Below are 72,089 nucleotides of genomic sequence, written 5' to 3' on the forward strand. Positions count from 1 at the left end.
AAGAACAGAGTGTGTGGTTTTATGGTGGAGGTAAAACTAGTCAAGAACAGGGTGTGGTTTATAGTGCAGGTAAAACTAATTAAGAACAGGGTGTAGTTTATAATTGGGTAAAACTAATCCGAAACAGTGTGGTTTATGGTGAGTAAAAACTAGTCCAAAACTTGAGATTGTAGTTTATATGGTGAAAGTTAAAACTAATTAAAAGAACTTAGATTATGGTTTATGGTGGGTAAAACTAGTCCAAGAACAGGGTGTAGTTTATAATTTGGTAAAACTAGGTAAGAACAAGGGTGTGGTTTTGTAATTGGGTAAAAACTAGTCCAAGAACAGAACAGGGTGTGGTTTATGGTGGGTAAAACTAGTCAAGAACAGGGTGTGGTTTATGGTGGGTAAAACTAGTCAAGAACAGGGTGTGGTTTATGGTGGGTAAAACTAGTCAAGAACAGGGTGTGGTTTATGGTGGGTAAAACTAGTCAAGAACAGGGTGTGGTTTATGTATATGAGTGTCTATGTTTGTATATCTTTCGGTATGTATATATTCTATGTGTCGTGTGAATGTATTTATATGTATGTGTATATTTATGTAAGGTGCATACATATGGGCATGTGTACATATTAGTGTAATGTTTTTACCATAAGGAATAACAAACTGGAAAATATTAACAGTCAATAAAAATATAAATAACAAATACAATACCGTAAAATAAACTGATCGAGAATTAACCAACATAACGTGGCTAGAAGTTCTTTGTTATCTGACGTAAAACCCAGATTTTAGACCAACACTGAATACGGCATTATAACCCCAAATTACTACACTCAACAAATCCCTCAATAAATATTAATATATATTAATAATTTTTAAACACAATCATGATATTTCAACGAGGAACAACTTTTTTTTTTTTTTTGGTTAAGTCATTGTAAAATCAGGTTTAAAATAACTGTTGCATTTAAGGTGGTATGTGCTGCGTTAGTGTCTGGGTATGAGGTATTATCAGCATATCCTTCCTGTGTTGAGAAGTAGTTTGACGCAGCAGTCTTTTACCACGCGTGAGAGACAGCGGACTTGTCTTTGTTTGCTCCTCAACCCGTCAGAACTATCTCAATTGAAAAGACTTATTGTGTGTGATACTTTTAATTGTTTCTGCACGATTCATCTATACGTCCCGACAGTGTACTAAGAGAGTAAAGACGACAGATAACCTTTTCTCTTGAAGTTGTGTTGTTGGTGACCTGGTGGTAGTGAGCCGTCACAGTGGGGGGGCCGCTGTGGGAGATATAAAGGACTCTACTATATACTGTATTTGAAGGTCAGATCAACAATGTGACTTGAGTAATCTCTCTCTCTCTCTCTCTCTCTCTCTCTGTTTTCTCTCTTTATCTCTCTTTTTTCCTGTTTTCTTTTTTATTTCCCTCTCTCCTCTTCTCTCTCTCTCTCTCTCTTTTCTTCTGTCTCAGACTTTCTTTCTTCAGTCTCTCTGCGTTTCTTTCTATCTACCTATACGTATTTCAAATTTTTTTATCTGTGTTTGTTTCTATTCATCTTTATGTCTGTTTCTTACTCTCTCTCTCTCTCTCTCTCTCTCTCTCTCTCTCTCTCTCTCTCTCTCTCTCTCTCTCTCTCTCTCTCTCTCCATTCTTCTTCCTTTCTTGGTTGTTTACATACATTCTATAAATATATATATATTACTTAATAAGTATTTAAAAAAGAAATCTAAAATTAAATTATTTCCTCACAAAATACAACCATAAAATTTCCTGAAATGATAATAACAGTAAACCGAATCTCTTGCCATAGGAAGCTGCATCCTATGACAATAATAAATATAAATTAACTAGATCCTAATGCTGAGTGTTATTTTAGGTGATACACGACTGTCTACAGACTCGTCAAGGTGTATGGGAGCAAGATAGGTGAGGACTTCGTATGAAATTCGTGGTGTAAGCTGGGTGAAGGGTACATCAAGACAACCGAAGACACGACACAACTAAGAGATCAGGTGAGAAAGAGAGAGAGAGAGAGAGAGAGAGAGAGAGAGAGAGAGAGAGAGAGAGAGAGAGAGAGAGAGAGAGAGAGAGAGAGAGAGAGAGACAACCATTACAGTCATTTATATTAGAGTACAGTGACACACACACACACACACAACTAGACTAATGTACAGCCAACCCCCAAAAAGTATCTATACCCCAAGGATATCTGATGGAATAGAAGTCGAGCGATAACTTCAGACACATTAACGCCTCTAGTTTAGGTTGGATTGAGGTGTTCTTCGCCTGATGTTTCATATTCTTTCGGACACTTTGAGTCTGTACTTCCTATACCAAGTTACTAATGCACTTTCTTCATCAACAGGAGTCATGACGGACCCACAAAACACGAACAAGAACCTCATCAGTATAGGGATTGGAGTTGGCTTTGGCATATTGTTTCTACTGTTACTATGTGCTCTTCTGTATGCTCTCTACCTCCGTTTTCGCCTGAAATTCTCCAGGATAAATAGAAAAGAGAATTTAAGCCCTGAGGAGCCTCTTTCTCCTGTACCAGAGACATCCCACGGGCCACCATCTACCCTATCACCCTCATTGACCCACAACGGTACTGGTAACAGGACACCCGAGCTCTCCCCGCGCATCACTCAACCCAACTTCATAAACGAGAAGCAACAAACCAGGAGTGTCAGCCCAGCCAACCTCCTCAGTACGACAGCACTACAGAACCAATCTCAGTCGAAGTCTACCTTCTTAAATTTGCCCGAAACAACTTCCACAGGTCTCGTAAGTGAACCGATTTACGTGAATGTTATTGAATCAGATTATGTCAACTCACAACCTGTTGAATGGGAGGGTCAGCTTGATCCATTTCGTAACCGGCTTCAGCTTCGAGCCGACTCTCACATATATGAAGATGTTCCTTTATTTGGACCTGTCTTAACAAGTAATATATGAGCGGGGTAGTGACGGTGTGACAGTGTAGTGGTGTAAACTAACCTAACTCCTTTAGGTAGAATTAGGGTGATTAATCTTCATGTGAAATAAGCTGCGGTGTTTAATATGCAACCGTTCCAAAAATAAGTACAAACTGCAAATTGCGTTTTACACACACACACACACACACACACACACACACACACACACACACACACACACACACACACACACACACACACACACACACACACACACACACACACACACACACACAAAAACGTAGCCAAGGATTTGTGATTTTTTCGCTAAGCATAATATTTCTTCATTATTCTTCAAGAAACTTTTGTGACAATTCCTTCCTTCATCTGCGAGGGAAAAGCAATTAAAATAAAACTCTCAGGAACAGTGAACTCTTGGCAAAATGTATTTAGACAACTTAGGGTATACACGGTATACATAGACGTTGTGTGTATACAGGTACAGCATATAGACAGTACATGTATACAACAAGATTAAAACCTAAGGCAATTCGACTAAGGATTCCCGACAAAGCCATTCAGATTGTTACTATGTTTGTATGATGTGTATATTATATTATTATTATTTTTTCAATTTATATATAACTATGTATGTATATATATTAAATCTTTTGTATATGTATTTAAGGTCTTATTATTTATTCCTTATTACGAGATTATTCTGTTATTACTTTTATTACCATAGACTTCTCTTCCTCTTTCTATTTCTCCACCTTTCTTCTTTCTTCCTCCACCTCCCTCTCATCATTCTCCACTTTTTTCATTCTTCTCTCCTTCTCCTACTTTTCCTCTTTCTTCCTCCTTTCTCCTCTCCCTTCTCCTCCTTTCTTCCATTCTCCCTCTCCCCATCTTCCTACTTCTCTTTCTCCTTTCTTTCTTCCATTCTCCCTCCTCGTTCTTTCTTACTTACTCCCTCTTACTACTCCCTCCTCCTTCTCTTCTTTCCCTCTTACCTCCTTCTTCTACTTCCCCGTCCCCCCTTCCTCCCTCCCTCCCTTCCTTTTTCATTTTCTTCCTCCTCACTTCAGACCTTTTCTAGTCCAGTTTCCTTCTCTCTCCTCCTCTCTCTCTTCAACATTCTCCCTTATTTTTCCTCCTCCTTCTTCCTCCTCCTTCCCTCTTGTTCAGGGTGGCTGGTGGTGGTCGTCGTGTGTGGAAACTAACCCTACACTGACCAGGCCGGCAGCTAAATCGAAGGTAAGCAGAGATGTCCACTTGTCGCCGTTCTAAACTAGATTACCGTAGCGAGTCGATCACATGAGACAAACCGTCGGAATTGAATTTTACGTCCACTTTGTGTGTGTGTGTGTGTGTGTGTGTGTGTGTGTGTGTGTGTGTGTGTGTGTGTGGAAATGTGGTCTGGTATATTGGTGAGAAGCTGAGGCAGGCAGAATGTGTGTGTGTGTGTCCTCCCTCTCTCTCTCTCTCTGTCTCTCTCTCTCTCTCTCTCTCTGTCTCTCTCTCTCTCTCTTTCTTTCTTTCTGTTTTTCTCCGTTTCCCTTTCTCTTTCTCTGTTTCTGCCTCTGTCTTTCTCTCTGGGTGTCTTTGTCTCTCTGTCTCCCTCTCTTTCATTCTCCTTTTGTATCTTTCTCTCTTTCTCTCTCTCTATGTATATATACCTCTCTGTCTGTCTGTCTGTCTGTCTGTCTGTCTGTCTGTCTGTCTGTCTCTCTTTCCTCAGGTTGGGTTTATGTTATACTCGAGAGAGATTCTTCTTCTTCCTTTTTCTTCTTCTTCTTTCTTCTTCTTCCTTCTTCTTCCTTCTTCTTCAGCAATATTCGTCTCTGGCTCCTCCTCTTCCTCCGCCTCTTCCTCCTCTTCTTCCGCCTTCGTCTTACCCTCCTCCTCTTCCTCCGCCTCTTCTTTCTTCGTCTCCTCTTCTTCTACCCTCGTCTTCTCCACCTCCTCCCCCTCTTCCTCTCCTACCTCTTCTCCCCTCCTCCTGGTTTTCATGTCTTTACCTACACACTTCCACACACTCTTTTATTTCCCCCTCTCTATATCAACATAAACCAGCCAATCAGATATATACACATAAACCAGCCAATCGAAGTATATTTACACATAAACCAGCCAATCAGAGGTATATTTACATAAACCAGCCAATCAGAGGTATATCAACACAAACCAGCCAATCAGATATATATTTACACAAACCAGACGGATATTCATGAACAATCAGGTGTGGTAAAGCCTCAGATAAGTACACAGGAGATAATAACAGGTGTAAAACTTGACCTGAATGACAAAGAGACTCGCTCAGTGTTGACAACCATCCCTTTAGTATAGTTAACCCTTCATTAGTCTCCGTTTTCTTTGACTGCAGGTCCCCACCCCCCTCCAATCTCACACCACATTCACATTTCTATTTCCTGTCATTCTCTGTCTTCGTTCTATGACCTTATTGCCTTCTGCATTCGTTTCCTTCCTCTCTTCCTTCCTTCCTTCCCTTGCCTATCCTTCTTTCATTCATTTCTACTCATGACCTCTTCTTTCGCTTCATTTCTCACCCTCCTTTCATTTCCTCTATCATTCTCTTTCACTCCTATCTGATTCCTGTATTGAATATTTATTTGTTTTTTTCTTCTTCATGATAACGATCGACCAGGAGCTAAGAGAGAGAGAGAGAGAGAGAGAGACGCTGGTGGATACAATTTAAAAGAAAAAAAAGTTTCGCATTACCTAAAAAAAATATTAGGGAAATGTCTCTGAGATTTCTACTCCTGAAGAACAATAACACTTCCCATCAGTTGTTCTATGGCCCTGAAGAACAATAACACACTTCCCATCAGTTGTTCTATGGCCCTGAAGAACAATAACACACTTCCCATCAGTTGTTCTATGGCCCTGAAGAACAATAACACTTCCCATCTGTTCTCTCTCAACTAGCGCGAACTTCCTCCCACGTTCACCCATTAGCCAGACAACAAGGGCTTAAACCCATCACCCGGCAAAAGCCACAAAACCACACGTAATCTCCCTTTACCCTAGAGCTAATTTAACCCCCCCTTTAGAAACTACTGTATGAGAGTCTTCTAGACTACTAAAGATCACAGACCAATTGCGACCTAAGAGCAGGGTGAAGGAGGGTTTAGTTTTCTATGGTTAAAGTCTCCCCTTAGCCCTCTCTTCCCTCTCCCTTCCCTCCTTCCCCCTTTGCTGTCGTTACACACTGGTCGAGTGAGCAAATTTTTGGATGACAATGGAAATTGGTGGGAGCGTTAGTTGCCTGCCAATTTGGTTACCAGAGACACAATAATCAGCCAATTTGGTCCACCGCCACGTCCATACCAATTAGGGGCAGCGCGTCCTTACTCCTCTCCCTGTAGTTTGTGAAGGAGACTCATAGGAACATTTGTTTGTAGTTAATGTTTTATTCTTGGTTATGATGCTGTTTTAAATGTAATTGTTGTTGTTATAAATATATTTGTTGTTTTTTAAATGTAGTTGTTGTCGTATTTGTGTAATTGTTGTTGTTTGGGTGGGGCGGGGCGGGATGGGGCGGAACTGGGCGGGGCAGGGCGGGAGCGGGACAGGGCAGGGCAGGGCAGGCAGGGGGGGGGCGGGGCGGGGCGGGGCGGAGATCGGCAGTGACATGTAAACCAGTAAGTGAAAAAAAAAAGTACTTCTTGGAACATCACCATAATTGTCTTCTTCAACTGGTGGTTAGTTTAGGTTAGGTTAAGACGCGAGGGCAGGTATAATTAACATTCCTTAACCTATATCAGGACATGAGGACAGCTATAATCAACATTTCACAAGCTAAACAAAATCAGATAAGGAAGCTATAGTATTCACATTAGACTCAGTTGAACACACACACACACCTACCTACCTGCAGTCTCCACCGAGCAGAAAATAACCCCAGAATCGAAACACCCTCCCTTGTGGCAAATTGATCCATCCACGAGAGTAAACACCCAAATTCCTTTCTAAATCGAATCATGTCCTCGTCTACAATGATAATTATTCTCTCTGTTAGTTCAGCCAGTATTGACTTCATCCCAACAGGCTCCTTCACTCCAAATTGAGAGGAGATCTTTTATTATCTACACTCGAAATAGCCGTCAATATAACTCCCCACTTATGGTGTTTATAGATCAAGTTTGTGGATAGTACGAGGTGTTGTTTACTATGACGTGTATTAAGGTTGTGGATGATGAAGTCGGATTTGACATACGAACGAGATTAAATCCGGAGGGCAGGGTTATTGTGGCGTTTGTGTAAGGGAAGCTGGTAGTGTGTGTGTGTGTGTGTGTGTGTGTGTGGCTGATCCTAATTGCTCGGTCAACACGACATCGAACCTGCACACCAGTCTGACTCCCTATCTCTCCCTCTCCCTTCCATCCCTTTCCCTCTTCTCACCCTTCCAAGTGCTGCTACACACTCACCTAACGGCCCTCCCTCTCGCCCGCCCACACGCCCTCACCTATACACTCACCTAACGGCCCTCCCTCTCGCCCGCCCACACGCCCACACCTATACACTCACCTAACGGCCCTCCCTCTCGCCCGCCCACACGCCCACACCTATACACTCACCTAACGGCCCTCCCTCTCGCCCACCCACACGCCCACACCTATAGCTTTAGATCTCCATCCCAGCTTATTTCACCTAAAGATTAACTAACCTAATCTAACCTAACCTAACCCAAATAGTGTTAGGGTGGTTAATCTTTAGATGATATAAGTTGGGGTGGTGATTCTCCAGGTGATTCATAGAGTTTTGATGCGATAAAGACCTCAGTTAAGACTGGTGGTTCACTGTGTTCGATCTTAGTCAACATCTCCATAATTCGGTCTTTTCCTCCTTCATTATTTTTGCTGCATTTTACTCAAGACGTATTTCTGTGACTTTATTTCATTTCAAAACGTAACATTTTCACTTAATATTGTTTAACTGACCAATTTCTTTATTTATACAAAGTCTTCCACGAGAAAAGGGACGATTTGTTTTAGTGTTTACTCTGTCTGTCTGTCTGTCTGTCTGAGTCGCAACCTTAAGACTTCCTCACAAGGGCTAGTAGTCTTGGGCGCGTCTTAGGCCTCTCAAGTCTCTTCTTTAGTATTAAATTCCTTCTTAATCGTAATAAATGTATCACGACGGTTAAGTCGATAATCACATTGAAAAAAGTCGAAATAATCAACCTTAGGCATATAATAATCAGTAATTAATCCCACAAGACGCTGCGGTATCCTCCTCTTCCCTTAACAATGGTGTTGTGTAGCTCTGTCTTCCCTCAAACCCTCCACACAAGGCTTAAAGGTCTAATCTCCCTCTGTATCGGTAACCGCCCGTAGACCTAACAGACGCGTGGCTCTTGGCGTTATCTTGCTCCCGAGAGTCAACATATCAAGGCGTGGTAATGGATACCAAACAAAAAGTGTTGGTACAATGTCGACCTTTTAGTGTTGATGTAATTATAATGGCGCCCAAACACTCGCCCTGTGACCGTGTTCTCATATCAGCTAATCTTATCTCGACTCTAATACTTTGTTGAGGTTAAGCTGCAGAAGAGATTGATTGTTAATTAACTGTTATAATATTTACACTACCCCCCTCCCTCCCCCCCTCCCTCCCCCACACACACACACGCAGTCAGAACAAAAATAGAAAACGAAATTTTTATCTTTGGGAAACAAAAGACAATCGCTGTCCAATTTGCAAGTAGGATCAGCAGCCCAAGTGAACCCCCCTCCCTTGAATTCAACTCCTCTTATACGGCCAGATCCCCTAGGTGTATGTAAACAAACCCACAGAGCTTAGGAGCATGTGGGTTTCAACAGTGCGAGAGTACACACACACACACACACACACACAGACACACACACAACAGCGCTAGAAATAGAAGAAAAAAATCAATGAGGGTTAAAGTCGTGGGTGTTCGATAAAGAGAGTCTGGGAGCCGAGGTATGTTAGCATAAACGATCACTCCCGCTATCTTGGCCTCGTATTAATGGTCTCCTGGTCCACACTGTTCACTTAATTTACACAACCAGATTACACACTCAGCACATTAGAACCTGCTAGGCGTAATTTGGGCAGACAAATATGTGTGTGTGTGTGTGTGTGTGTGTGTGTGTGTGTGTGTGTGTGTGGAGAGAGAGAGTTGGTGGGTGCCTTGTGTTCATACTCCAGTGAGAGGCTATGCGAGACCCTCAGTCAGAGCCAAAGAAAACACCAGGATTGGTTTGATGAAAATAACAGATCAACACACGCGTCACTGGTAAACGTGCTGCCTTCACTAACAGGCAGAACAACCCTCAGACCAAAGCTGATACCTTCCACCAGAAGAAAGCGGCGAGTCAGAGCAAACTTCACGAAATAAGGGACGAATTTGGAGTACCCCGAGCATGATCAATACATTAGTTACCCTTAAGGCAGGATGAAAGCACTGTATTCACTCAAGCATTATATATATACTATTAGATACTATAAAAGACAATAAGTTAAGACACTATTAGACACAACAAGTTAAGACATTATCACTCACACACACACACACACAAGTAACACCTCAAACACATTATAATCCCCTAATCATACTACACCTGGAGATAACCTGACAAGCCCCCTCACCTGTACACACCTGGGAGAGGAAAAAATCTCAGCTGGTACTTTAAATCCATTTAAGTCTGTCGCAATAAAATGTATAATGGTATGTGTGGGGGTGTGTGGGGGTGTGTGGAGGGTGTGTGGGGGTGTGTGGGGTGTGTGGAGGGTGTGTGGGGTGTGTGGGGTGTGTGGGGGGTGTGGGGGGTGTGTGGAGGGTGTGGAGGGTGTGGGGGTGTGTGGGGGTGTGTGGGGGTGTGTGGGGTGTGTGGGTGTGTGGGGTGTGTGGAGGGTGTGTGGGGGGTGTGGGGGTGGGGGTGTGGGGGTGTGTGGGGGTGTGTGATAAGAGAGAGTGTGTTGGTGTCTACTTGATGGTGATAACTTGGTGACTGACTGGTGCAGGTAAAGTGACAGGTGATCAAAGATGGTGATTGACAGGCTGGTGATGGTGGTGTGTGTTTAGTGGTGATAATCTTGAGGACTTTATATATATTTTTTGGTGCAGGTTAAGTGGTTGGTGATCACATAAGGTGAGTGAGTGACGATGGTGATGGTGACTACTGATGCTTATTTATGGTGATAGATTGGTGATTATTTAGTTGCTGTTGTTAATTGGTGCCAGGATGACTGTAATTGGTGACTGGTTAACTGTAAACGTAGGTAACTGTTTGGGTGACTGAGTACAAGACCTGGGTGATTGAGTACAAGACTTGGGTGAATGAGTACAAAACCTGGGTGACTGAATACAAGACCTGGGTGACTCGATACAAGACCTGGGTGACTCGATACAAGACCTAGGTGACTCAGTGCCAGACCTCACCGACTCAGTGCCACCGAGGAGCGAGCTCAAACACAGACGGTGCCATTGTTCCTCCAAAATTAGAGGCATTCATAGATAGCGACGCTGTGAATGGCCGGTAACGCGAGGGTGAGTGGCGGCCCAATGTCTCCAACAATTGCATTCAAACGGGGCATTGAGTGGCATTTTTCTCGATTTGCCTCTCATTCTTGCCGCGACAAAGACAGTCAATGGCGGAGATGGGAGGCTCCAACTACAATAGTCGCTACTTTGTCCTTTCTTGGGGGGGGAGGGGCTCGATACAGACCTTCCTCCCTTGTCAACTATAGATGATGGAAACATTTTTTTTTTTTTTTGCACTTTCAGCAATAAATGACAGAACAGAGTCTGACATATATAGTATATTTATATATGATGGAAATGTTCTGCCTTGTGAAGTATAGATGATTGAAAGGTTTTTTTTTTTTTAGCTACAGATGATATAAGCGTCTTGCCTTGATAACTATAGATGACAGAAAAGCCCTTCTGCCTTGTCAACTATAGATGATAGAAACGATGTCTTGTGAAGTATACATGACGGACTATCAACATTTTTTCAGCTATAGATGACAGAACTGTGTTAGTTTGTCAAATATAGGTGACAGAAATGTAGCGAGGTGTGAAATGGAGAGAAATTCTACAGAAGAGGATCTAAATATATAAACATCATTGATCCGAAGGAGGTTCAGAGCGATTGTTAGAGGACTCGATTCTCTCCCTCTACCTCCATTGAGCTCTTTAGGGGACAAAAGACGATCGACTCCTCCAAGATGGGCGGGAAAAGATGGAGAAGGTGATGAAGTGACAGAAGAACGAAGAAAATATATACAAAAATGAGAAAGAAAGATAGAGAAAGAGGATAGACGAAAGATGAGGAAGGAATAAATGAATCAGGTAAGGAATATGGAGAGTTAGGGATAGATGGAGAGAAAAATGAAGATAAAAGTTAAGTTAAACACAAAAATATAACCGAATAAAGACGTTAACAAGGACGACGAGGAGCAGCAACTAAAAACAACGAAAACAATTACCAAAAAAATCAATGAAAACAATCACGAGAACAACGAAAACAACGACAGAAATAACAATAACGACAAGTAAAACAAAATCGACGACAACTACGACCAACAATTTTCATTTCTTTTAAAGTACAAACGAATTAACAACAAGAGACGGATTCAATATCACAATACCCCAAAAAAAAAAAAAAAAAAAATATGAGTTCAAATCTCCTAGTTATCAGCAGCGCGGAGAATAAGGCTTAACTTTTCTCAGATAAATCTTACTTTTATCTTAATTCTGTTTTATTTATCTTTATCATACATTTCATTCATCTTATATAAATTTCATGGATTCGTTTTTGTGTTGTTTTTTGTAGAGAGAGAGAGAGAGTCAGGTGATTCCAACAAGACAATATTCAGAGGAGTCGAAGGTCCATTTAGTATTTATCCGAGACGTGTTACCTGAACCAGAGACTCGACGCAGGGGTAGGGAACAAACTAGTCGACACACAATGACATGCTCTACCCGTCAGTGACACGTATGATGATAACAACCAGATAACAACTCAATGGCTCTATTGCTCCTCTCTGTGTGTTTTATCGCCCTTATCTGAACTCCTGAAGACAGATAAGCCACATCAATAGTTTATCTTGAAGGAGATTTTAAATTGGGTAGTTAATACTCTACTCTTCTTTTCTCTCCTCTCTCCTCTTCCACCATACCCATCCACACCCACCCACACACCACACACACACCCACACACCCACACACCCCACCCACACACCCAATTGACTGTATGAAGAAGATAACTATGAGTAATAATTCAGATATACTCAAAATCTATCTCATATCAATACTGAAAACTAAAATTTGTTTAAAAGTACAAAAAGATTCAGGTGTGTTGGGGGGAATACCTCCTACCTGACACACCTGAAGTTTACAGCCACATATACAGTAAGTTCCTACACACAGCCCTCCCCCCCTCCATCTTAACACACTCTTCCTAAACACACTCACTTCAACACACTCACCCCTACACCTCTCATCAACACTTGCCTTATACCCCTCCTATATAGAGTAATATGAAAACCTATAGAGTCTAACGTATCCGCTTGAGGACTACTAACCCACACCCCCCCTAATCCACAAACCTCGAGTATCAGGCTCACAAACAGCGGCGTCAATAATACTTGGTGTGAAAAAATGTCTCTTGAGTGTGGCAGTGACTTGAGCCTCTTGACTTAAATAATTTGGGCGTCGGGTGCTGGAAGTTGTGTTTAAGATAAGTGAGCTGGGTTTAGTGAGAGAGAGAGAGAGAGAGATCCTAATCAAAACACACAACATACTCACTCTAACGGATCATGTTAAAACGACAAACATAAATAATAACGTAATGTATAATAAACAAAATAATATTCTCTCTCTCTGTCCATCCGTCCGTCACCCCCCGTCACCCCCGTCACCCCCCGTCACTATCTCACTACCCTTACTATCTCCTTCCTATCTCATGTAAGCAACTTGGGGAAAGAAAGAGATAACCCACCATAATTATTAAGAGCCACCCACATGGTTATAATCAATAGTAAACTCAGCCTTATTGCCTATCATATACTTGAGTCAGTTTCTGTGTTTTGACGTAGTGTTGACTTACAGGGCTTCGTTATATTGGCTAAAGTAAAGGTAGAGAGAGAACACATTATCACATCACACAGACTAAAATTTAACTCAAATAATCCCTCCTCCTCTCCCCCCCCTCCCCCTCCTCCCCCTCCCCCTGCTCTCCCCCTGCCCTTCCTTCACCTGTAGATATCTTAAGTTCACCCTTTGTGTTGTGACGTATCTCATAGCTGATAACACTGCAGCAAATAGATTCCCTGTTTGACTGATAACGATAGTGTCTCCCACTAACTCCTTTTATGGTAATTTTTTTTTTTTATACTTTTGGTGCTTGTGTTGATTTAGGTTGGCTTAGGTTAGGTTTGGTTAGGTTAGGTTTGGTTAGGTTAGGTTTGGTTAGGTTTGGTTAGGTTTGGTTAGGTTAGGTTGGGGTAATGACGTGGGTTGTAAGAATTGAGGAAATAGAAGAATGGACGGATGGGGAGGATAGAGTTTGAAGAATAATGCTGAAGAAAAACGAGAAAGAGGGAGAGAGAGAGAGTATACACACACTCACACACTAAAGACTCATGGGGGATGTTAGAGACACCATCTACCTCTCCTCCTGTGTTCCCCCCTCACACACACCTACCTGGCCTCCTGTGTTCCCTCCTCACACACACCTACCTGGCCTCCTGTGTTCCCCCCTCACACACACCTACCTGGCCTCCTGTGTTCCCTCCTCACACACACCTACCTGGCCTCCTGTGTTCCCCCCTCACACACACCTACCTGGCCTTCTGTGTTCCCTCCTCACACACACCTACTTGGCCTTCTGTGTTCCCTCCCCCTCTTCTACATTATTCACACTCAGCCATAGCTCCATTTTCTACACTTACACTGTGTCTGATATATATATATATCAACCCTTAACTCTTGCTCAACGTTTACTTGTGTGTCTAAATGTTCGCTTATTTAAGGAATTTCTGGTGATAATCAATAAACCACGAAGGAATAATTGTTTTAGGTGATGGTGTTTTATATTTCATTTTACAGCAAAATATACCATTAAAACATCTTTCTATAGACACTTAATAAAACGGTGATAATTGATTAAAAAAAAACAATATCTATTCTTGTACATGTAAAGTGTGAATTAATTTAAGGGGCCTCTTTATTTGTTTTTGTATTCGGGATAAAAACAAAACAAAATTGAAAGTTAGGAAGAATATTATTTTTTTTCTTCTTCTGGTTCATTGTATTCAAAGACGAAGAAAAGACTGAACAACAATACGTGTCTAGAATCCATGCAACAATAAGACAAGAGGGAGGAGGAGGAGCTATGGCATAGTTTGAAGGAAGGTAAGATCTAGGAGGAATCAACACCCCTCAGCTACACCAGAGACAAGGAAGCAAAAGAGGAGGCATAATTTAAGGAAGGTAAGATAACAAGGTCCAGGAGGAGGAGAAGGAGGAGGAGGAGGCACAGTTTTAAGGAAGGCAGTAGAGGAGGGATCACCACCCCAGCTCTGTCAGGAGGAGAGAAACTGAGGACCCGCCGTCGGCAACAGTGGATATTAAAATTCATATTCTTGGCGAGGTGGTGTGTGAAAGTGATTACACGCACCGCTCTCAACACACAGCCAGCGGTGGGGGCCCATGCCTCCACGCCTCTACACCGATATATATATATATATATATGTACACCCCCCCCCTACGTGTTAACATACTAACTTGTACATCCTCGACTGCCTGTACACCCTAACATGTACATCCGAGAATTGCTGTTCGACACCACAACCGCATCCAGCCCATACGTGCACGAACTGATCGCTATAAGAACAGCCCAGTCCCAACCATTGTAAAAATTATCAATAACTTGTAATAAATCAGTGTATTCACTCCCAGTAACCACTGCTCCTTACACTGTCACTATGTTGAAATGAACTGTAGTTTGAGCCTTTCCCCATCTAGTTATTATATGTCTTATTTGTGTCACTTATGTTACTTGTATAATATTTGTAATTCGTAACCCATTCCCCAAATATGTAACTGTATATTTTCAGCCTTCTGGCTGCCAAGCTCTTTCAATAAACCGTTAATTATTATTATTATTATTATTATTATATCTAGCGCCTTCAGCCTTAACTGTGTACACCTTCACACGTCTGTGTTTACATGTACAAGCTCAGTTGTGCATCCTCACCCATGGACACAGTCTGTTCTTGCTGATTCTCCTCCCTTAAAGGAAGACTTTGGCTGTGGTGCTTCCGTGTTGTTTAATGATGACAACACACACACACACACAGTCAGACCGATCACTGTTTCCTTGAGTTAAAATACCACTTTGGCATGTGGGTGGAGAGAAAGGGGGGGGGGGGGTGGAAGGAGTTGTGGGTACTGAGAGGTTAGGGGGATGCTGGAGGGGTGGGGTGGTGCTAGGGGGAGAGGTTGGGGGTGGTGCTGGAGGTGGGTGGGGAAAGAAGATTGGACACGTGTCTCTCCCCCTGTGCTTTGAGGTCAATGGTAAGAACAAGACGAGGACACACAGGTGAAGACGCAGGTTGAGAACAGGACAATGATATGATCTTTATGAATGTACAGTCACGACAGTTTCAAGCACACCCAGTCACGCCTCCAGCACACACACCAAACTTACACCACTGAACACCTTTATACTTACACCACTGAACACCACACAACAAACAAGACCACCCGGGCACAGGTCACTGACCCACATTGGGGCCTGGGGGGCGAAAATGTAATAATAATAATAATAATAATAATAATAATAATAATAATAATAATATAATAATAATAATAATAATAATAATAATAATAATAATAATAATAATAATAATAATAATAATAAATAATAGTCATAATAAATAAAATTTATGATAAAACAAACAAAAATAAAATAATAAAATAATGATGATAATAATACAGTAACTGTAATAATAATAATAATAATAATATTAATAATAAAGAACTATAAATACAAAAATGAAAAAAAAAGATCAAAAGTGAGAAACGATATATGTATGTTCTGTTGTCAATGGTAAGAGAAACAATTGAGACCCTGCAATTGCGTGTAAATGAAGCGGAAAGTCAGATCAGCAACCTGGGACTTGGTCACATATGGCAGCAGGGTCTACCATTAGACTACACATTATGCTTCCAATATCTTCCCAGGCGGTAGTACCTCCCTGTTTGGTAGCTGCCTTCTACCTACTACCTTGTGTTGTATTGGTGCAGAAGTCAAATTTAATGCTGTATGTATGTATGTATGTATGTATGTATGTATGTATGTATGTATGTATGTATCTCCACACTGGGTTTTGTAATTTATGTGTGGAGGGCAAATGATAATAGCGTTAAAGAATTACCTATGGTGATTGGTTTGGTGGGCATGGCGTTGAGAGAGAGAGAGAGAGAGACTAGCTCCGTTAGTCACCTCCTGTTCACCGAGTAGATACACAGCCACAACAACACAACCACAACAACACAGACAACCACAGCAACACAACCACAACACAACCACAGCAACAAAGCCACAACAACACAACCACAACAACACAGCCAAAACAACCACAGCAACACAACCACAACAACACAGACAACCACAGCAACACAGACAACCACAATAACCACAACCACACAACAACACAGCCACAACAACACAGCCACAGCAACACAATCACGTTCTATGCAGTATACGACAGTGGGATTATGACCAATCAACCAATAATACCTAGATAATCTAAGTCAATTAGGCAATAATTAATATATCACATCCTAACACTGTTTCGTCTGTTCACTCTCCACTGCCTTCCTTACTCAAACCCTTTTACGCTTAATACTACATAAAACATGGATAATTATATCTATCCAAATAATCTATATTCTATCTAGAGTTCATTTCCGTACGTGTAAATAAGATAACTTACCTTAAACGTGTGTAAAGTTAAGAAGTTCGCTATAACACTGCATAGAAAACCGTCGTCTGTATTATGTAAACAAACGTCACATTGGAGGGACTACGGATGTAAATAATACGTGTGTGTATATTACAGCATATGATACAAACCAACTAAACCAAATAAAAACAAAATTTAATATTAATAAAACTGAGATATTTACGTTATATTAAGTTAGTTAGGTTTGATTAGAATAATTTGTGACTCATGTAATTGTAAATATTTTACGCCCGTAGCCCTAACTCAGACTCGCATAGTGGCTTGGAGGGGGAAACCTTGTTCTTCTATAATCTATTATTTTATTTACCCTCTAATACCAGCTCTTACAGTGGATAAAAATTATTATACTTTATATATTCTTTTTGTTTTTTTTAGTTTATAAAGGCTGAAACGCTAAAATGAAACAATTATAAGTTTACAAACCAACAGTATTTTTAAGATGTGAAGTATGTATGATGTATGTTGTGAAGTATGTATGATGTATGTTGTGTAGTATGTAAGATGTATGTTGCGAATGTTGTATGATAATAATAATAATAATACCAGAATTTTACATAAGTTTAAAATGTGTCTGTGGTAATTTCTCAGGCATCCTTCATATAATTATTTCCAAGTTTTAGGGGAAACAATTCAATATAAATCAACATTCACCAATTTTAATAGATTTTTGGGTACAAGGAATATACAAAACAATAGAACGTACACTTCTAAATAATTAAAGCTATGTAGTAGCGTGTAGCTATAATGAGAGAGGCCGATCACCACTGGGGAACAGGTGGTTGCCTTCGTCAGTAGGAGTCGTCAGCAGTACACACGGGAGGAAGAGGAGGAGAGGTGTTGGTGTAGCTGCAGAAGGTACTGTGTGGTATGATGGCTCTGAGAGTTGTTATGTGAGAAAGTAAGGAAGAAAGGGAAAGGTAAAAGTGAGCAGGAAAAAGTGAATGAGAGAGAGAGAGAGAGAGAGAGAGAGAGAGAGAGAGAGAGAGAGATTGACGACTGCGTGAAGCTCCTTTGCTGGATGATATGTACATTATCTCAGGGCCAGACTGATAGGCAGTACTCCCACGCACTTACACAACCCGAGCTGATATGTGGTGTGGCTGAAGGTCCTCCTCCACATCCCTGGGTGCTGGGGTCCTCCTCCACACCCCTGGGTGCTGGGGTCCTCCTCCACACCCCTGGGTGCTGGGGTCCTCCTCCACACCCCTGGGTGCTGGGGTCCTCCTCCACACCCCTGGGTGCTGGGGTCCTCCTACACACCCCTGGGTGCTGGGGTCCTCCTCCACACCCCTGGGTGCTGGGGTCCTCCTCCACACCCCTGGGTGCTGGGGTCCTCCTACACTCCACAAGAAGCACATCGGAGACCCCTTCAGGGTTCAGCCGGGTTAATGGTTAATATTTTTTTCAAAGGTTCAAAAGTGAGAAGTTGTACTGTTGGACCGAACATCATCATAATAATAACATAATTCAACTTCTGAGAAAAAATGTGTATAACTTATGAACACATCCACTGAAATATGTTCCACAGACCGAAAAATATACATCGATACCTTTTATAGTATATATATATATAAGACACAAATAATATCAGTAATATATGTTACAACACAACAGATACAACAAAGTCTGATATTAATCTTTATATAAGGAAATAAATCGATTGGGTAAGGTGTGGTCAGGTGAGCACATTATCTCCCTCAGCACGACAAGATACGAGTCTCAGGGAGCTGTGATCACTAACTGCCGAGTCTTGGTCTGTCACACATAAACTCTTCCTATCAAAAAGTCCTCAATTATATTTTGATTATTTATTTTACTTTACATTCCGATTGAGGAGATAACATAACTCACTTCTTTATTAATGTATCCTACAGACTTACATCTCTAAAAGGTCTATTTACATCATGGTAGAGACATAGATAACACAGGTAACACGACACACACACACACACACACACACACATGCTCTACACAACGACCGATCATTACCTAATAAATAAATGCTTAGAAAAAAAAAAAGGTTTCTGGACTATCAACGACAATTACTCCTTCCCCTTAAATCTTCCTCAATAACCACAATCTTTCTCAGTAACCACAATCTTCCCCAGTAACCACAATCTTTCTCAGTAACCACAATCTTCCCCAGTAACCACAATCTTCCTCAACAGCCACAACTCTCTTCGTCTTATAATCTATGTATTTATCCCACTTAAAAATACTACAGAAATTTTAGCTTAGTGGTATCGAATTTACCTGAAAACACTACTATAATCGGGTTCGTTCTTGCGTTCCCAAATTGGCGGTGGATTCATTTACAAAAACGAAAACAGTGAGACTCCAGCCATGATCACGTCGCTGGTGACTTTGTTTACATTGGCAGTAACCCAGTGGCTGTGAGGGAGGACGGTGGCGGCTGTTCCTTATGAAGTTTTGATCTGATATTAAATAGAAACATCAAGAGAGGAAGAAGAGGAAGAGAGAGAGAGAGAGAGAGAGAGACCAGTGAGTTATTTAAGTGGTTTAATTTAGCTCAGTCGATACGTAATGTAGACGAATCAGTGAAGTAGGTCTTATCACAGCTGTGGTCACTGTTTGTGCTGCTGATCAGTTAGTTGGTGACGCAGAGCAGTACATTTTAACGGTGAGAAATGTATCTTAGGTGAGGTAATGTATTTTAGGTGAGAGGTAATGTATTTTAAGTGAGATGTAATGTATTTTATGTGAGAGGTTATGTATTTTGGGAAAGAAACGCAGCATTTTAGAGGAAGGAGCAATTACTGTTAAAGTTCTTCAGACAAACAAACAAAGAAACGGAACGATGAATTATATATCTCATAATAATAATAATAATAATAATAATAATAATAATAATAATAATAATAATAATAATAATACACCATTAACATTATATCAATATAGCGAATAAGTGTCTACAGTTAAATAAGATCAGAAAATATTGCACATATATTCACACATAATATAAATACGGTTTATATTATGTTCATTAAAAACAAGATATTATAATTATACACAGGCGATTATCTATACACCATCAGTAAGTATTAAACACCATTTTTTTTCCTCTCTACAAGTTGTATATTCTATCATACACATCTAAGGTATTTTTTCTCTCTACTGTATAATGTATTTTACCACATATATGAATATTTAGCAAGACTTTTTTTTTTTTAATTATTATTTTTTTTCTGGGGTTCTTTTGTAAATTACTCAGGTTTATTATGTTTATACACAGGTGGTAATTATCCCTGGGTCAGCTTCCTGCAGGTGACTGGCGACACTTTGTTACGTCATTATATACAGGTGTGTGGCTGTTTGTGTGGTTACCTGATGGGCACTGGTTAAGCTCTCACCACCAAATACGAGGATGGAAAGGGGCTTGTGGTGGTCCTTTCAGTGGTGTTGTGGTGGTGGTGGTGGTGGTAGTAGTAGTAGTAGTGGTGGTGGTGGTGGTGGTAGTAGTAGTAGTAGTCCATGGTGTAGTGAGAGTTCAGTAGCCCCTCTGGTAACAGCGAGTAGTCATTTTCGTCGCCGTCGGTGTCTTCAAGGATAGCCGATGCTTAACATGGTGAGGAGAAGGGGAGGGGGTGCTGAGGTGCCCATTAAGCCTGGGTATTTAGCGACTATCTTCTGCCTTCACTGGACGACGGAAGGAGGCGACGCGGAGGTCAGTGTGGGCGTCAGCGAGGGCGTGAGGGTGGGTGAGGAGAGATATTTGGCCTCAGGGCGCACCAGGAGGTAAGAGAGGGCGGTCCGTGGGTCGTGCGGGTAGCCCATGGTTCCTGCCGACGGGTACACGCAGCTGGTGAAGTAATTTCCTGTTGGGAGGGAGAGAAGAAAGGTCAGAGAGACGCTATCGAGAGAGACATTAATATATGACCGGCTCAGGAGGTGACGGAGGAGTGCCTTGTGAGCTATCTAGGAGGCCGGCTGGGGGAGGGAGGCACAGAAGTGTTGTTTTTATCTATACAAATAATTACAACTTGAAATGATATTGATGGGGAAGCAAATTATGTACAAATTAACAGGTAAACACACGCACACACACGCACACACACACGCACACGCACACACGCACACGCACACATTTTATCTCATATATAAAGCATAATGTTGTTTTCATGCAGCTATCATTGAAATAACACCAACAATATACTGACTGGCCATATCTGCTGCAGAGGCGACGACGGAGGGTGAGGATACGACGGCGTGGTGAGGGGCGGAGGAGTAGAGACTGGTGGCGAGGGCGGCGGGGGAAAAGGGATAAGGGAGGCGCAGCGCTCCTGGTGGGGACGGCGCCTGACACTTGCCGCTGGGAGACTCTGGGCTGACGTTGAAAGTCTTCCGTTCACCATACCTGACGAAAGCTCTCGAGTCATTACTGTTGGAGACTTCTGGGTCTTCTTCACGACTGATCAGTTCAGGAATTCTCCTAAAATCGACTTCGTCAGTCTCATGTGGGCTTCTCGCAGGACTGGATTCTCTGGAACGACTGTCGACATCAATCTTAGGGCTGGACGGTGATGGTGACCTGCTTCTGGAGGGCGGAGGAGACACTGCCAGCTCTTCTCTGATTCTTCTTTCTCTCTCTAGAGTGTGGAGTTGTTGGAAACGGAGGTGATCCAGGTCTCGCGCCGTCAGACCTAGGTAAGGGTTATCCAGCGGTAGTCTGGAAAGAACACTTGTGGCGGATACCTCGGACGGGTACTTGGGTATCGGAGACGCCAGGCTGGAGGGTGTTAGGTTCGGCGACGCTGAGTGAGGGATGGGAGACGATAAACCAGAGTTTAGACTGGCGGTAACCCCCGACGTGGCCAGCCCAGATGACGAGGCCAGGTGCGGCGAGGTCATGTGAGGCGGCGACGACAACCTAGACAGATCGAACACATTGTGTGGCGCCAGTCGGGAGAACAATGACGACTCGACGGAGGACATTTTGGACAGCGATAGAGCCTCTGAGGTGGGCAGCTTCGACAGTCCCAGAGCATCGGGTGAGTTTATCCTCGAGAGGACAACAGAATCCATGGGCGGGTAGTGGAGGCCAGAGAGATGTGGAGGGAAAAGGGGAGGGGGAGGAAGGATGGAGCGGGATAAATCTCCAGGGGACTTGTCCGGTGGTCCTCCAGGTACTCCCGGGGGCGCCAGTAGGTGATGCGGTGCGTAGAAGGGACGGAAACCTTCAAGCATTGGCTGGAACATTGGCAACTGGAAGTGGTACCTGAAAAAAAAAACCGACTGTCACCCACGAAAAAAGATACCATACTTTAAATCATCATATAAACATACAGTACACAACCGCATTAGACTGAATTATGCCAACACAACAACACAACAACTTGGACCTACCTGCTATCCTTCTTGGCTAGACTCTTTGCTTTACGCCTGGGTCGGTACTTGTAGTCGGGGTGTTCCTTCATGTGTAGCGCCCTGAGGGAAGGAAGAATGGGGGTATAAGACCAATTGATGAGAAGGGCGGTGTAGTGAGGTGGTGGAGGTGATGGTGCGAGGAAGATGGTAGGTGGTGGTGGTGATGGTGAGAGGGAGATGGTAGATGGTGGTGGTGATGGTGAGAGGGAGATGGTAGGTGGTGGTGGTGATGGTGAGAGGGAGATGGTAGGTGGTGGTGGTGATGGTGAGAGGGAGATGGTAGATGGTGGTGGTGATGGTGATGGTGGTGATGGTGAGGAGGAGATGGTAGATGGTGGTGGTGGTGGTGATGGTGAGATGGTGGTGGGTGATGGTGAGGAGATGGTGATGGTGGTGGTGGTGGGGGAGATGGTGGTGGTGGTGGTGATGGTGGTGGTGGTGGTGGTGAGATGGTGGGTGGTGGTGGTGATGGTGAGATGATGGTGGTGGTGGTGATGGTGGTGGAGATGGTGTGATGAGGTGGTGGTGATGGTGATGGTGGTGGTGGTGGTGGTGGTGATGAGTGGTGGTGGTAGGTGGATGGTAGGGTGGTGGAGGGGGTGGTGGTGGTGGTGAGTGGTGGTGGTGGTGGTGGTGAAGGGGAGGTAAGGCAAGACAGGTATGAACGTGAGATATCAAAATTATTTATTGTTGTCTTGAAAGAGTTTTATATTTCTTCCGCGCAGAGAGAGAGAGAGGTATACAAAATATCATATTCCTCCCCAAAAAAAAAAAGTAAAAAAACATTAAAACACAATCCCAGACACGCTAAACAAAGACACCTCCTCCCCCAAGACAGACACAATACACGTTCAGAAGGACATGAACAGAGGACACACGAGGAAAGAAGACGAAGAATAAGAAGAGGAGGAGGAGGAGGAGGAGGAGGAGGAGGAAGAGGAAGCACATTGTTCACCCAATACCTTGAAGAATAAAGTCTCTCTCTCTCTCTCTCTCAAAACAACAAAGAGGAGAAGGAACATTTTTACCTCACCGAGAGATTCGTCTTCACCTCCTTGGTTCTGTGGGTTTTCTGTTTTACTACGTGGACAGGTGTGTACTAGGAGTGGACAGGTGTGTACTAGGAGTGAACAGGTGTGTACTAGGAGTGGACAGGTGTTTGTAACTAGGAGTGGACAGCCTGTGTGTAACTAGGAGTGGACAGGTGTGTACTAGGAATGAACAGGTGTGTACTAGGAATAAACAGGTGTGTACTAGGTATGAACAGGTGTGTAGTCTCGCAGCAACACTCATAAATAAACTGATAAACTCTTCCTTATCCTCAAAATAAATGTATAAAGGAAGGAACAATAAAACTTATGAAGATAATTGGAATATAATGATAAACAAGAGAAAAATAATAATATCCTGTTGTATATTCTTATGTTTACGATGTTCTTCCTGATTTACTGTACGTTCGAGGACAGGTAAACAGAGGACAGGTAAACAGAGGACAGGTAAACAGAGGACAGGTAAACAGAGGACAGGTAAACAGAGGACAGGTAAACAGAGGACAGGTAAACAGAGGACAGGTAAACAGAGGACAGGTAAACAGAGGACAGGTAAACAGAGGACAGGTAAACAGAGGGCAGGTAAACAGAGGACAGGTAAACAGAGTACAGGTAAACAGATATAATTCCTTAAAATCTAGAAGGAAAATTCGCATTGTGAGTTCCATTAAAATTCACTACCATGAAAATCAGGAAAAATAGCCAACGGTTTATAATGTGTTAAGGTAAAATATAATTATCTAGAGTTAAATTATTTTTATCTATAGTTAACGAAAAAAAAAATAAGCATCAGCCAATTGTTAGATATGTAAAAAAAAGAAAAGAAAAAAAACTTCAGGTGTGAAAAATGTTGGACTAGTCTTAACATATGATTAATCACGTTGTCAATTACGTCACTGAAAACAGTCCAATGACGTCACCGGATAGCCTTAAGCGCAGGGAGTGGAGTGGAGGGGGAGGGGGAGTAGTGCCATATAATAATAGCCTATAGAGACGAAAACCCTATACTATTATTAAGTAAAACAATACCTAACAAATCCTCAACTCATAACCCACTTATCAACCCCGAGAGAACGAACCAACAAAGTGGCAATAACATGCTATGAATTCATGTCAATAGGTACGAAACTCCTGGTGTTATAAGCCGGGAAAAGAGATCGTAAGTGTAGGAGGGTGTTAGGGCACTAGTTTAAGGTTGTGGTGGCGGGTTATCGTCAAAACAATACCCAGGGAGAGGTGGACAATAGAGACTAAATGTTATACAATGCACAGTAGATGACACACACAGAGCCGGGCTGTAGTAGGTGGGGCAAGGCCTTCACACACACACACACACACACACACACACACACACACACACACACACACACTATTAACTTTACTCCGTTTAACTCTTCAGTTATTGATAATTTTTACAATGGTTGGGACTGGGCTGTTCTTATAGCGATCAGTTCGTGCATGTATGGGCTGGATGCGGTTGTGGTGTCGAACAGCAATTCTCGGACAGGGGATCTCAGGTGGTAGTAGGAGCCGGTGTCGAGGATGGTGCAGAAGCTTCTTACCAAATTTGCAGATGAGGTCGTGGTGATGGTCAGTGAGAGTCGAAAGGGTCAGTGTGTTGAGCGCTTCTTGATATGTGGAGTAGGAAGGGGAGAGAATAATCTTGCATGCCCTCTTTTGCACTTTTCTAGGTGTTTACGTTGTGTGGCATTTAGGGAGGAAGACCAGGTAGGGGAGGCATAGGTGAGCTTGGGAAGTATGAATGTTGAGTAAACACTGAGGAGCTCGGGTGCAGGAACTCCGAGGGACTTGAGTCGGCGGAGGAGGTGGAGACGGAAACTGGAGGATTTGACAACTTCACTGACGTGTGGTTTCCAATTTAGTTTGTTGTCTATGGTGACGCCAAGGAGCTTCGTGGAATCTACAACCTGGAGCGTGTTCGGACCTAAATTAATGGAAGGGGGTGGGACAATGTCGGAGGAGAGGTTGATGTGCATAACCATGGTCTTGGTATTGTTGATGGTGACGTGGTTGTTGGTGGCCCAGTTGTGGAGACTGTTCAATAAATCCTGAAGGGCGGTATAGTCGGGAGCAGAATTGTTGACGCTGATCGACATATTTCCAGCGAGCAGGGGTTTCTCTTAGGGCATCATTGATAAGCATAAGGAAGCAGAGTGGTCCCATCTTGGTGCCTTGGGGGACGCCACAGGTGAGTGACTGAAAGGTGGAGACAGCCCCTCGGTAGCGTACAGCTTGGCGTCGGTCACTGAGGAAGTCTGTAAGCCATGGTATAAGACTTCTCCGAAGCCCGAGGTCAATAGCTTTGTTGATGATTATATTGTGGTCGACTAGGTCGAATGCTTTAGTGAAATCAGTGAAGGCGACAGCTACAGACGTTTTTCGTTTCTCGAGATGGCGGTATATGTAATCGAGAAAGCTGACAAGACAGTGAGTGGTGGAGGAAGTTTTCATATTGCCAAATTGCTGAGGGTCTACGACTCCTGCAATATCAGCATAAGCCCAGTCGAACACAAAACTTTTACAGATTAGGCTGGGTATTGGGGTGATTGCAATAAGTCGTAACTGATTTAAGGATTGTGGGCTGGTTGACTTGGGCACTGGTGATACATAAAAGGTCTTCCGGTCAGCTGGGCATCTGGCTTGACTGAGAGAAGCATTGATGATGGAGCATAGGGGCTTAGCAAGCTCCGGGGAGAACTTCTTGAAGAGTTTCATTGGTAAGTCAATAGGGGTGGTAGAGCGTTTTAATTTTAGTTTGTCCAGGCGTTTCGCTACTTCAAATTCTTCTACTAAGTCAGTGGGAAGGGGGGCTGGTAGGTAAGCAGGGAGAGTGGTTGTGTCAAGCCGGGGGAGCGTCTGGCATATAGTAGCGAAATGGTTATTTGATTGCTCAGCTGCGTCAACATTAGTGAGATGGCTAAGGAAGGGGAGGGGGGTGCGTCTTATTGTTTAGTCCACAGAGTTCTTTAAGCTTACCATACCATTGACTGATGTTGTCAGGTGTTGTAATTTGGTTGGGTAGTGGGACTTCTTTGCAGTGCGTATTTCGCGGATGACTCGGTTGCGAAGGGACCTGTAGCGGATGTGGTCATTGAGATGAAAGGCTCTGTCTCTCTGTTGCTTAAGTCTTTTGATCCGAGGTGTGATCCAGGGCAAGTCAGCTGGGTGAGATATGACGGACTTCTCGGGGAAGAAGTGGTGGTGAGCTTCCGTGGTGGTGTTGGTATAATTTTTCCATTTGGTTTCCACGTCATCCACGCTAAGTACTTCAGTCCAGGGATGGTGAACTATCCACTGCCCGAAGAGGCGCACTGCAGAGTCAGTAATCGGCCTGTAGGTCTTGATGTAGGGTCTCTGTACTTGAGTGGGAGTGGCAGCTGGGGACCAGAGCACTGATAAGTGTGTGCTACACCCGATAGGAGGCATTGGTTGAGGTGGTTGGTACTGGTCCACTAAGTCAGTTAAGATAAGGTCAAGGGTATTTTGACCGTGTGTGGGGAAGTTCACAACTTGTGATAGTGATAGCTGGTCCTGGATATCAGTGGTGTCAATTTCATTATAATCCCCACATAATACTAACTTGGCACATGGGTACCTAACTCTGAGGTGGTCTGAGGTGGTACTGAGATGATTGATAAGAGTGTCTCTGGTGGGTGAGCGAGGCGGATGGTATGACACAGATTATGATGGAAGCAGTGTGGCGCGGGAGGGCCCGTGACACAACACGTACCCATAATGCTTCCACATCTGCTGGGACTTGAACATCCAGGCGTGACGGGCGTAGGTCATCTTGACAGAAGAGGGCAACGCCCCCTCCGCGTCTATGTGAACGAAGGTGATGAAAGAGTTGATATCCCTCAATATGACACGTTTCAGGCACAATTTGCCAAGCCTCACATATGGCAACGACGCTCGCGGCGGCTGACCTGACTGTAGTTGCCAGCTCGTCAAACTTGTTAGCTCGGGAAGTGACGTTGGATAGCAGTAGAGACGAGAGATCATACCATATCCGTGGAACTTCAGTGTAGTGGTACAGTCTGTCAGGGGTGGGTTTCTCCGGTTTCCTAGTGTGTGTGTGTGTGTGTGTGTGTGTGTGTGTGTGTGTGTGTGTGTGTGTGGTACAAAACACACACACACACACACACACACTCATCACAGGTCAATAGCCGATCGTGTCGTCAGCATCGTGCAATAACCGTACACCCCAAACTACCTCACCTGGTCTTTGATACCTGTGTCTCTCCCCTCCCCTCCCCTCCATTCCTCCATCGTTGCTTCGTATCATTATCTCTCCAAATAATAACTCCTTACTATCTCTAATTATCTCCCAGTATCTCTTTCATCTCCTAAGTTAGGTGTTGGAGTATTTGCTGTGTCCTAAATACCGGGAAATTCTTGAGATATATAACAAGATAAACGTATTTTATATTTCTTGTATTCAATTGTATTATATTTGTCTATTTCTTTCAGTATTTCCTTCTTCCTGCTTGAAATTCCTATTTTATTGTGTAATTTCATATGATTCTTTACGATACTTTAATCACCGTTTATTTAATACTTCATTCATTCTTTAACAGGATCATTCTTCTTTCCTTTACTTTATCTTTCCTTTTATTTTTATTTTTTATTTTTACGATAATTCTTTCATTTCGTTAGACATTTCTGGATCAATTCCCATGGTCTTCTTATTTTTTTTTCTCTGACGCTGATTGGCTGTTGTGATATACGACCGACCAATTAGATTCATTGTCTTCCCGTCCGAGGCTCCTGGGTACCCCTGAACTAAAGTCGTAAACAACAAAGACGAATCCAATACCACTGAAATTATCACCACATAGACCCAGCTCTTCAGTACAATGCTGTTTCTTTTAATGATTTTGAGAGTAGTTATTATGACCGGGATAAAATTAGAGGAATGGAAAACGATTTTGTTAATGAAACTACAGGAAGGATTTTATAAGACAATGAGACTATAAACTGTAGAGAGAAAGAGAGAAAGAAAGATAGAGAGAAAGAGAGAGCGAGTGAGAACCTTTGTGTTAGCGTCGTCCCCACTCGTTGCCCGGTACAGTCCAGCGGTCCGGCTCACGTAACAAGAACCACTTCACCAGTTTTACCATCACCCTGTGTCATAATTTGCATCTGGCAGCCTCCCTCTTGGTAACCTCGGCCGTGTGAGTGAAATATTGAGACACCTGAGTGAAAGATTTGCCACTGATTTGAATATCGGGATGCTGGTCTCAAAGGCGGTGCTGCGTGAATTAATAAAAAAAAATAATAATAATATAGTCAGAAATATTTAAAGGATATGGGAGGAGGAGGTGGAGGAGGAGGAGGAGGAAGAGGAGACTGCTGGTTCAACATTCCTGACAATTATCAGTACATGTTAACCTTTTTCTATATATTGGTTGTTAGGTTAGGTTAGGTTAGGTTAGGTTAATCTTCAGGTGATCCGAACGATGTATGACGCAACACACACACACACACACACACACACAGACACACACACACCACACCTTCTCCCTTCTTTTATTTCTCCCTTTCCTTCCTATTTCCAACCCCTTCTCTTCCCTCCTTCTCTCCCTCCCTCCCAGTTCACCCAGTATGAGGTTATCAGCCAGGTATTAGAGCTAATTGGTCAGCTCCACCTCAGGTATACCCCCCAAATACCTGGTCCTTACCTATCTATCAATACCTGTCTCTCCTCCTTCCTTCTGACTCCTGTTATCCAATCCTCTTCCCATTCTTCCCCGTCCTCCTCTTTCCTATACTTCTCTTCCCCTTCATTTCTCTTCCACTTACGCTACTAATCCTCATCTTCTTTCCCCCCCTCTTCATTCCACCTCCCCCCCTTTCTATTCATTCCTCCCTCTTTGATTTACTCCCTCCCTCGTTCCTCCCCTCTTCTTCCTTCTTACCTCTTCTTCCGCCTCCTCACCACCTTCTATTCCCCTCTTTTCCTCCTCCTCCTCCTCCAACCACCCCATCCCCTCCCCCCTCCCCCACCACACACTTACCCCCACTTCACCTTACAGCTCATAGTACCACAACAAATCAGTAACAGAGACAGTGATCAATTTTTTCTTAACACATAAAGGAGGCGAAGCAGAGGTAAATATCTCTCACTTCATAGTCGTAAATGATAAGCCAGGTGGGCCAGGTAGGTCAGGTAAGTCAGGTAGGTCAGGTAAGATAACTCACCTGAGCTAATTGCTGGTGAGAAATAAAAGAGTTTTGTGGGGGTTTGATATAATATATAGAACTATGAAAAAAAATTGATTTATATACAAGATATTATATTCATTAATGTATGGGTGTAAAAAGATGAGAAGAAAATAATGAAATAAACTTATAATGATAATAATAATAATAATAATAATAATAATAATAATAATAATAATAATAATAATAATAATAATAATAAACAAAATGTAAAGAAAAAACCCCAAAACAACAAATCAAATGAAAAACTACGATTCCAATACACTCACAGAATGACGTCACTCCCAAACCTTTTACTCAAAACAACAACAAAAACATACATTAAAAAATGGCGTAAAGTGATAGCTCCACAATGGCTTCAGCACTCTTTAATACACCACTATCACAACTATCTCCCCTCCTCCCTCACCCAGGAGCTATGATAAACAGAACATGTGTCGCTTTCCCTAGTCAACGAACACAAGGTCATGAGGTGTATTTTTACCTGTGATTTTTTTCAGGTATAAATAAAGTTATCTTATTATTCTTTGTTCAGAATCCCTTTGTTGTAAACTTGCATCAGTAGGTATAGGTTGGGAACTTAAGGTGATTGAGTTAAATCCGACTTACGTTAAAATCATGTTATGTAATGGTTAAGTGAACGTAAAACACCTTCGTATAATTGAGGATTGTTTATATTGAACTACAGTACATCTATTTCTTGTTTTCATCTGTAGGAAAATAATAACTATAATCTAATCTTGAAATAACCCCCCCCCACGAAATAAGTCTAAACCACACACAAACACACAAACACACACACACACACACACACGTACTCAAAGTCTGTGGTCTGGCTGTGCGTCAAGAATTTGTGAACCTTTTATATTAATGTTACTTGTTCTTCGCCACCTGAAAGAACCTGTATCTATGTACGTTTTTTTTTATGGTGAAACTGTATTACTGTAATGTCTCTTTTATGGTGAAATTGTAGCACTGTACCGTCTCTTTTATGGTGAAATTGTAGCACTGTAGCGTCTCTTTTATGGTGAAATTGTAGCACTGTAGCGTCTCTTTTATGGTGAAACCTTACTAATGTTACAGTAACTACAGAAATTATGTAACTTTAAATAAAACTAAATCATCATATCAGTGTTCTAAAGACGCTGTAATTCTGTCTAATCAATTTCTTTAAAAAACTGTATCTTCTGTAAACATTTTCTTCATCTAACTGTACTTTTTGTTATCAACTTACTAACGAAAGAGCAATTCAATCATTATCTTTTGAAACAGTAGCCTCTATAGCTATTGGGGTATTTGTTTTGAGTTATCAAGCTTCTGTACTGATATGATAACATTTGATTCTGATATTCTGGTCTCCAGTTATGTCTAAGAACGTAATGCTTGGTAGTGATGTTAGGAGATGGGGGTAGGAACACATCAGAGAGTGGGGGTAGGAACACATCAGAGAGTGGGGGTAGGAACACATCAGAGAGTAGGGGTAGGAACACATCAGAGAGTGGGGGTAGGAACACATCAGAGAGTAGGGGTAGGAACACATCAGAGAGTGGGGGTAGGAACACATCAGAGAGTGGGGGTAGGAACACATCAGAGAGTAGGGGTAGAAACACAAAGAGCTGAGGTAGGAGAACAGAGAGCAAGAGTGGGAACACACAAGGTGAAGGTAGGAACACAAAGGGGTGGCGAGGAGGGATCACCAGGCGACTTTATTCCTTGCATCAGCACGTTCGCTTGTTGTGCGTCTTACAAGAATAACAGACTGCTAATAATAATAAAGGACCCTGTCACAGGTAAAATTACATCAGATTTTATTCCCCAAGTCGTAATATACACCAGATTTTATTCTCCCGGAGTCGTAATATACGCCAGATTTTTACCTCTAGAGTCGTAATGTTCACCAGATTTTATTCCCCCGGAGTCGTAATATACGCCAGATTTTTACCTCTAGAGTCGTAATGTTCACCAGATTTTATTCCCCCGGAGTCATTATATACACCCGATTTTTCCCCTAGACTCGTAATATATCCTAGATTTTTCCCAAGAGATTTAATCATTTGTTGTTGTTGTTATATCAGGTGATGAATCAAACGTACCAAAACACTCCTAACCTAACCTAACCTAACCTAACCTAACCTAACCTATGTTGACTTTTACACCCGTTTATATCAATATTATATTTTTCCGGGTTATAGATTACTTAAAAAACCTAACGAATCATTTTTTAAGGAAGGTTGATGATGGAGGAAACCCAACTGATACTTAACACATAAACACGTTCCCGTATTAACATCCTACTTCCTTGAGCACCTGCCACAACGCCACCAAACCACAGCGCCAATAAGACTCACCAATCCGTGAATTCTGAGATACACTGATAACTCCTCGTAACAATCGTAGGTGACACTATCTTGCCCCCAAAAGAAGCCGGTGTTGGTGTTACTTAAGGCGAGGGCATGATCGCTAGGGAGTCAGTGCCTTGCCGGAGGTTGATGTGCACTCACGCTGGCCATTGTTCTGATCAAACACTATTCTATTGTTTGGTGAAGTCTCTCTCTCTCCCACACATACGCACACACACACTCACACACATACATACATACATACATACATAGCCCTGCAAGGTGGTGCATTGTAGCCTTCCTGTCATGACCGTGGAGGGTGGGTGGTGGCCTAGTTCGTATGACTGTGGCCATATGGATAGTGTATGGTAATATGTCTTCATGTATGAATATTTGACGCATAACACAACATACAGATATTAAACACTGGGAAGGTTTTACACACACACACACACACACACACACACACACACACACACACACACACACACACACGAGAGAGAACAAGAGATAAACAGCGACAAGAGAGAGACGAAGACAGTGAGAATATCAAGAGAATATTTTCGTTACCTCAGTCGTTTTGCCTCATCGATAAAGGGTCTCTTCTCAGCATCACTCAGCAGCTTCCACTCAGCACCTGCAGGAGAGACAAGTGTTAGAGAGATAGAGAGAGGTAATAGTTCTCTAGGGTCTTCGAGGGTGACCTGGTTCTAATACTTGACCACGAGGGAATTTTTTCTTCTTTTGCCTCAAGTGTAAAAATCTTCCAGTGTAATTTACAACCAGACACTTATAGTCATATTATAGTAAAACAAATAGTCATCATTATTATTATCATCATCATCATCATCATCCATCTTGTCTTCCAGTTACATTATCCCTGTCTGTCTGTATGTCTGTCTGTCCACCACGACTTCTGCTTACAGTTATCTCTGTTAGTTCCACGTCTGTCTGTTAATTCCACACTTTCCCGTTTCACATACGTATATTTAAATTTTACACGCTACCGTTTCTATAATTTCCACGCCACATACCGTTTTCCACGCCCTTAAACACGACGCTAAATCCACGCTCACAATCCATCATCCCACACATGCTGCTTCCACTCCCTTAACTACAATGTCTTCAACGCCTTTCCCCTACACATTACTACCTCGCCTCCTTCTGCGTTCACCCGGGCAACACAACCACAACACAAAATTATCTTGTAATTTCGTAATCTCTTGAGTTGTCCACCAGGTCAATACGACTCATATACGTCAACAAACAGAGAGGTCCCTTGTGTCTTCCAACCAGATGCTTCTCTTTATGAGATTTTTTCCCGCGACACAAAGAGTTATAAAGGTTCTGCTCGTTGTAGCAAAACCCGCTATCAAGAGCATCTTCAGTTTATCCCTATTGTGTTATCACTCATGGATGAATTTAGTTTTTTTCGCTAATTCTAGTAAAAGAAATTTTATGCTAATTAAGCGTCTTTAGTTTGTCTTATTAATGGGGAAATTTGGCTGATTCTAGCAATGTCCCCTAAGGAAACAGTCTAATATTCCTACCTTATTGTTATTTAGTTGTTATTTAGTTATTATCTAGTTATTAGTTAATTATTTTATTATTATTATTTACCCTGTATGTATGTATGTATGTATGTATGTATGTAGGCTATGTATGTATGTATGTATGTATGTATGTATGTATGTATGTATGTATGTATGTATGTACCAATAAACCTGGTGATGAGTGGGCAATAGCTGACAGGGTGTAATTACTTCAGAATAACACCCATAACTGACAAACATTCATCACACTAATGACCCAATGAGGTTAATGGTTGTTTGTACATATTGTCAACTCCAACGGGGGATTTTGTATTGACTAAAAATAACAAATAAATAAATACGTGGTTTTTATTCGTGATACACCACAAATACACACACACACACACACACAGAATATTATACACCGTGTTGTCCACTTGTTGATGTAGTAGTGAAGAGTCATTCATCGCGATAAATATCATTACCTCGTTTGCATATTATATGTTTTAATGGATAATATTACTCTATTGCATCACACTGCACTGATTCATACGCACCCAAAATGCATTAACGTCAAATTTAAAAAACCAATCCGAACTATATTGTAGTTTTTGTGGATACTTGCCAGTGTGTATTTATTTATTATTTATTTTAAACCAACAAAAACCATCGCAAAATGTGTTTCAATATTAATGTTGTGTTAATATACAGGAACTCTTAGTTGTTGAAGAAGATCATAATACCTGGGATATAAGATTAATAATAAGACCTCTAGTGTTGTGAGTTGTAAAGGTAAACTACGATGGAAAGGTCTTTTGAAAGAGTAAATTAAGCTTTATGGAGTTTGTGTGGCCTTTTGTTACATGGTACTGATGCAAATGTTCTCTCTCTCTCTCTCTCTCACTCCTGCCTCTCTCTCTCTCTCTCTCTCTCTCTCTCTCTCTCTCTCTCTCTCTCTCGCTTTCTCCTGTCTCTCTCTCTCTCTCTCTCTCTCCGTGTTTGAAAATAACGAAACTACATTGAGACGAAGTTTATTTGTTTATACCAGCTCAGGTAAATCACTCACCTGTCGCAATAAAAGACATAATACTACGAATAATAATAATAATAATGATCATAATAATAATAATAATAATAATAATAATAATAATAATAATAATAATAATAATTTCTTGATTAGCTCACGTTTGGTTGGTACACAAGTTCAACAATATACAATAACCTCTTAGAAAATTAATGCTTGAAGTATACACAATAAAAATTTTTTAACAATTGGTGAACGAACGAGATGTATACGGCCATTTATTGGACGTCAAGATGATTACGTCACCTCAATCGATGACGTTAAGGGTCGTCCTCTAATTGGCTAGTCGATAAAATATCCGAGTGAATGAGTATTAACTATACTCTGAACCAACCTCCACCTAAGGCCCTAACTTATACAATAGAGCCGAGGCATTACTATAGGATCAAGCCGTAAGCCGAACAAGCCGTGTTAAAACTCTCTTATTTTAGACGATAAGAATAATTTAAAGATTAATTCTGCTCTATATCTTTTAAAAGCCGGATAATGATCATTGGTAGTTGAAGTATATATGAGTCTAAAACAACAACAACAACAATCACAACCACTACCGCAACCACAGTCATCACAACAACAATCACAACCACTACCACAGTCACAACAACAACAACAATAACAATAACCACTAAAATCGCAACCAGTCACAACCGCAACAACAACAACAATCACAACCACTACCGCAACCACAGTCACAACAACAACAATCACAACCACTACCACAACCACAGTCACAACAACAACAACAGTAACAATAACCACTAAAATCGCAACCAGTCACAACCACAACAACAACAACAATAATAAATCACAAATACAATTACATTCTTCCGGTTGTTGGTTGTAGAATTATAATGATAGTTTGAATAGTTTTTAATAACAACCCGGGTAGGTGAAGCGCTTGAGTTATATTACGACTGAACGAGACAGAATTGAACCCAACAACGACCCAACACGGCCCACACTAATTTAACAAATATATGACAGGAAAAAGTTCTCTCAACGATGGAATCGAGTCAGTCAGTCAGTCAGTCAGTCAGTCAAAAAACTATTCATATAGCTGACTGACGCAACTAAAAGGGGGGTTCAAAGTGCACGACAGCCTGAAGGAGTGAACAACCCTTATCGGCATTAAGGTTCAATAGTGTATAGGGAACGATGGTGCCTCCAGGTCGCCCGCTAGATGACACCACACACCTCCTGAGATGATAGGGTTGATAATGATGATAATAATAATAATGATACTACTACTACTACTACTACTACTACTGCTACTTTTTTTTAAGCTACTACTACTACTACTTTTTTTTTTTTTTTAACGTGGCCTCCAGCCTCCCCCAATAGCCACACCTTCGCCACCATATATTTATCTTAATATTAAATATCCTAATACATAATAAGCTACCCTATCTGTGTTAAATTAGTTGAGCCGCAGATCTATGCGGCATTCAGTGACTGTAGCCTCATAGTCAATATCTGCAGCAGTTGTCGGAGTAGGGGCAGAAGCTCTCGTTCCCCTGAGGCAGAGCAAAGCCGACCGAAGGAGAGAGAAGGACAGTCGACATCTCATCCAGGCTGTAACATAACTTCTGGGCTGCTGCTTCTGTTCGGAGATCAACTCCGCGAGTCTGGCGTAGAAACATCTTGCACTTGGGCCCATCCCACCAGAGGTTGTGAACACTAGAGGAGTGAAGCTGCCTTGATCAACGTTTTGAATTCTCTCCCCATACGCCCTTCTCTTGTCGTTCTCGTTCCTCCTATGTGCAGCATCGAGAGCTAGGTTACGGTGACAAGTGGCCATGGGATAAAAAATCCTACTACTACTACTACTACTACTACTACTACTACTACTACTACTACTACTGCTACTACTACTACTAATAATAATAATAATAGTAATAAGTCAATTGAACATTCTTGTCTTTAGTTGGGACATTGAGATAACAACGTAGACGCTCTATAATCGCTTACCCAAAGGCCGTTCCCTCATTGTCAGGCGGTGATGAGTGTCCTCCCCCCAAACGGTATTCAGAGAGCGTACAAGAGTGTTATCGACTTAGGTCAAACGTAATTACTTGAACGGAGGGATGGACGCCGCCCCCCACCCCTCCCCCTGGGTCGGTGCCACACTAGTAAAACACTTTTATGGTAGATGAAACTCTCAAGTCTTGCTACTTTCCCGTCCAAACTACTACTACTTCTACTAAAGTTGTTCATATACTTACCGATAATATTTGGGTAAGAGTTTTCGCCAAGTTACTTTCCCGTCAAAAGTACTTACGTAGATATGACAGGAGAAGAAGAAAACATTTAGGTGGGGGGAAAAAAAATACCTCTAAGGCCAATTCTTCCCGCCAAAATTATCACACTGAAAGGGAAATTTTAGCGGGAATATAAACTCATGTTCTACTTTGATGCCGCTAAAACGAAGCATCTGGTCTTAGCATACACCCATTGCCGCCGCCCGCTCTCCGTTCAAACCACCGCCCAGAAAGAAATATTTTACCTCTAACTCATAACCCGATAAAGCTCTTTCCTTTCCTCTAGTTGATAATCCACAAATCTTACCCGTAACTCACACTAGAAAACCACAATTCAACCAAATATATCACACTTAATCCTAATTCCTAAGTCAATCGTTGTTTATGTTGTTATTTTATTATTTTTTTTGAGGTATAACCATCTTGGCTTCACTTAGATCTGGTACAGTGACTGATGCGTTTTGTGAGATGTGGCAACTGTGTGGAATGTTTATCAAGCATCATTGGTCTAGGTTACTATTGTGAGGTTCCTTAGGGCCATTCAGGGAGTTTTAATACGATGTAAACAAACACAGAGTTGCCACATCTAACAAAACACATTAGTCACTTTCCCAATTACGCTTACACAGTCCCTTCCCTTGCCCACTCATCCACTCCCTCTTAACCAATCCCACTCATTTCTCCCCTCTCTCATTCCCTCTTTCCCTCTCCCTTCTCTCATGTCCATCCCTCTCTATCCTCTCCCACTATCTCCTGTACTCTCACTCATTTTCTCTCACCTCCCTCTCACAATCCACTGATGGTCCTTCTTCTTCCCCTTCCTCTTCCTCATCCTTCTAAACTTACCCCTTTCCCTCTCTCTTCCTTCCCTTTTCCCCATTGTCTTCCGTTTTCCATTTATTACTCTTTCTCTCTCTCTATCTGTCCTATTCCATCCTATTTTCTTTCTCTTCCTTCTCCCTCCCCTCCCCCCCCCCATATTACTCCTCCCCCTACTTCCCTCTTATCATTCTCCTTTCCCCCTCCCACTCCCTTTCTCCGTACCCTGAACTCTACCCAATCTCCTCCCTATCCCCCTCTCCTCCTCTCCCTTTACCCTTTCTCCCCTATTCGTCTTCCTCCTTAATTCCCAAAAGGTCTACGATTAATCCCTCGTGACTAAGGAGGTCTTTAAAATTAGATCAATCACTTTCCTATGTGGGATTCAATTTGGTTAATCCTCGCCTTGAAAGAACGCCAGCGGGTAATCCGGTTATCTGAGACTCACTGTGGAAAAACGATAAGCAGCAGCGATGACGTCACGGGTCATAACACCAACTATGTGTGTGTGTGTGTGAGGGGAGGGAGGTAGAAGAGAATAGAGGGGAGAGAAAGGGAGATGTGAAGAAGAGAGGAGGAGGAGGAGAGGAGGGAGAGGAGACGGAGAAGGACAATTGTTTTGGACTAAAGGGGGTAAGAGAGAGAGAGAGAGAATAAGACGTCTATTAAACTAAACGTAACACCATCCATCATCACTACAGATCGGTAAAGTAGTTTCCGAGATTCTCGTGCGGACACTTAAACCCTTGAGTACGATGACTTAAACCCTTGAGTACGATGACTTAAACCCTTGAGTACGATGGCTTAAACCCTTAAAGAGTTGACTTATTCCCTTGAGGACCATGACTTTGTACTCTGAGGGTTAAGTCATCGTACTCAAGGGTTTAAGTCATCGTACTCAAGGGTTTAAGTCATCGTACTCGACAGACTATACTCCCTCAACTGTAAATAAAGGATGATGGGAATAAGATAAATTAAACGAACTAAATAAAAGAATAAATATGTAATAAAGAAAAAAGGAATAATTATAAAGAAAGATAAAAATAAATAGAAAAATATCGAGAAGTGTTTTTTTTTGTCCATTTGTGAGTTACTTAATAAAGAAAGATTTGGAAGTAAAAAAAATAAAATTACGTTTGGGATTTTAAAAAAGTGACACTTCATCAAGCCGATTTTCATGATTAATCTTTCTGTTTTTTTCCTCGTCAGATTTGGCCGCCAGATTCCCGATTTCGAGAGTAAGGAGATTTTTTTTTTTATGTTCGGTCACTGATTTTTTTTGGGCTACTTTACACCTAAAGGATATATGACACACAGGTAAGCTCAGGTGATGCCTTAAACTTAATTAATCTTTGGTCATTAATATAAAGGCGCTCAAAAGTGGTTCGATACCGACTTAGGGGTTCATAGCAGGGGTTCAAAGTTAATACGACACTCACTTACGGATTCATATCAGGGGTTCAAACATGGTATTGCATTATTTTTAGAACCTGTATGTATAAAAAAGAACGTTTCCAGTGTGTTTATAACCGATCCCCAAAACCCGGTGTCATGTCAATTCTAAAATTCTGAAATGAAAAGATCAAAATGAGAACCCAACTTTGCTGTTTGGGAAGTGAAGGTTATCAATTGCAGTATCCCCTCCCTCCTTCCCTTCCCCCTACGCTATTTCCTTGTGTACTATAGGACTATTACACTGTATATACACTATCACTAACACACCATCAGGATTATAAAACCCAATTATTACTCAAACAATCATAACTTAAATAACGAAATACAGAAAGAAAAAAAATCTGCTTGAGTTAGACCCCATAGGATTTTATTTACTTTAAACTGAATAAAATCCCTTCCAGTATTTTTTATTTACCGAAAATATTGTGAAGATCAACCAAATTTATCTCACAACCTCGTTCAATAAATCACAACAATATTATAACTCTTATATAAAATCTTATATCGGGGTATATTTATGTAGTATATCGGGGTATATTTTTATCATCTATCGGGTATCTTTTTAGAGTATATCGGGACATTTCAATAGTTTATCGGGGTATATGTCTAGTGCGTATCGGTACAATTTCTAGAGTATATCGGTGCGCTATTTCTAAAACCAAGATTGGTGAATTTTTTTTTTAACTTTAATTTTATATTTATTGAGAGTCTCTTTTTATGTGTATTATTACCATTATTATGTTTTTTATAAAGTTATTTTAATTAATTTTCTTTTTAAAACACAATACTGAATGTCCGCCGCTTCTGTCAGCCGTCTTTCCTAACTTCAACACAAATATACGACCTTTCCCCCTAAAACTGGGTACAAATTCCCCCTATCTTTGCCTTAACATCAGTAACAAAAGATTGTTTTTTCCCCTAAAATCAAGATGGAAATTTTTTATTTCCCCTAAATGTCCACAGAATATTATAATAACAAAATTCAGATTAATTAATGACAGGTAAATAAAACTTATTTTTTGTGGTTCATTGTTACATCATCTTCCCTTCACTAAATGAACTCCTCTACCTCTGGCTCTACTTACGGTCTATACCTCCACCTGTGCTTCTGTTTACGGTCTCTTCCTCCACCTTAGCATCCATATCCATCCACACCGCAAACACATCCCTCTTTCTCCACAAACTCTAATTAATATCCACAGGTTCGACTCTCTCCGTTCCACCTACCACGCTGTTATCCCCAGCTTCGTCTCTTGGGATGCGGCACGACCACCTTCTACCCAATGTAAACTTCTCCTCCATTCATAGGATCACCGGAGCCGCCTCTACTCACAACGTACTGGGATCGTACCTTCATTTAGTGCCCTCTCTCCCCTCCTTCCCTCCCTCCGTCCTTCTCTCCCTTAATACTACTCCATAATATACCTTGCTCCCCTCCGCCCCGCCCCTTACCTATCCTTCCCTGGGTCTTCGCTACCTACTATATCTCTACCCTCCGTCCTTCCTATCCAATGCCTTCTTACCCCCCTCCTCCTCTCTCCCCTCCCTTTCTCCTTCTTCCTACCTACACCCTCCTCCTCCCCTCCCCGCGTGACGAGGGCCCCGCTGCGACTGGGCTGGAGCCTCGACCCTCACCAATAACCACACAATGAGACTAATTTGAAGTCAGAAAGGAACAGAGGCGAGTAACGATCACAGCCTGTTGGAGTGTCACGTTTGTGCTAGGAGACGAGGAGGAGGTGGAGGAGGAGGGGCGAGGGAGGAAACTGGAATATGAGGAGACGGAAGAGAAGGAAGAAGAGGATGAAGAAGTGGAGTGGGATATACATCGGGAGGAGGAGGAGGAGGAGGAGTAAGGATGAAGCAGGAGTAGAAGGAGTATTTGGTGAGATAGAATATATATACTGCTTGTGGGTCACCCGGGGTCATTAAGAGGTCATAACGTAGGAAACAAGACCCTGACGGAGGCCTGAATGTCTCTGTTATAGCTAGAGAAAATACCACAGGAAGAGGAGGGAGTACCTGTCACACATCTGCCAATCAGCACAAGGGCATCACTCACACAGGTAGACTCCAACACCTCACGCACCAAGACCAACGTGAAGACCCTGACAACTCTCTTGGCTCTTGCAGGTGGAGTGAAAGACTAATATAATGCTTGACGATTACACCTGTTGATAATATACTCAAACAGGTGTACCATATGCAAATGTAACCCCTGAGAGTGTTGTTTATATTTAGGATCGTAACCTGGAAATAAAGTTATGAGGTAATTTAGGTCGATTGATTATCTATGGTCAAGTTGCCTTACTGTTTAGCGATGTTGTTATACCTATACTGTCTAGGTATACAGGAAGCAGTATACTCCCACGGCCTTCCTGCACTGTATATCTACTTAGCTTATACATGTTGAATTGTATACCTGCATAGTTTATATATATGCTTATTTAACTGCAAACCTGTATGAAAATGTTTACCGAATTATTATTATTATTACACCAGGAGTTTACCTTAACTAGATACTTCCACTTAACCCCTTGAGTACAATGACTTAATACCTTGAGTACGATGATATAATCCTCTGAGTACAATGACCCAATCAATTAAATACCTCCCTTAAGTTATCGTATTCAAGAGGTTAAGTCATTGTACCTAACATGATAAGTCATCGTACTCAAGGGATTAATACCATTTCGGAAAAATAATCACTTAGAAAAAAGTAAATTCTGTTTCAATAAATATTAAAAAAAATCTGCTATTATTGGCAATGATAAACTCCTGAAACCTAACCTAACCTAACCTAACCTAACCTAACCTAACCTAACCTAACCGCCCACATCGTCTTCAAGCGTCAGGCAAATTTTCGCCGTGAGTACAAGAGTTTCATCGTCAATTCACAACTAATTCATCTTTACACATCTTTAAATAATTCTTACATGTAGAATATAAGAGAGAATAGGTAAGTGAGTTTCTAGTATCGGGATAGAGTGAGTGAGTGAGTGAGTGGATACCAAACACACAACACCGCCCGCCCCATGCACCGCCCACCCTCCTACCTAAGCATCGTCGGACAGGTGTCGCCGCTAACACCTTCCTCCGCCGACAGGTTCCGAAATACCTTAATTAATTACCTTTTATACCTGTAATTATCATAGTAAGTTATATATATATCGGGTTAATCTTTATTCTTTACTTAAAATAAATCAACTTAATGATTTAAGAATAATATACCGTTTTTGTAATTAGAACTGCTATAAAAATCGATTTCCCTTCAGAGCTAAACAAAAATAGTTCTAGTACACGTGAGCTTTTTTTTCCCCTCTTGATATTTAGGTTTATATAAAAGTGATAAAAAAAAAGAGTCGGGGTATAGAACGCAACATTGTCTGAGGTAAAGAATAGAAAGTAAAAAAAAACAAAAACTGACAAAGAAAAGTGGATAAGTTAGAAGATGTTAAAGGAGAGAAGGAAAGGCGAGTAAAGAGAGGATGAAAGGACAGGGGGAGAATACACTAGGAATAATGGGTGTGTGTGTGTGTGTGTGTGTGTGTTACAGATTTGAGTGAAAAAAAATATAGATTGATGAAGAAAATAATACAAGAGGTTATTCTATCAATACTTACTGTCATATCTCATCCAATACTCTTTTTCTGTGTCTGTCTGTCTGCCTGTCTATTTTTCTCTGTCTCTCTCCTTCTCTTTGTCTCTCTGTCTGTCTCTATTTCTGTTTCTGTCTTTCTCACTCTCTCTTTTTATATATGAATAATTGCTGTCATGTCCCGTCTCACATATTTCTCTGTTTTTGTGTTTCTGTCTCTCTCTATGTCTGCCTGTCTTTCTTTGTCTCTATCTGTCTCTCTTTCTGTCTGTCTCTGAACAATTAGTGTCACGTATACTGTCTAACATAGCATCTCTCTCTCTGTCTCTCTCTCTGTCTCTCTCTGTCTCTCTCTCTCTCTCTCTCTGAACTGCTTACAGGGTGGATGTGCATGGGTGTTTGGGTGACAGTGTCGAGTCTTTGACAACCAAGATAAAGGATCTATGTCCAGTCAGTTTCTTCAAAGTCTGCCTGTCTGACCTATCTGTCTGTCTTTCTGTCTGTCCCTTCTGTCTGTGTGTTGCTGTACGTAGGCTTATGTTATCCTTTCTGTTTATTCCCTACCACGATTTTTTTTTCCTGTGTCCAAACTTATTCGTTACTTTTCTTATCCTATCACATGAGCCTTGTCCAGTGCTCATGTTATCGTCACTGTCATTCATGTCACTGTCATCTTTTTACCCCCCCCCATGATATGATATATAGTTAACTTAGTGACGTCATCTTATTTTTGCTTTTTGAACGGATGAAAGAAAAAAATATCGTGTTTACGGTTTGGTCATGACCGGTTGTGTTGTATAGACATGAGCGGAACGTGATCGTATTTCAATCATTTTAAGAGCGATGACCTGATCTTACTCCGAGGTCATCAGTCTTCAAAGGTTAAGTCATCGGTCTCAGGGGTTAAGTCATTGGTCTCAAGGGTTAAGTAATCGGTCTCAAGGGTTAAGTCATCGGTCTTCAAGGGTTAAGTCATCGTCCTCAGGGGTTAAGTCATCAGTCTTCAAGGGTTAAGTCATCGTCCTCAGGGGTTAAGTCATCATCATCCTGTAATATAATTTCCATTCCTTTAATAATGAAACCCGTTATAATGTGTCAAAAATCCATCTGGCTGTGTCTTAAATGTGTCATACAATAATGTCAGCCGTGTCATATACAGTAGTCTGACTTTAGTGGTGTCATATCCGTCTTATCCGTGTCATATATACATAAGCCGTAACTTACCTCACCCATAGTTATACGCATTATACACACACACCTGGCCGCTCTGATATACACCTGTGGTTGATATACACCTGTGTATATCTCCCTACTTGACAGTCATGTATTCTTAACGCTTCCTGAAACGTGACTAATAATTGTTATACATAAATGCGTAAAGTGTATTTCAATGTCATTCGTGTCATATAACTTTATCTAAAATCCCTCGAATTAATTTTTGTTTTTAAGTGTGATCAAGTGGTGGGGAGGATATCTAACCCGCGGCCATATTGGAGGAAAAAAGTAAATCAATTTTTCCCAAATAGTCGAGGAAGAAGGAAAAGACACATAGATGGTATAGTGTTGCATAGGTTGGCTGTGGAAGGAAGGGAGGGAGGAAGGAAGGAAGGAAGGAAGGAAGGAAGGAAGGAAGGATGGAGGGAGGAAGGAAGGAAGTGTTGATAGTATAAGAATATTTTTCCCTGAGTTAATGTGTTTATTTGTATACACCAAAAGCTCAATTAAGACATGTTGACTTTGCTAACTTTTGGTGTCAATATTCAACTCTACAATGATAAAGTTAATGACTGTTGACTTGAAGTAGAACGGTAATACATGTGTAATTCTTGCGGTATGTATGAGAAATGTGTAATTGTATACATATTTTAACAGGTATAAAAAAATAGTTATATTCTAGATATTTTATGTACATAATATATGAAGATAAAGAATTAGGTGGTTGTTGTTGTTGTCTTGGGCTGGCGGGGACTGTCTGGAGCACTCGGAAGATATAAATAAATATGACGAGCATGGTGAAAATATTGCGAGTAAAAATATGCACAAAAACAACCAGGGTGATGAAGTTACCAGGAGTAGCAGAAGTAAAGTACCGGGAACAGTTCAACCACAACACACGTGATGGGACACACTACAGCAGCGACATGTTGATACTAAAGCCTTGTGGGATAAGCCAGGGTTAGGAGGTACACGGGGACGTCCAGCCTTACCTAGTCTCTTGGAGATCTCGGAGTTGTGCATCTTGGGGTTGTCTTGGGCCATCTTCCGCCGCTGTCCACGAGACCACACCATGAAAGCGTTCATGGGCCGCTTCACGTGTGAGTCCTTGGCGCTCATCCTGTCCTTTACGACCCACGGCCGCCCGCTCCCTCACCACCTGCCGCAGATGGTGCAGACGGAGGCAGCAGCGGGGGTGAGCCAAGGGACCAACGTGTGGTGACGGCGACAACTTCAGAATCAGACGGATTAAAGAATCTCACGAGTCTGGGTCATGGATGGCTCACTCTTATTTTTCTCTCAGTTTAAGATACGATCGAGTAAATTGGTCAGTGGCACAGTATTAGCTGGTGGTGCGTGACGCACCTGGACGGGGCGCGGGGCAGGTAGCGAGGCAGTGTAAAGATAGTGCTACGCTCCCGCGAGGGCGGTGAGAGACGGAGTGCTGTCAGCGGCGCGCTGCCATGTGATAAACATCTCCGCCCGCCAACAGCCGCACGCCGACGATGTTACCTTTTCGGGCTCTCTGGCCACACTGACTTGACTCACAAAGTCGCCATTTGTAACGAGTCAGTGTTGGCGGGCTGTGGTTATTGATTACGTCACGCGGCACAATAGGCAGGCCAATCACCGCATTGTTTTATACCGCGCTGCTCCGCCCACTCCATTGTGATTGGTCGCAACCTTTCTCGCGCCCGCCAATTCTGTGTAAACATGGCCACCCGCGCACATGAGATCAACCAAATGGTGTGGAAAGTTGCGACATTGCCGCAAGAGTTTCCCTCCAAATTTCGAGCTTATTCGGCACTATTGATCCCCAGAAGACGAGGGTGTGAGAGCAAGAGTTCAGCAGCCGGGGCATCACAGAGAACGGAGGCTGCCGCCGCCTCACAGAGAAAGGGAAGAGATACTACTGCTCACCAACATCGTTTGCGAGAATCGTCTTCATATCACACTCACACTTGTATTACAACTCGTTCAATCAAGGTTCACGAGTCTGGCGTTCTACCTCCCACGGGATCCTTGGTTTAGGAAACATCCAAAGTTTTTCTACAAAGTTTTAAGGACAGATTTAAGAATACAAAGGGTTGGGGTAAGTCATGAAGCAACTATTTACAAAGGTCTTGCTGGAGAATAGAGAAGGAACAGGTCGGGGTATATTACAAGGCGGTGCTCACTGTATTAGGCACCTGAGCGTTCGGACACGTTCATTCTTTTGCCCTCCCGCCCTCTCCCCACCCATCCCCCACTTACTCCCTCTCCCTTCCCCACTCTAACTTCCCCTCCCTCTCCATTTCATTCTCCGTCTTTCTTTTTTTTATGTTCATTCTCACCCTTAAGTCTGTGTCTGTCTCTCTTCTCTCTTTCTGTCTTATATCTTCTTTATTTTTATCGTGTTTCTTGCTTGTCTCTCACTTTATCTTTCTTCTTGTTTCACATTCTCTCTTACACATTCTTTCATCTCTCATCTATAAATATATCGAGCTTTCAGGTGATCCAAAATATAGTTTTATTTCAGCATCCTAACCTAACCTAACGTAACCTAACGTAACCTAACGTAACCTAACGTAACCTAACCTAACCTAACCTAACCTAACCTAACCTAACCTAACCTAACCTAACCTAACCGACGACACACCTGAAGCTCAGTAAAAATAAAGCTGAATTCAGTCAAGACTTTTATAATCGTGTTGACCGGCAGCCGTGACCCTGATCTAGGTACACGTATTACCCATATTCCCAGGTTATTGATGACTGGCCTTGTAATGATTCACACTTATGACACATAACTTCATATATTATGTACACACACCACACCACACACACACACACCACACACACACACACACACACGCTCACACCACACACACACACACACACACACACACCCACACACACACACCACACCCACACACACACACACACACACACCCACACACACACACACCCACACACACACACACCTACACACACACACACACACACACACACACCACACCTTCTTCATCACCATCACCACCACCCCACCATCAGCCCCCAACACCATCAGCCCCCCCCACTACCCCTTCCCCCCCTCTTCAACACCTGCACCTGTGGCCCATCTCGTTCTACTCACCTTAATTGTTCGAGGCAGTGATAAGAGGCGTGACGGTATCTCCTCAAGATGTTTCCTTATCTCTGTCTCACCTGAACCCACACCTTATCTGGGGAAATTCTTCGGAGTGCTGATATAAGATAACGTAATCTGTATACAAAGTGTTATCGGACCCTCGTTAGATATAGGATAACATGACTACAATTGTCAAGGGGTTTCTGCTATCGTGTTTTGTACATTTAATATAATTCGTCAGTAGGGATAATGGTTTAATGGGTGTTTAATGGGGGGGATAATGGTTTAATGGGGGTATAATGGGGTGAGTGTATAGAATCAAGTAGATGTATGGAATATAATGGGTTTTGGTTATACAGTATACACATATGAACACATTTAAGGTGGCCAGTATACACACACACACACACACACACACACACACACACACACACACACACACACACAAATACACACGGTCTCACATTATACCAACTTTACAACTAATAACAAAACAATAACAATAACAATAAATAATGACAAAAATATTAATAGTAATAATCCCTAGTCATGCGATAAAAATAAATATATTATCCTAGTGAAAATAATTATCATATACTATTAAAATTTTCTTGTGCTTGTAATTATTAGAATGGTAAGAAAAATAACATTAGGACTCTACTCGAAACTATAGAAAGAGAAACATTCCCTCTCATCTCCCTCTCTTCTCCCTCTCTGCCCCTCTCATCTCCCTCTCTTCTCCCTCTCTTCTCCCTCTCTTTTCCCTCTCTTCTCCCTCTCTTTTCCCTCTCTTCTCCCTCTCTGCCCCTCTCTTCTCCCTCTCTTCTCCCTCTCTTTTCCCTCTCTTCTCCCTCTCTGCCCCTCTCTTCTCCCTCTCTTCTCCCTCTCTTTTCCCTCTCTTCTCCCTCTCTGCCCCTTTCTTCTCCCTCTCTTCTCCCTCTCTCCTCCCTCTCTATTTCTCTTGATGCAAAATTCCTCTATTTTTGGCGTTAATGAGGCGGAGGAAGGTACTTGTACACCTGCAGCACCTGTCTAATACGTGCTGGTGCGTGGGGTTATGGGCGTGGGGTTATGGGCGTGGGGTATGTGTGGGGGTGGAGTGGGGCGGGGTGGGGGTGGGAGGGTAGATGGTGGAGGGGCTTGGTATTATTTATCACCGTCCACTCATTAGTAACCATTGTGGTCTTCCTGGACTACGAGACACTCCCGTTTTTCTTTATTCTTCGTCAGGCAGGTCTTGAGGTAGTAGTGGTGGTGGTGGTGGTGACGCCCAGCCAATACCTCCTCCACCCTCCACCCTCCACCCTCCACCTCCACCACTACTACCACTATCATTGTAATAGTTTTTCCTTCACCATCATTCCACCTCTTCCTCTTTCTTCACCACCACCATCATCACTTCACCTCTTCCCCCATCATCACTCCACATCTTCCTTCATCATCACTTCACCTCTTCCTCCACCATCACTGCACCTGTTCCTCTTCCACCACAATTACTACTACCACTTCATCTGTTCCTCTACCACTATTCTACTCCTCTACCAGTTCCTCCACCATCATCATTACTCATTCGTGTCCTCCCCCACTCACCCAGCTTCTCTCCCACTCACCCAGCTCCTCCCCCACTCACCCAGCTCCCCCACCACCCAGCCTCCCCTACCGCCTAGTTCCACCCCCCCACTCACCCAGCTCCCTCCCCCCCCACTCATCCAGCTCCTCCCCCACTCACCCAGCAGGCAGATGTAAATGTAAGGAAGGCAGGTGTCCACAAAGGTGATCTCATTTACATATAAAAGCCTAATTAACAGGTGACTTACAACTATTATATATAGCTACTAACTACCTTAATTAACTTGATAATATGAACGACTATTTGCTATATAAAACAACAATAAAAGGCTATAACTACTTACTATGTTAAACCATCAAGTAATTACAGTACCCAATTAACACCACAAAACTATATAAAACTACCACGTTAACACATTCAAAATTAATGATTAAATTACTTCAGAGAAACTAATAACATATAGAAAAAAAGTATAAAGAATTATTAAAAAAAAGTATTAAGTTCTTATATTAAAGGCATAGCAATCACCAAGAACTGTGCTATGTTAAAAATGCTCTACAATTAGACGCGTCTGAGGTAAATAGAATAATCATAGCTCATAATCAAGCACGATAAGGGTGTTACGTTGTGGTGTTCTGTCAACAGTGATAAGGGAAAGGTGGGATTGTTGTCAGTGGTAAAAGTGACAGCATATAAAAGCCTTCGAGTCAATTGTTGTGAGGAGAAGGTGAAAGAATAATGATAAGAGGAATGAAAAATGAAGATGATGGTGGAGAAGAAGAAAATAAGGATAGGAAGAAAAAGAAGGAAGATACACGAATTTAAGATAATAATTAAGACGATAAAAAGAAAAGATGGAAGAGGGGGATACAAAAATATTCTCTTCGAGTTCTTATTCTCTTTTATCCATTATTTAGTTAAGTATAGACGATATGTACGTTGTTGCATAGACGCCAAGTACAGTACGTTATTGTATAGACGATATGTACGTTATTGGATAGAAGCCAAGTACAGTACGTTGTTGTTTCACTAATGACTATCCACGTAATAATTATACAGTCATGACCCTTTAACCTAACCTAACCTAACCTAACATGGTGGACTGTCTGAACTCCCGTAAAAATCTAAGCTGATTGTTATATCTCATGACCACTTGTAATCGTGCGTGTGTGTGTGTTTTTCAGTCAGTCAGATTACAGTATCTTGGTTCCATTACAGGCATACAGTATACGAGTGTCTTGTAAACAAAGTATTATCTCGTTGTTTTAGTGTGTCAGTGTTATCATGCTGTTAGTAGTTAAGGGTCTAAATGGAGACGAATTGTGACTCCTTGGTTGTTTATATCTCGTAGCTAATGAAGTTAAGTGATGTTCTCTTATTAATTATGACCAGCGATGTGTTTACTCTCTCTTATAAAGTAAACAATAACAAAATTTGCTTTTATATATATATTTATGAGTTTGTGTTTTGTGAGTTTTTATTTTATATGGACGTAACTAAAGAGATTCATACTTGACTGCTGTAATGGGTCAGTAGAGTAAAATAAATATCACTCACTTCAGTAACAGGAGGCATCTTAAGGCCTCCTCAACCCGGGCTATCTAACGCAAGGTCACGTGACCGTCGCCATGACCAATCAACGTGGCAGGAGGTCACGTGACTACCGCCATGACCAATCAGCGTGGCGGGGTCCCCCCAAATATGGAGGGGTGCAGGGGTTGGCGATCAGCAGGGGGCTACCACACCACATCTCCAGACGAGCTTGTAAGGGGCTGCCAGCCATCTCTATTCCTCTCCTATCATGTCCAGATTCTCAAAGTACCACACGGTTAATTTTTCCCCAACTGACGATGATAGAACACCTTTAGCTACGACAGAACTAACTTGTAGGCTATTTTCCCCATCACATAGGTATTAAATCTTGTGTTAACTCGAGTTCTTAAACCATAACTCAAATGAAACAAATAAAAGAAGAAATATTGAGAGATCAGACCCTCTTGTTAAATTAGTCCACATCTTAGGCCAATAGTATGAGGGTATTTATGATGTATCGATTAAATAAAAATACGGTAGGGAACAAAATGATTCAGGTGACGGGGTTGTGTCTCTCTCGTATTGTGGTCCCGTAGTGGATGTCTTTCTGTGACTCCCTAACCCTGAAGACGAGAGATTAAAGACGGTAGTTATTGAAACACAGTAATACATTATCAACGTGACTAGAAGCTATTTACTAGTTTAATTGACGAGCTAAAAGACCTTAATATTAACCCCCCCCCCCATAAAGAAACCACCAAGAATGAAAAGAACGTCTCTAATTATGGATTCAACGGTTTTAACGGTGCTAACGATCTCAACAGCTATAACGGTTTTAACGCATTTTAACGCTTTTAACGGGCTTAACGTTTGTAACAGTTTTAACGGTTTGTTTTAAATATTTTTTATAATTTTAACAGTTTTTATGGTTCAGATATTTTACGAGTTTAATGGTTTTGTCGTGTTTTATGCAGTGATATCAAAGTTACTAATGTTTCACTTATATAAACTCTATATTAATATGATATACACGTTTTCATCAGTGTTACCAACCTTGTCTACTGTTTCTTCTGCTATTTTTTACTATTATTATCCAAATATGAATATAATAACAACTCATAACCGTAATTTGCATATATATTGCTATTAATTCACGACTATAGCTATTATTACGACTATTTTTATTATTCTCCAATTACATAAACTATTTTCCAGCTATCACCTATTATTTTACAACTACTAGCACTAATATACAACCGCTATTACAATTTATTTCACCTTGAGGGCAGAAATTCTGTAGTCTACCTTCCCTTATGGAAAACGTAACTTCTCTCGCTGGCTCAACGTCACTTGTCGATTACGTCACTACGGAGCATGGGTGTTGATTGGTCCAGCACTATGCGCTGGGTGTTTGTGCTTCAGTTGTTAATAAATTCGTTAGGAGGTGTTAATGCGTTATTTAATGCGTTGGTGTGTGGGGGGAAGGAGTGATGAGAAGCTGAAGTACCTGTCAGGTGAAGTGTGTGTGTGTGTGTCCACCACTCAGCCACTTGTGTTGACCAATGCTGATGACAGTAACCTTACGTGCTGAGGGCCTGTTTATACCCCCCCCTCCCTCTCTATCGGTGTTCCAGTCATACTTTCTTTCACACACACACACACACACACACAAAACCTCAAATCTACCAAATAATAATAAAAAAAAACACCTCCAAATTACATGCTACCAATAAAGAAGGAACTAAATTTAAACGGTATACAACGAGTCAAGAGAGACGACCACATAAGACTAACAAATCTCTGACCAAAACATCATTTATACCTGTCACTAAAGCTGTAGTAAATGACCTGAGTTGACCTTATCGTTACAGATCATCAGGAGGAGGAGGAGGAGGAGGAGGAGGAGGAGGAGGAGGAGGAGGACAGTGTGTTGGGTGAGATACTTTGTGCTTTGTCATGTGATTGTTAGTGTACAGGAATACTCTCTCTCTCTCTCTCTCTCTCTCTCTCTCTCTCTCTCTCTCTCTCCTCTCTCTTCTGATGAACTGCTTATGGATGTTGGGTGTTGGGGTGGGTGGAGTGGGTGGGTGGGTGGGTGGGTGGGTGGGTGGGTTGAGATAGTGGGGTACTATTGGGTTTGGAGAGAGATATGGAGGGGAGTTGAGGGGAAGGAGGGAAGGAAGGATGGATACAGTGGTAATTAGGATAAAATAGAAGGGATACTGAAATGGGGAGAAGGTAGGGATGGGATGGGATGGGATGGGATGGGGAGAGGATGAGGCTTAGTGATAATGTTGGGTGGAAATGGGGAGTGTTATTGAGATGGGGAAGAGGAAGGAGTTATTTAGAAGAGATGCTGTGGTGGTGGTAGTGGTGCTGGTGGTAGTGGTGCTGGTGATAGTGGTAGTGGTGATGGTGGTAGTGGTGATGGTGGTAGTGGTGGTAGTGGTAGTGGTGATGGTGGTAGTGGTGATAATACAATGACGTTACTAAAAATAAACCGATATTTATGAATACATTTTTCTTTTTTTTACATAATCACTATTGTAATAAATCACCAAGTTCTTTATTTTTTTATATCACACAAAATCAAACTTATCACCATTTACATCACAAAAAAAAAACTAGTTCCATCACCACCAAACACCTCCTAGCCATCACTCTACCGAACGTACAGTAACAACTATGGACCTAAGCGAACATCTCCCCAACGTAAACATCTCTAGGGAACAAAAACACCCATTTTCAGTTACTTTGGTACCTGGTTCGCCCATCACAGAAAATGGGTAGGAACTCTAGAGGGGAACTAAAGACCAACAGTAACTCCTCAACAAGACCTTCTAAAATGGCTCTTTTTTTACCCCTCTTTCTTCTCTATGTCATTCAGTCATGTTTATTGCTCGATGTTAATGTATTTTTAGTCTTTATTTAAATATTCTTATATGTAGAATCTTAAAATTTGTGTATTTTTTTTTAGTTTTATTTTAATTGATTTGTTTACTCGTTGAACCCGCTAGTATACATGATAGAAGAGTATGTATTATTACTATGTTTATATCATGTATACTATCATATCATGTATACTATCCTGATGTGTTTTATTGTATGATTGATCAAATAAAAACCACGAACAAAATACAACGGCAGGTTTTTTTTTTATATTCTAGATTAACATTAAAACCAATACAATAAACAATTACTGCATAAACACCTTATACATTTTGATACAAGAAATACAACATAGTAAAATTGATAAGGTAAATAATATGAATAAAAACACAAAATTAAGGAAATGTATAAATTAATTAACAAAATATTTCGTGAATTTCTGTTATTCTGGGGTGAAATTTACAACTTACAATCATCATCAAAGTTGTTAAAATGATTGTAACTTGTCATTGTCTTATCTAATAAAGATTCTTGTTTCTGGTAAGTGATTGTGTGTTATTGTCTCTGTACATATACTTACGACTGTGGAAGCTTCTGTGAGGCGCGTTTAAGCGAATTTACGCAGTTATGGAATCGAGTTAACATTTATCGTCGATTAATTGGAGGTGGAATAGTGTCTAACTCTTTAATGGCAATGGTTTTTAACTATGTGCTTCAAGGAGTTAAATCATCATTCTCAAAGGGTTAAATCATCATCATCAAAGGGTTAAATCATCATTCTCAAAGGGTTAAATCATCATTCTCAAAGGGTTAAATCATCATTCTCAAAGGGTTAAATCATCATTCTCAAAGGGTTAAATCATCATTCTCAAAGGGTTAAATCATCATTCTCAAAGGGTTAAATCATCATTCTCAAAGGGTTAAATCATCATTCTCAAAGGGTTAAAACATCATCATCAAAGGGTTAAATCATCATCATCAAAGGGTTAAATCATCATCATCAAAGGGTTAAAACATCATTCTCAAAGGGTTAAATCATCATCATCAAAGGGTTAAATCATCATCATCAAAGGGTTAAATCATCATTCTCAAAGGGTTAAATCATCATTCTCAAAGGGTTAAATCATCATCATCAAAGGGTTAAATCATCATTCTCAAAGGGTTAAATCATCATTCTCAAAGGGTTAAAACATCATCATCAAAGGGTTAAATCATCATCATCAAAGGGTTAAATCATCATCATCAAAGGGTTAAAACATCATTCTCAAAGGGTTAAATCATCATCATCAAAGGGTTAAATCATCATTCTCAAAGGGTTAAATCATCATTCTCAAAGGGTTAAATCATCATCATCAAAGGGTTAAATCATCACTTTCATATGCCAATCTATATTTATAAATTTCCACAATGAATAATTCTATTTAAGTCAATTTCTAAGGTGTTTTCAGTCTGTATATTAACAATTAAATAAATGAATAAACAGACGAATAGAAAGTAAAAAAAAAAAGAAGAAAATAATAAGAAAAAAATAGAAATATACCTTAGGATAATATACACAAAATGTAGCGAGAAGAAAGGACAGATTTATATAGTGTATATATATCTTACCTTGACCCTGAGATAGGCAGGTGATGCGTGACGTCATTAATGTCTATAGTTTATGTGTGTGTGAGTGTGTGTGTGTGTGTGTGTGAGGTGACGTAACACTGTATTACACATTAATTCTGAGTTGTGTTTGTGAACTGATGTAATTTCAAAATGTCTGTATCTATACCTGTTTCATTACCTATGGAATAATCGTAATAAAAACTGTATACCTGACACTACTATCTAATTAAATGAAGTGCAAAGGTAAACCAGAAGATAATTAATAATCAACAGGTGTAAGGAACCAAACATGAGGTGTGGGTTGGTGAGCAGTGTAAAACAAAGTCACGAGACAATACGAATATTCTAGCGGCGGCCCTTAACATACAAAAACTCCCTCTCTCCCCTCGCGTGTCACCTGTTTCCGCTCGCTTGTTCTCCCCTCATCCTTTCCTCTCTCTCTCTCTCTTCCTCTCTCTCTCTCTTCTACCTTCAGTTTCTCCCCTCATCCTTTCCTCTCTCTCTCTCTCTCTCTCTCTCTCTCTTCTACCTTCAGTTTCTCCCCTTATCCTTTTCTCTCTCCCCTCCCCCGTAGTTTCTCATATCTCCCTCCCCAGTATCCTACACTCTCTTGTTATTCTTCCCAGAACATAAGATTTTTTAATACAATTCTCCCCAAGGCTTTAACGTCCCTATTTCTATCCTCCCCAACAATAGACTATCCTCCCTAAAATCTTTATAATCTCGTCTCCCCTCCCTCCTACGCTCTTCACCCCTCCTCCTTCTTTACCTCCCTACTCCTGTTCTCCCCTCCTCATTCTTCCTTTCCCTCTCCTTCTCTCCTCCTTTACCTGCCACACACACATCCCCTTCCCACCCCAGCAGTACTCCCTATCTCACCTCTTCCCTTCCTCACCCCCCAACACCCTTCCTTCTTCTCTCCCATTCCTCCCCCTCCTTCCTCCCCTCACCTTTCTCCCCTCACCTTCCTCCCTCCCTTTCCTCCCCTCACCTTCCTCCCCTCACCTTCCTCCCTCCCCTTCCTCCCCTCACCTTCCTCCCCTCCCTTCCTCCCTCCCTTCCTCCCCTCCCCTCTCCCCACCCCTACCGTGTAGCTCTTGATCAACCAGATATCACAGAAATAGGTTTCTTTCTGTAGTTCTCCAATAAGTGACAGCAGAAGGGTGTGTGTGTGTGTGTGTGTGTGTGTGTGTGTGTGGTCCAGGGGTGTTGCGTGGTTGATTTATGGTTTGTATTGGTTGTTTCAGGCGTATTCTCAGGGTTATTTTCTTGGTTGAGAGAGAGACATGACAGACATATTCACCTAAACAAACAAACCAAAAGTCCTACAATTTTACAACAACGTGAGAAACAAACTTATTTTTTTCCCCCGTTAGTGAGACATGACAGACATATTCACCTAAACAAACAAACCAAAAGTCCTACAATTTTACAACAACGTGAGAAACAAACTTATTTTTTTCCCCCGTTAGTGAGTGATATTTAATTTTTACTCCGTCAGTGAAAGAGTGAGTTAATGAATTATTGACTAAGCGATGTTTATTTACCACTGACGGAGCTAAGCATGTCATCTAGTTGTTAGTCTTTGCTAATTAACTGACTGACTGACTGATTGGATTGTTTTAACTTGTAAGTGCCTTCGTTAGTTAGGGCATATGTTAAGGGGAGTGTATGTGCTGGTAGTGGTGGTGATTGTTGTGGTGGTGATGGTGATAGTTGTAGTGGTGGTGAGTGGATTTTTATGTAATGGAAAGAATAATAATGATGACGATGATGATGATGATGATGATGATGATAATAGTGGTGGTGGTGAAGGAGGAGGAAGAGGCTGGCTGGTTGGTCTATCTTATTGGGTGATGCCCCTCCCCCCTCCCTCCCCCTTCCCCCCTCCTTCCCCCCCTCCCTCACCCCTCCCTTCAGTGTCTGCTCTGAGGGTGTTATCTCGCCTCACCATTATCCTACCAATAATGGACATCTTTCAAAACTTTTAGCCCGTCCTCAAACACTAATAGAACCCCAAACTGATATAACTTTATCCATTTTCATTCTTCACCAAAACCCTGGGATTGGAACTTTTGTGTTTGCTATTGGCGCCCGACAAAAGGATTGCCTATTGGGGGGGGGAAGAGAGGGCAGGAGGGGATTGTTGACTGACAAAACTAATGAAAACGGGAGGGGGGGGGGGCCTTGCCGGCAGTGATACCAACCGCGGTGGTGGTGGTGGTGACTGTCCTCCCCAGGGGGTGTGAGTGGTGTGTTATTAAAAGCCTCGGGTTGGTAACATTGCCAAGGGTGGAGAAAATACTGACTCTTGGTATAGGCGTTGAGGTGCGGCAGGTATTACGTGATCATTACACAGGAGGAAATATACATTAGCTAACACCCTGTAACTGTTATTGTTTTTGTAAATATCAATATAGGTTTGTAAATAATACCACGTAAGCTTGTAAATAATACCAGGTAAGCTTGTAAATAATACCACGTAAGCTTGTAAATAATACATTGTAGGCCTTACAATAATTATCATGTAAACCTGTAAAATACACCAGGAGTTTATTTAACTATTTTACATGATTTAATATAGATAATTATATTTATAAGGATGTGTGTGTGTGTGTGTGTGTGTGTGTGTGTGTGTGTGTGTGTGTGTGTGTGTGTGTGTGTGTTTGTGCGTGTGTGTGTGTGTGTTTGTGTGTATGTATATACTTTCACTATTGTGTTACAAGCAGTTAGATACCACACACACACACACACACACACACGGACCCACAGGAGGAGAGGGTGGTGGTGGTGGTGGGTGTTGTGGCTACACTGTGGTGGTGGCCAGGCTGGTTGTGGCCCCGGGCTGTGTGTGGACACGGCCTCATCTTCCCTTATCATAGAAAATGGGATATCGGTGGACACAGTGGCCTCAGAGTGTCCACAAAGACTCCGAGGCGACAACTGTAAATACTGCAGCCGCTGTTATTGTTTGCGTGCCTTGCTTCCTCCCACGGCTGGTCCTGACACGGCTGGTCCTGACACGGCTGGTCCTGACACGGCTGCTCTGACTGGCTTCCTGACGGCTGGTTCTCCCACGGCTGGTCCTGACACGGCTGGTCCTGACACAGCTGGTTCTCCACGGCTGGTCCTGACTGCTCCTGACACGGCTGGTTCTGCTGGTCCTGACACGGCTGGTCCTGACACGGCTGCTCCTGACACGGCTGGTCCTGACACGGCTGGTTCTCCCACGGCTGGTCCTGACACAGCTGGTCCTGACACGGCTGATCCTGGCATCTGTTCTGACACGGCTGATCCTGACACGGCTGGTCCTGACATGGCTGGTCCTGGCTGGCTGATCCTGACACGGCTGGTTCTGATGGTCCTGACACGGCTGGTTCTGGACACGGTGGCCTGACACGGCTGGTCCTGACACGGCTGATCCTGACACGCTGGTTCTGTTCTGACATGGCTGGTCCTGACATGGCTGGTCCTGGCTGATCCTGACACGGCTGGTTCTGATGGTCTGACACGGCTCATCTTGACACGGCTGGTGATCCTGTGATGAGTGGTGTGGTGATGTGGTGATGTGGTGGTGTGGTGGTGTGTAGTGTGGCGGTGTGGTGATGTGTAGTGGTGTGTGGTGATGTGGTAGTGTGGTGGTGTGGTGTGTAGTGTGGTGTGTGGTGGTGTGGTGGTGTGGTGGTGGTGGTGTGGTGATGTGTGGTGTGGTGGTGGTGTGTGTGGTGGTGTGTGTGTGTGGTGTGGTGTGGTGTGTGTGGTGTGGTGGTGTGGTGTGGTGTGTGGTGGTAGTGTGGTGGTGGTGGTGATGTGGTGGTGTGGTGGTGGTGGTGGTGTGTGGTGGTGGTGGTGGTGGTGGTGGTGTGGTGTGGTGGTGGTGTGGTGTGTGGTGATGTGGTGGTGTATTGGTGTGTGGTGTGGTGATGTGGTGGTGTGGTGGTGGTAGTGTGGTGGTGGTGTGTGGTGATGTGGTGATGTGGTGTGGTGGTGTGGTGGTGTGGTGGTGTGGTGGTGGTAGTGTGGTAGTGTGGTGTGGTGATGTGGTGTGTGTAGTGTGATGGTGTGGTGATGTGTGGTGTGGTGGTGTGGTAGTGGTAGTGTGGTGTGTGGTGATCTCAGACGCGCTCCATCAAACACTCAGCTTCCAGTTCACGTTCAGCTCCCTCACAATATCCTTTTGCCAGCGACTGTTAGTGTGAAGCTATACCATCATTATTGGCTCTGCTGGTGGTAGGGATGGTGGTAGGGGTGGTGGTGGTGGTGGTAGTAGTAGTGGTAGGTGGTGGTAGTGGTAGTGATAGGGGATGGTGGTAGGGTGGTGGGGGTGGTGGTAGTGTGTAGGGTGGTGGGTACGGGTGGTGGTAGTGATAGTGGGGATGGTGGTAGGGGAGGTGGTGGTGGTAGGGGTGTTGGTGGTAGGTAGGTAATGATGGTAGGTGGTGGGGGGGTACGGGTGGTGGTAGTGATAGTGGGGATGGTGGTAGGGGAGGTGGTGGTGGTAGGGGTGTTGGTGGTAGGTAGGTAATGATGGTAGGTGGTGGGGGATTGTGGTGGGTAGTAATTGTAGTGGTAGTAGAAATAGTAATGGTGAGGGAAGAGGAAGTTGATGATGATGGTGACGATGATACTACTACTACTACTACTACTACTACTACTACTACTACTACTACTACTACTACTACTACTACTAGGAACAGCGTCGTTGTTTTTCTCTCTCTATATATGTCTGTATATATCTATGTATACAGAAGCCCTCTCTCCCTCTTAACCCTCCCACCCCTTAACTGCCCCTTTCCCCTTAAACCCTCCCTTCCTTTAACCCCTCCCTTCCTTAATCTAAATCCCCTCTCTTAAACCCCCTCCCTTCCCCTTTAACCCCCTTCCCCTTAAACCCCTCTCCTCCTCTTAAACCCTCCTCCCCCTTAACCCCCTCTCTTCCCCTTAAAACACACCCTTAGGGCTCACACTCTTCATAAAACCCCAAGTGTGAAAGAAGAGTGACAACCCACGCATAATAACGTCCTCAACAAAATACACGGAATAACAAAGTTGGGGTAAAAGGTTCTCATATACACCCGTCAAAAACACACCTCTTACACGCCACTGTGTATCGGGGAGGGGGTAAGGGGAGGGGGCCCTTACCTCGCTAATACACACCCTTCAATACCCTACACCTAGCTCAAATCACCTCAAAATAACATTCAGTTCTCCTTATAACATTTATTATCTAAGTTGGTGATTATTTCTCTCGTTTTGTTGGTAAGTCGTAGTTGTGGCGTGGTTGTGGTTCCGGATATCGGTGAGTTAGGTGATAAGGTCGTAAGCCTCCTGGGCACGTGGCGACACACACCGACCTGTTAATAACACAGACTGGACCACCGTTGATTGTTGGGAGGGGGATTGTGGTAGTGGTGGTGTTGAGGGGATTGTTGTGGTGGTGGTGGTGGTGGTGTTGAGGGGATTATGGTATTTGGGAATTGTGGTAGTGTGTAGAGACGGTGATGGTGTAAACGGATTGTGGTGCTGTGGGGATTGTGGTGATGGTGATATTTTGGTGATGGTATGGGGGATTGTGGTGATGTGAGGGTATTGTGGTTATATCAAAATAGTGATGGCTTGAGTTGTGGTGATTGTGGTAGGAGTGACATTGTGGTAAGAGTGGGATTGTGGTAGTAATGGGATTGTGGTAAGAGTGGGATTGTGGTAGTAATGGGATTGTGGTAGGAGTGGGATTGTGGTAGTAATGGGATTGTGGTAGGAGTGGGATTGTGGTAGGAGTGGGATTGTGGTAGTAATGGGATTGTGGTAGGAGTGGGATTGTGGTAGGAGTGGGATTGAGATTCAGTGGTGTTCCATAAGGCCTCGGCGTGTGTCGTTTACAGTGTCGATTGAAGAGGGAGGGAGTTGTCTCTGCGACTATCTCTCTCTCTCTCTCTCTCTCTCTCTCTCCCTCTCTCTTTTGGTCTATCTCTCTCGCTCTCCCTCTCTATTTGTTTATCTGTCTGTCTCTCACTGTGTCTATATTTCTTCTCTCCCTCTCTGTCTATCTCTCTTTCCCTCTGTCTCTCTCTCTCTCTAATCTTTCTTTCTCTATCTACCATTATAATCTCATTTCATTCTTTAATATTTATCTAATGAAAATTAATTGATAAGAATAACAATGACTCAGAATAACTTAATTATATGCACACTTTGTTTTGGTCGGTTACAACAATAAATCGATATCACTCGCCATTACCAAAATAATGTTATACTTTCGTTGTAACTTTCGATAAATACGTACTTTTTGGGCCGGAACTATCTTAAAAAATAAAGGTATATTTTTTTTAATGAAATAACGAACGTAACTTTGTAAAATATAAAGAAAGACGCGAATTTTTAACTTTCTAATAGGAACTTTTTTTTTTTGGATCACCTGAAGAATCATCGCCCCAGCTTATTTCACCTAAAGATTAAACCACCCTAAAACTATTTTGGGAGGATGAGGTTAGGTTAGGATATGTTAGGTTAGATTTAGGTTAGGATAGAATAGGTTTAGGTTAGGTTAAGTTAGCATTAAGGTAGTTAATCTTCAGGTGAAATAAGCTGGGGCGATGATTCTTCAGGTGACCCCTTTTTTTATAAATATTGTATTGATCGCAAATTTTCTTCAAAAGAAATAGGATAAAAACGAGAGAAAATGTAAACTCACGCAGTTCTACAGTTTCCAGCAGGCTCGTAAACTTGTTCTCAGAGTAGGGTGGTCCAGACGTGTCCAAACTTCGCGCCCGGCCAGTTGTCAATCAGCTGCTCTGACATGCAACTTTGAGCACCCACGTCCGAACTTGTGGCTAGTGACCTTGGCTTCTACCAGTGGGGCTCAGGGTAGAAAGAGAGAGAGATCATGAATTAGTGTGATTTTTATTGTTATTGTATGTTTTTGTTGTTGTATTTTGACAACAACTTATATATAAAATAGAAAACAATCCTATAATATCATTGGTTACAGAAAAATGACACAAATGTGAACCAAATAGGTAGACGAAGCCAGAGTCAAAAGGAGGGATCGAAACGAGAGGTGTCGACAAAGAGTGACAGCAAGACATTGATGGCGGGACAGTGACTACGTCGGAAGTAGAGGCCAGGGACCATTTCACGCTCACGAAAAGGTGAATCCACCGAAGGGTTTTTTAGGTCGAAATTCACCCTTTTAACCAACCAGAAAATGACCACAAACGCCTAAGATCTCAAATAGGGTTGTTTTATTGGCCTCAGTGGACGGAGGTGGTAGGTATAGCATTCTTTTTACTATGAGAGAGCCAATTCCTGACCAGTATTTAGTGAGGTTCTCTCTGTTTTGATATCGCTAAGGTGGTCACTCTATAACTAGGTCTGGACAATGGCTTCACGGGGGTCATCATAGGCCTACCAGTACCACCCCAGTAGGCCTATCAGTAACCTCACCAGAAGGCCTACAAGTACCTCTCCAGTAGGCCTACCAGTAGGCCTTAGTAGGCCTACCAGTAACCTCTGCAGTAGGTCTACTAGTAACCTCAGCAGTAGACCTACTAGTAACCTCACCAGTAGGCCTACCAGTAACATCACCAGTAGGCCTACCAGTAGGCTACCTCCCTGGTAGGCCTACCAGTAACCTCAGCAGTAGGGCCTACCAGTACCCCCCAGTAGGCCTACCAGTAACCTCAGCAGTAGTCCTACCAGTACCCTCCAAGTAAGCCTACGAGTAACCTCACCAGTAGGCCTAACAGTACCTCCCAAGTAAGCTTACGAGTATCCTCACCAGTAGGCCTACCAGTATCTCCCCAGTAGGCCTACCAGTATCTCAGGATTTTGTAGTGACTGGAGAGGATTTCTTGGCCTATCTGTACCGTCACCTGATGATCAATTATCAATTAACCTGACAAAGATGTCTTCATGGTAAGGCTTCTGTATCTTAGCTCCTCCTGGCGTTAACCTTCGCCTGTACTGTCACTCACCCACACCTGTACTAACACTCACCCACACCTGTACTAACACTCACCCACACCTGTACTAACACTCACCCACACCTGTACTAACACTCACCCACACCTGTACTGACACTCACCCACACCTGTACTAACACTCACCCACACCTGTACTAACACTCATCCACACCTGTACTAACACTCATCCACACCTGTACTAACACTCATCCACACCTGTACTAACACTCATCCACACCTGTACTAACACTCACCCACACCTGTACTAACACTCACCCACATCTGTACTAACACTCACCCACACCTGTACTCACTACACCCACCCACTGTACTAACACTCACCCACACCTACTGACACTCACCCACACCTGTACTAACACCCACCCACACCTGTACTAACACTCACCCACACCCTGTACTAACACTCACCCACACCTGTACTGACACTCACCCACACCTGTACTAACACTCACCCACACCTGTACTAACACTCACCCACACCTGTACTACACTCCACCCACACCTGTACTAACACTCACCCACACCTGTACTGTCACTCACCCACACCTGTACCACTCACCCACACCTGTACTAACACTCACCCACACCTGTACCAACACTGTACACACTCACCCACACCTGTACTAACACTCACCCACACCTGTACTAACACTCACCCACACCTGTACTGACACTCACCCACACCTGTACTAACACTCACCCACACCTGTACTAACACCACTTTCAAACAAGAATAATTTATTTGATTATTCTTCCTACGTCTTTTCTCACCTTCTTCTCCGTGTTATTGTCTCTGCCTTCTCTCTCTTCCTCTTCTCTCACTCTCTTCCTTGTTCTTCTATCCCGCCTCCTCCTCCTATTCCTTTACCTATTCCCTCTCCTCCTATTCCTTCTCCTCCTCATCCCAATCTTCCTCCTCCTCCTATTCCCTCTCCCCCATCCACTACGCCCCCTCACCCTCCCCCTCCCCCACACACTCAAGGGCAAGGGTCATGCTCATCAGGTGTTCACTTTCACTCCAGGACGTCATCACCAGGAGTGAGTGATTAAGATGATGACCGTAGGGCAGTCAGTGGTGGCTGGGGGAGGGGGTGGGAGGGGGAGGGGGGAGGGGAGGGGGAGGAAGTGGAGAGGCAGTGGGTGGGGAGAGTGGAGGGAGGGTGAGTGGTGTAGATGGAAGAGAGGGGAAGGGAATTAGGGGTGAGGGAAGGGCTGAGGGGAGGAGAGAAGGGGTGATGAGGGTAAGGTGAGGGGAATTGCTAGGGATTAGGGGTGAGGGGGGGAAGGATTAAGGGATGAGGTAAAGATGAGGGGTTAGGAATGAATGGAATAAAGGGAGATGACAAACGCACACACACACACACACACACACACACAGTGATTCATAGACAGCTTGTATGTTCACTCCATGTTTACTCTTCTTCACTATACACCGAAAACTTTATGAATTAAACATAATTTCATATATACAGTATAAATAAATTCACGTACTAAATAATAAATAAATAATATAATATCTCCACAATATATAATGTATAAACTGTATATATACCAGCTATCAGTTCACATAAATTGTCTAATAAGGGAAACGGGGCCCACATATAAGTTAAATGACAATAATTTAGCGAGACAGAGGTGGTGGTGGCGGGCGTGACAGCCGGGGAGAGTCACAATATATCAACTTGAACAAGCAACACACAGGAGCGGGCGGGAGCGAGGCGCCCTACCTGGCCCGCAACAACAACCACCTCCAAGATGGTAACCGCGACAGCTGGCACCTCGGCAGTTCGTCGTACAGGTTGAGAAGCGCGACCATCACTCACCTGGTCTCCTCAGGTGATGTTCCGCCTATCAAGGTAATGAGAGTGGTGACAGGACCGTGATGAGTCGACCCGTCTGACAAATCATGCTCGACTTGCCTCAAACTCACACCAAGACAACCTTTAACGTGATATAGTAGAGGCGGTGGAGGAGGAGCGTCAATAATTAGGTGTTGTAATAATCGGGGGAAGAGCGAGAATTCCCAGAGTTCAATGATTGGTTGATTGAAGAGAGAGAGAGAGAGAGAGAGAGAGAGAGAGAGAGAGAGAGAGAGAGAGAGAGAGGAATAAAAATTGTGTCCTCTTATAATCGCTAGTGATGGTATATGTTGTTTTGGTTAAGTATACAGTACGTGTGTGTATATTAGACGCTTAGAGCAGAGGTTCACTGGCATTGATTGTATAGGTAACACTTCCTCCCTCTATTATGATCGTTGGAAGTAGTTAACTTTAGTCATTGGAGATGCTAACAGTCATCTGGAATAGTTTGTTGACGAATAATGAGACGCCTACACCCCCTCTCTCTTCCTCCCACCCACCACTACCCACCCCACCCACCCCACCCACCACTACCCACCTTGATCGACCGAAATAGAGTTATAATATGCCAACTTCCTGCAGTAATTAACGTTAATAACACCTGGCGTCTCCTCTAGTTTCAACGAGAAATTGGTGAAAATAATAATACCACAACCAGGGGGGTAGGAAAATTTTAATGAAATATATGTAAAATACAGACGCGAAGAGACTTTATTATTTTGTGTGTTGTGAAGTTTTTTTTTTTTAAAGGGGGTCTATTCTAGGAGGTAATTAAATCATCACAGGAGCGGGAGATAAGAGTGTCCGGGAAAAAGACGTGTGAAGATGAATGCTGGAAATATGTGCCGCTGAAACACCTGTTGTAATGTTTTCTTGAAGATGCAGTTAGTGGCCCACCCCTCCTCCCTCTTCCTCCTCCATCCCCACCCTCCCACCCCACCACACACCCTTCCCCACCCCACCCTACATCCCTCCTGTCACCCCTCCCACACATCCCTCCCTCCCTCGTCCCTCGTTTTCCTTTCCTTCCGCTACACTTTTCCACCCAATAGACTCTTCTCCAACCCTTCCCTCCCTCCCTCTCTCCATTTCTACCCTCCTTCCTTCCCTCTCCATCTCTCTCTCTCCCTCTCTTCCTTCCTTCTACTACCCTCATCAATCCTACATTCTCCTCTACTCTGCATCTTCTCTCCCTCCATCATCTATCTCTCCCATCTACCATCTTTTCCCTCCTCCACTCTTTCCCTTCATACCCCCTCCTTCTCCTCCTCCAGGTCTGCTACGTATGGTGTAGTGGTGGTGATGATGGTGGTGATGGTGGTGTTAGACGTATGGTGTAGTAGTGGTGGTGGTGGTGATGGAGGTCGTTTGGGTCCTAAAATTTTACAAAACTAAGGAAATATAATGTTAATTAAGTCACCTGTAAGTAGACAACACCTGGACGTCTTTATCACTGTCAGAATTACAACTTTCTTATCAAACAATTCCATAGAGGAAATAAGAACAAAAACAATAAAACAAAGACATTACCATAAAACAAATAAAAAACACGATTGGAAGAAAGAAAACAAAACACACAAAAAATCAAACAATAACAAGAAAGAAAGAAAGAAAGAAAGAAAGAAAGGAATGATAAAAACAAAACAATCTCTAATTCACCCAAACAAATCCCTCTGTGAGTCTTGTTTACTCACTCGGGAACAATGAGCTGTGGGGCAAAAGAAGCAACATTCACCGCTTCACAATAACACCCTACGAGATTCTTCTTCCCGTAGGACCTTCCTGGCTTATAAAAGGGCTCTAGAATAGCGGTGGATGTTGCGTCCTCCTTGAAGCATTAGAGTGACGAGAGGCGGCCCAAGGCTTCTGCTGCTACTTCTTCTTCGTCTTCGTCTTCGTCTCTTACCTCGTTGTATTCAGTTCCCTCACTTCCTCCACCAGGCCCTTAACCCGGTCTCGAGACAAAGGTGGTATAGAAGTCTCAAGGCAACTCTTTGTGTGTCTTCGGTGTTTCCAGAAGTTGTATTGTCAAATGGTTATATGCTGGAGGGCAGTGAAGTTGGTCTGTGTTGGTGTGGGGTAGTGAGGAGGGGTGGGTGTGGGGGTAGCGTGGAGGGGTGTATGGGGAGTCCTGGCTGTGATGGGGAGGGGAGGTTACTTGAGGTGAGGGGATGATGGGAAGGGGCGATTATTTGAGGTGATGGGAAATGGGGTGATGGGTTCTGCTGAGGGAAGAAATGTTTACTAATTATAATAGGTGTGATGGAGTACCAATTATAATAGGGGATAATAGCGTAAATAGTAACAAGGAAGGGGGTGGCTCCTAGTGATGGTGATGGGGGTAATTGAAGGGCTAAACGATAATGATGGGATTAATATAATTTATCTAAGAAAAAAAAAATAGAGGTGAAAACAAAACAGCCTGAGTAAGACATCATCACAAACACACACTTTTCACTAGACTCTTGAATAATAAAACACACACAAAAAACAAACTTAAAACACCTTGACAGCGAGAGGTGATCCAGAGGCCACAGCACCTCAAATGACCTCTGAGAAGGACGAGGAGTTAAGTTCAAGTCCCACTCGACTACTAAAGGACTAGCTCTCTTATCAACATGTGAAAGGGAACGTAATAATTGATCGTCGACTAACCTGGATTTTTCTTCAAAGCCAAAGGTAGATGAGAACCAATGCAGGTGTGTGTGGGGGGTGGGGTTAGGGGACAATGGGCGTGTGGGCGTGAGAGAAGTTGGGGGATGAAAGCGGATTGATGGGTAAGGGGGGGTGAATGGTAGGGTGGGGGAGGGAGGAGGGTGAGGAAGATGAGGGGATGAGGGGAGGTACACATGACGCAGGGGAACCTCATGCAATGTGTATGTGTGTGTGTGTGTGTGTGTGTGTGTGTGTGTGTGTGTGTGTGTGTATGTGTGTACAGGTATATATACTCATTTAGATACTTTATATTAACACACACCTATTACCCTTATTGAAACAAACCTACTGACACAATCCACACACACACATTCTCTCTCTCCCAGTCAACGGAGGCACTTCAGGCAATTTATATTATGGAACATATAGAGAGACGGTGGGATATGTGAAGCGTCACCTTGAGGAAGTATCTGACAAGGGATTAATGTATACACCCCGTATGTCTCAACAAGAGCGGGCCTGATACTCTCTCACGGAGGGGGGGGTGAGTAAGGGGAAGAAAAGGAGAGAGGGAGAGGGGAGTGGTGTGGGTGGGTGGAGGTACGTTTGGGGATGGGGGGAGGGGAGGTAGGTGGGGGTGGAGTGGGATGGGGGTGAGGGAGGGGAGGATGGAGGAGAATTTAGAGCGAATGGAAGAAGTGGAGGAGGAGGGGGAGGAGTGCATGGTAAAGGATGAGGAAGGAGGAAGAGGAAGAAGCAGGAAGAATAAGGGGTATGTTGGTGGTGGTGGAGGAGGAGGAAGAAGACATGTAGCAATTTTGTCATCTATAGCACAGCAGTTTCTACCAGAGGGTGAGTGTGAGTGAGGGGGGGGGCAGGAGGGTGAGTGGTGGAGGGCGAATATGGAGGGAGTGGTAGGAGGGTGAGGTAACGGGAGGAGGGGAAGTAGGAGGGGGAGATAGGGAGGAAGGGGGGAGGTAGAAGTGGAGGAGGGAAAGGCAGGGAGGAGAAAGAAGAGGACGTCAATAAAGTAATTATCCAGATAACAAATACGTGATCACCTTTCCTGCAGTTTGTTATCATGTTAGACGATAACAATAAGAACAGGAGGAGGGAGAAAGGGTTATACATCACAGCGGGTTATGATAACATTGTCTACGTTGGCTGGAGGGCTTTATCTATCTCAGTCACCTGTATAAATAACAATGTTTGACTGACTGATTACCTGATTGTCTTACGCAGGTGAAATGATAATCAAAGCTAGGCGCCATGACAAACACAGACAGAAGCCATGACAACAAACAGAGACACACACACACACACTATGACATACAAAGCCACACCATGACAAACAAAGCTACACCATGACAAACAAAGCCACACCATGACAAACAAAGCCACACTTGTCGTCGCCCCACACCACCACAAGTTCACCATGCCAATATTTTCGTGGTAATAACTTCCACCATCTCATTTGTGCCGCGAAAATCAATCAGAGGCGATCACAATCCCTTATTCTGGGCGCCTCCACGGGAACACAATGCCCTGTGGCTGGAGCCCGAATGTGCCTCATTGTTTTAGGTCAATGAAATGTATTCCTGACGGACCCTGGAACAAATGAACTATGTGGAATTGTTCACGGCATCGGAGGTAAACTTTCTCGTTAAATATTGACGTGTTTCTTCCTATTACGAGTTAAAGAAACATCACGTATCTAGATATGGTAAAGTATTGAGATGTGTAAAGTAGTATTTGGATAATCTTAAAAATATGGTTTATCCTGATTAGAATTTCTAACTAATCCCGTTTTTGGGGTGCAGGTTCAACATGCTCTTCTCTCGATACTCAACATTTTGGAAATTTGGTGAACGAAATCCAAAGGCAATCTGTGGAAGTGCATTCGTTGTGTGCGAAACTAAACAACACATTGGCGCACATACCAACAATGACCCAACTCTATGGGGACTTTCGGCCAAAATTAGTTTGAGAGTAGACCATTCTCTCTCCTGTGTGACATTTTGTTCTGGCTCACAATAAGTTCTCTCTTCTACTAACAATGTGGCACTGTCAATTTAAATGTTTTTGGGGGGGTTTATTTTTATTTAACGAGGCAACTATTTTACATCGGTAACGTGGTTTTAAATGATTTTTTTTTTAAAGCCTGTAACAAGAGTAGGTGTGTGTGTGTGTGTGTGTGTTACGGTGCCAGGGAGGAGGAGTAGTAGCACAGGAAGAGGGAGTTTGACAGCCTCATCGAGAAGTGAGTGACGGTGTGTGTGATGTTGGTGAGGGGGCGACTCGACAAGCTGATGGACAGAGCAGCCACCACCAGATAGTAGAGGTCACGGTGGGCTCTCCTGTCTGTCTGTCTATGTGTCCGTCTCCTATGTTGTCTGTCTATTGGCTTGAGACGACGGGAAAGAAAGAGGTTAATTATGTGTCGTTCGTAAAGCAAGATGGAATGAAGAGATGTTTGGCAGTGATGGACCAACACACACACACACACACCTGGCCATATAGGTAACTAAGACCAGATGTTTTGTCATAGGTATTCAGTGGCTCGTTCTTTCACCACACCTGTCTTAACTGATCAGCCTTTACCACACCTGTCTTCCATACTTATATTTTACATAAACAAAAGCCAAAGTTGTTTAATCACCTAAAAAATTAAATCTTTACCATAATAATAATAAAAAATATCCCTTTTATTTCTCAAGGCTTTCTCTCCAATCAAGAAAACTATCAAGATTAATTTTCTATTTTGTTTAGGTAATTACTCAGGTTTTCTTTCCAGCCAAAGTAATTCTCAAAGTTTTCTCTTCAGTCAAGTGAATTTTCTAGGTTATCGACGTAGCTGTAGTGTGTTGGCGTGGTGTTGGAGGGAAGGAGTGTTAGTGTGGGGGATAAGGTGTTGGAGAAAGGATCCAGTAGTGTTGGTGTGGGGTATAAGGTGTTGGAGGAAGGATCAGTAGTGTTGGTGTGGGGTATAAGGTGTTGGAGGAAGGATCAATAGTGTTGATTGGCCAGAATTGCAAGGTGTTGGAGGGAAGGATCAATGGTGTTGGTGTGAAATTTATAAGGCGTTGGGGGGGAAGGATCAGTAGTGTTGGTGTGAGGGTATAAGGTGTTGGAGGAAGGATCAGTAGTGTTGGTGTGGGGTATAAGGCGTTGGAAGGATCAGTAGTGTTGGTGTGGGGTATAAGGTGTTGGGGAAGGATCCAGTAGTGTTGGTGTGGGGTATAAGGTGTTGGGGAAGGATCAGTAGTGTTGGTGTAGGGGTATAAGGTGTTGGAGGAAGGATCAGTAGTGTTGGTGGGGGTATAAGGTGTTGGAGGAAGGATCAGTAGTGTTGGTGTGGGGTATAAAGGTGTTGGAGGAAGGATCAGTAGTGTTGGTGTGGGGTATAAGGTGTTGGGGAAGGATCAGTAGTGTTGGTGTGGGGTATAGGGCGTTGGGGAAGGATCAGTAGTGTTGGTGTAGGGTATAAGGTGTTGGAGGAAGGATCAGTAGTGTTGGTGTGGTGGGGTATAAGGTGTTGGAGGGAAGGATCCAGTAGTGTTCAGGGAAGGAGCTCCTCCGCCAGATCCCTTACTCGCCCGCCAGCGCTGGGCTTTTGTCTTAGCCACAATGGCGCGGTCATAATGACAGCATGGCGTGTTGCTGCTGTTGTTGTGGCTCCACCTGCTGTTGTTGTGGCTCCACCTGCTGTTGTGGCTCCACCTGCTGTTGTTGTGGCTCCACTGCTGTTGTGGCTCCACCTGCTGTTTGTGGCTCCACCTGCTGTTGTGGCTCCACCTGCTGTTGTTGTGGCTCCACCTGCTGTTGTGGCTCCACCTGCTGTTGTGGCTCCACCTGCTGTTGTTGTGGCTCCACCTGCTGTTGTTGTGGCTCCACCTGCTGTTGTGGCTCCACCTGCTGTTGTGGCTCCACCTGCTGTTGTTGTGGCTCCACCTGCTGTTGTGGCTCCACCTGCTGTTGTGGCTCCACCTGCTGTTGTGGCTCCACCTGCTGTTGTTGTGGCTCCCACCTGCTGTTGTTGTAGCCTCCACCTGCTGTTGTGTGGCTCCACCTGTTGTTGTGGCTCCACCTGCTGTTGTTGTGGCTCCACCTGCTGTTGTTGTGGCTCCACCTGCTGTTGTTGTGGCTCCACCTGCTGTTGTTGTGGCTCCACCTGCTGTTGTGGCTCCTGCTGTTGTGGCTCCACCTGCTGTTGTCTCCTGTTGTGTCCACCTGCTGTTGTTGTGGCTCCACCTGCTGTTGTTGTGGCTCCACCTGCTTGTTGTGGCTCCACCTGTTGTTGTGGCTCACCTGCTGTTGTGGCTCCACCTGTTGTAGCTCCACCTGTTGTTGTGGCTCCACCTGCTGTTGTTGTGGCTCAATGCTGTTGTTGTGGCTCCACCTGCTGTGTTGCTCCACCCCCCCCCCCTGCTAAGTGTCTCCTGCCGCAACATTTCCTTCCACCTCTATCACTGCCCTCTTACTAGTGGTGTTGTCATTGTTGTTGTTATTAGTTACTGTTGTTGTTGTTGTTGTTTTGGGAATTTCTTTTCATCTCACTGATTCAGTCTCGTTTACACTTTACTGCTATGAAGTCATTATGGTGTGTGTGTGTGTGTGTTTGTGTGTGTGTGTGTGTGTGTGTGTGTGTGTGTGTGTGTGTGTGTGTGTGTGTGTGTGTGTCATATAATCTTTTGTGTTTGTCTTATACCATGTACGTAAGTTTAGAGTCAAGTAGAAACACACACACACCTTCTTTGTCACCCCGGCAGAAGTTGTTATTGAAGTCATATGATTAATTGTTACTGTCACTCCTCATCCCTTTCTCCTCTCCTTCTTCCTCTTCTTCCTCTTCCTCCTCCGCCTCTCCACCCTTTCCCTCACCCGCATTCCTACCACCAGCATCAACTACCTCCAATTCCACCTCCTCCTTCTCCTCCACCTCCTCCTCTACCACCACCTCCTCCTCTACC

At 42.9% G+C, this 72,089-nt stretch overlaps 1 protein-coding gene and 1 long non-coding RNA gene across 2 annotated transcripts; one reads left to right on the forward strand and one right to left on the reverse strand.

Annotated features, from left to right (window-relative positions):
- Window positions 1–1,054: 1,054 nt before the first annotated feature.
- LOC121873485 lies at window positions 1,055–3,591 on the forward strand. Its single transcript, XR_006090248.1, has 3 exons — window positions 1,055–1,313; window positions 1,868–2,003; window positions 2,357–3,591. It is a non-coding gene; the product is annotated as an uncharacterized LOC121873485 (long non-coding RNA).
- A 15,011-nt stretch (window positions 3,592–18,602) lies between these two features.
- Window positions 18,603–45,439, reverse strand: LOC121873486 (transcription factor SOX-9-like). The gene is made up of 5 exons (XM_042377077.1): window positions 44,907–45,439; window positions 32,524–32,590; window positions 22,302–22,382; window positions 21,116–22,173; window positions 18,603–20,773 (listed from the first exon to the last, which is right to left on the reverse strand). The coding sequence occupies exons 1-5, from the start codon at window positions 45,031–45,033 to the stop codon at window positions 20,592–20,594; spliced, it is 1,515 nt and encodes a 504-aa protein (XP_042233011.1). The 5' UTR covers window positions 45,034–45,439; the 3' UTR covers window positions 18,603–20,591.
- Window positions 45,440–72,089: the final 26,650 nt, after the last annotated feature.

The sequence above is a fragment of the Homarus americanus genome, unplaced genomic scaffold (assembly GCF_018991925.1).
Source record: "Homarus americanus isolate GMGI-L3 unplaced genomic scaffold, GMGI_Hamer_2.0 scaffold27959, whole genome shotgun sequence".
NCBI classification, from domain to species: Eukaryota; Metazoa; Arthropoda; class Malacostraca; order Decapoda; family Nephropidae; genus Homarus; species Homarus americanus.

What these genes read in the sequence shown, in the direction of transcription:
- LOC121873486 (XM_042377077.1), bottom strand. Translation starts at nt 45,033, where the DNA reads ATGAGCGCCAAGGACTCACACGTGAAGCGGCCCATGAACGCTTTCATG. An exon ending in CTAGCCAAGAAGGATAGCAG is followed by an intron (nt 22,174 to 22,301) that starts GTAGGTCCAAGT and finishes TTTTTTTTTCAG; the next exon opens with GTACCACTTCCAGTTGCCAA. An exon ending in CTCTGCAGCAGATATGGCCA is followed by an intron (nt 20,774 to 21,115) that starts GTCAGTATATTG and finishes CCCTCCCAACAG; the next exon opens with GAAATTACTTCACCAGCTGC.